General features: G+C 36.4%; 3 protein-coding genes across 10 annotated transcripts; 2 read left to right on the top strand and 1 right to left on the bottom strand.

Annotated features, from left to right (window-relative positions):
* Positions 1–8,752: 8,752 nt before the first annotated feature.
* LOC120733863 (lisH domain-containing protein ARMC9) lies at positions 8,753–34,520 on the bottom strand. 5 transcript variants are annotated; one of them, XM_040032362.1, is made up of 26 exons: positions 34,251–34,520; positions 33,830–33,993; positions 33,501–33,626; positions 33,118–33,288; positions 31,125–31,280; positions 30,907–30,999; positions 29,471–29,495; positions 28,783–28,940; positions 28,373–28,471; positions 27,635–27,670; positions 24,834–24,868; positions 24,621–24,732; positions 24,228–24,320; positions 23,102–23,192; positions 22,762–22,885; positions 22,489–22,628; positions 20,953–21,029; positions 20,382–20,456; positions 19,714–19,804; positions 19,432–19,484; positions 18,636–18,734; positions 17,925–18,040; positions 17,064–17,224; positions 16,201–16,306; positions 13,113–13,300; positions 8,753–9,958 (listed from the first exon to the last, which is right to left on the bottom strand). In XM_040032362.1, exons 2-26 carry the CDS (start codon positions 33,902–33,904, stop codon positions 9,936–9,938), a joined length of 2,523 nt encoding a protein of 840 aa, XP_039888296.1. In that variant the 5' UTR covers positions 33,905–33,993; positions 34,251–34,520; the 3' UTR covers positions 8,753–9,935. The 5 variants fall into 5 exon arrangements, with proteins under 5 accessions (XP_039888296.1, XP_039888288.1, XP_039888302.1 ...); XM_040032354.1 differs by having other exon boundaries at positions 33,830–34,027; positions 34,251–34,519; XM_040032368.1 differs by having other exon boundaries at positions 13,113–13,297; positions 33,830–34,027; positions 34,251–34,512.
* On the top strand, positions 33,808–37,315 carry polr2h (RNA polymerase II, I and III subunit H). Of its 2 annotated transcripts, none has more exons than XM_040032431.1 (6): positions 33,808–33,904; positions 35,378–35,470; positions 35,885–35,968; positions 36,426–36,519; positions 36,685–36,768; positions 36,991–37,315. In XM_040032431.1, exons 2-6 carry the CDS (start codon positions 35,398–35,400, stop codon positions 37,106–37,108), a joined length of 453 nt encoding a protein of 150 aa, XP_039888365.1. In that variant the 5' UTR covers positions 33,808–33,904; positions 35,378–35,397; the 3' UTR covers positions 37,109–37,315. The 2 variants fall into 2 exon arrangements, with proteins under 2 accessions (XP_039888365.1, XP_039888357.1); XM_040032423.1 differs by lacking the exon at positions 33,808–33,904 and adding an exon at positions 34,752–34,945.
* A 1,412-nt stretch (positions 37,316–38,727) lies between these two features.
* mfsd8l1 (major facilitator superfamily domain containing 8-like 1) lies at positions 38,728–52,936 on the top strand. 3 transcript variants are annotated; one of them, XM_040032410.1, is made up of 12 exons: positions 38,728–39,187; positions 43,326–43,476; positions 43,659–43,721; positions 46,254–46,373; positions 46,484–46,563; positions 46,677–47,007; positions 47,313–47,386; positions 47,544–47,757; positions 48,027–48,149; positions 48,320–48,450; positions 51,660–51,774; positions 51,915–52,936. In XM_040032410.1, exons 1-11 carry the CDS (start codon positions 39,185–39,187, stop codon positions 51,738–51,740), a joined length of 1,371 nt encoding a protein of 456 aa, XP_039888344.1. In that variant the 5' UTR covers positions 38,728–39,184; the 3' UTR covers positions 51,741–51,774; positions 51,915–52,936. The 3 variants fall into 3 exon arrangements, with proteins under 3 accessions (XP_039888344.1, XP_039888337.1, XP_039888329.1); XM_040032403.1 differs by having other exon boundaries at positions 38,729–39,187; positions 43,291–43,476; positions 51,920–52,936; XM_040032395.1 differs by having other exon boundaries at positions 38,729–39,187; positions 43,291–43,476.
* The last annotated feature ends 504 nt before the right edge of the window (positions 52,937–53,440 follow it).

Raw genomic sequence — 53,440 nt, 5'->3', positions numbered from 1 at the left:
GAACAAAGGAGGTGTCACCAAGCCATGTTATAAATGCCACTTTCAGCCATGGCTACAAGTAAACACTGGGCTCCCCTTTATAGCCAACCAGACTTCATTAGGCTCAGTAAACACTAAAATAAGGTCAGATTCATCTCACTCTACGGTTTTTTCCATGCTTTGCTGATTTTGCTGACAAAAGTTTCCACTAATACCATATTAGTGCTGATGCACTTCCTGTTTTGGTTAAAATACATGACTCATTTAGACCTACGGAAGCATACCAAAGAGAAAGCTGACTGAATGATATTAATTATATACTTGGTGTGATTTTTTTTAAACTGCTGTTTTCAAGGTGAAAGATTGAGCTGAGCCTATAGCTTTACCCCACCTCGACTCTGCCTCGCTGTAATCTTAGCGTGATGGGTTTATTACTCTAGCCAAACTGTGAAAAAACACTCAGTGGTACTTTTCAGCTGGTATGAGTCACTAATCCCGTGCCTACCTCCTTCTTGATAAAGACACTCTGTAAACTCAAGACCCTCTCGATGGTAGGCCAGCACCTCGAGCTGCCTCTTATCTGGCATTGGTGTTTGTAAATGGGTAAATGAGTAAACCATAGAAAAAGATTTGTCGAAAGGTTAAGAAGGTGAAATTTTTTTGTGTTTCAAATACTGATTGCAATCTTAAAAAATAGACCCTCATGCACAAATCCAGAAATGCTAAAGTCGCCAACAGACAGGTCTTTCTGGGTGACTGCAGATATCAGAGAGTGAGATTTAAAGCGTCCTTGAAAACCTGCAGGAGGGATTTGATCCTGTGTATACACAATAATAAAAGTTTAACTGGTTTCACAGGAATTTCCCAAAGGTTAAACATGTCACAAAAAGGAGGAATTAATTTTTTAGTCTGTTTGATTTACACTTTGTCCTTTGGACATTACAATCTTTGGTATGAATGTTTCTGTTAATATCTCATCTCTTCTAATCCTGTGTCAAATAAATCGAATACAACAAGAACAGAGAGCTTCATGTCTTTAACAGAGCAGCTGTGGGGCTCGACTTCACGCATGTGTTCAAAGGAATGGGACAGGAGGAAGCAGGAGGTGGGGGAGACACTGGGATGCAGTCCCTTCTTGGCTGGCGTCACTCCTTTATCAGCAGTGCACATGGCTCCCTGCTGATAAACACAACTAAAGAGGGTGCCGGTGATCCTGATGACATATAGGGCTGTTTAGTAGCAGAAGTGGGACTTTTTTGAGCACAAATTAAAAAAAAAAAAACTGTGTATATATATCTATATCTATCTATCTATCTATCTATCTATATATATATACATATATATATATATATATATATATATATATATATATATATATATATATATATATATACATATCTATTATGGAATGCCCTTTAGGAAAATATTATATATATATATTCCAACCAAAGTCTGAATATATAGAATGATCTTTTGAATATATAGAATGAAACTTGAATATATAGAATGGAGCTTGAATATATAGAATGATCTTTTGAATATATAGAATGAAACTTGAATATATAGAATGAAGCTTGAATATATCTAATGAAACTTGAATATATAGAATGAAACTTGAATATATAGAATGAAACTTGAATATATAGAATGATCTTTTGAATATATAGAATGAAGCTTGAATATATATAGAATGAAGCTTGAATATATAGAAATGTATGAACCTCATTTTTAGAGATGATGTGTTTCTGAATTCTCTGCCTTTACAAAATGGCATCAGCTGAACTATTTCAGTACTTTTTAGAGCTTGACAACTGTTTTGCGACAGCTGTTCAAATTGCAAATGGTAGAAATAATTTGGAATTTATACTACGTCACCTTGAAGAACACGTTTTCATTATTGCAACATTTCTAGTGCTCATGAATAATGTTCAATAAAATGTTTCTGGGAGAAGATTATGCACACTTCTTGAGGGAATTTATCAATCACTGATGGAGATGTCAACTGAGCTAACACTTCGAGCAGAAGCTGAAGCACATGTTATGGGCTCATTATATCATTCTACATCACAAAGAGGAAGGCCAAGGTAAGTGATAAAAATGGAAACAAATTCATTCATAACGTGTATGGTACTTGAAAGAGTCAGGAGATGGCAAACAAGACAATGAATGCAAGAAATAAGAAAGAAGTTAACATATTTCTTCTTTTGTTTCTAACTCTTTTAGGTACAACATACCAGCTACTCAGCTGACTGACATGCGAGACTTGGAGTTTAGTTGGATGGCCATATCTCAAATGTTGTCAGTAAATGTTCGAACACTGTACAACCACAGGATACAACTAGGTTTAGTGGACTATGGAAATTTGCAATTTGAACAGCTGTCGCAAAACAGTTGTCAAGCTCTAAAAAGTACTGAAATAGTTCAGCTGATGCCATTTTGTAAAGGCAGAGAATTCAGAAACACATCACCTCTAAAAATGAGGTTCATACATTCTATATATTCAAGTTTCATTCTATATATTCAAGTTTCATTCTATATATTCAACAGATCATTGTATATATTCAAGTTTCATTCTATATATTCAAGTTTCATTCTATATATTCAAAAGATCATTGTATATATATTCAAGTTTCATTGTATATATTCAAGTTTCATTGTATATATTCAAAAGATCATTCTATATATTCAAGTTTCATTGTATATATTCAAAAGATCATTGTATATATATTCAAGTTTCATTGTATATATTCAAGTTTCATTGTATATATTCAAAAGATCATTGTATATATTCAAGTTTCATGTATATATTCAAGTTTCATTGTATATATTCAAGTTCATCTATATTCAAAAGATCATTCTATATATTCAAGTTTCATTGTATATATTCAAAAGATCATTGTATATATATTCAAGTTTCATTGTATATATTCAAGTTTCATTCTATATATTCAAGTTTCATTCTATATATTCAAGCTTCATTCTATATATTCAAGCTTCATTCTATATATTCAAAAGATCATTGTATATATATTCAAGTTTCATTGTATATATATTCAAGTTTCATTGTATATATTCAAAAGATCATTGTATATATATTCAAGTTTCATTGTATATATTCAAGTTTCATTCTATATATTCAAGTTTCATTCTATATATTCAAAAGATCATTCTATATATTCAAGTTTCATTGTATATATTCAAAAGATCATTGTATATATATTCAAGTTTCATTGTATATATTCAAGTTTCATTGTATATATTCAAAAGATCATTGTATATATATTCAAGTTTCATTGTATATATTCAAGTTTCATTCTATATATTCAAGTTTCATTCTATATATTCAAAAGATCATTCTATATATTCAAGTTTCATTGTATATATTCAAAAGATCATTGTATATATATTCAAGTTTCATTGTATATATTCAAGTTTCATTGTATATATTCAAAAGATCATTCTATATATTCAAGTTTCATTCTATATATTCAAAGATCATTGTATATATATTCAAGTTTCATTGTATATATTCAAGTTTCATTCTATATATTCAAGTTTCATTCTATATATTCAAAAGATCATTCTATATATTCAAGTTTCATTGTATATATTTCAAAAAGATCATTGTATATATATTCAAGTTTCATTGTATATATTCAAGTTTCATTGTATATATTCAAAAGATCATTGTATATATATTCAAGTTTCATTGTATATATTCAAGTTTCATTCTATATATTCAAGTTTCATTCTATATATTCAAAAGATCATTCTATATATTCAAGTTTTCATGTATATATTCAAAAGATCATTGTATATATATTCAAGTTTCATTGTATATATTCAAGTTTCATTGTATATATTCAAAAGATCATTGTATATATATTCAAGTTTCATTGTATATATTCAAAAGATCATTGTATATATATTCAAGTTTCATTGTATATATTCAAGTTTCATTGTATATATTCAAGTTTCATTTATATATTCAAAGATCATTCTATATATTCAAGTTTCATTGTATATATTCAAAAGATCATTGTATATATATTCAAGTTTCATTGTATATATTCAAGTTTCATTCTATATATTCAAGTTTCATTCTTATATATTCAAAAGATCATTTCTATATATTCAAGTTTCATTGTATATATTCAAAAGATCATTGTATATATATTCAAGTTTCATTGTATATATTCAAGTTTCATTGTATATATTCAAAAGATCATTGTATATATATTCAAGTTTCATTGTATATATTCAAGTTTCATTCTATATATTCAAGTTCATTCTATATATTCAAAAGATCATTCTATATATTCAAGTTTCATTGTATATATTCAAAAGATCATTGTATATATATTCAAGTTTCATTGTATATATTCAAGTTTCATTGTAAATATTCAAAAGATCATTTATATATATTTCAAGTTTCATTGTATATATTCAAGTTTCATTCTATATATTCAAGTTTCATTCTATATATTCAAAAGATCATTCTATATATTCAAGTTTCATTGTATATATTCAAAAGATCATTGTATATATATTCAAGTTTCATTGTATATATTCAAGTTTCAGTGTATATATTCAAAAGATCATTCTATATATTCAAGTTTCATTGTATATATTCAAAAGATCATTGTATATATATTCAAGTTTCATTGTATATATTCAAGTTTCATTGTATATATTCAAAAGATCATTGTATATATATTCAAGTTTCATTGTATATATTCAAGTTTCATTGTATATATTCACGTTTCATTCTATATATTCAAAAGATCATTCTATATATTCAAGTTTCATTGTATATATTCAAAAGATCATTGTATATATATTCAAGTTCATTGTATATATTCAAGTTTCATTCTATATATTCAAGTTTCATTCTATATATTCAAAAGATCATTCTATATATTCAAGTTTCATTGTATATATTCAAAAGATCATTGTATATATATTCAAGTTTCATTGTATATATTCAAGTTCATTGTATATTCAAAGATCATTGTATATATATTCAAGTTTCATTGTATATATTCAAGTTTCATTCTATATTCAAGTTTCATTCTATATATTCAAAAGATCATTCTATATATTCAAGTTTCATTGTATATTCAAAAGATCATTGTATATATATTCAAGTTTCATTGTATAATTCAAGTTTCATTCTATATATTCAAAAGATCATTCTATATATTCAGTTTCATTGTATATATTCAAAAGATCATTGTATATTATTCAAGTTTCATTGTATATATTCAAGTTTCATTCTATATATTCAAGTTTCATTCTATATATTCAAAAGATCATTCTATATATTCAAGTTTCATTGTATTATTCAAAAGATCATTGTATCTATATTCAAGTTTCTTGTATATATTCAAGTTCATTGTATATATTCAAAAGATCATTGTATTATATTCAAGTTTCATTGTATATTCAAGTTTCATTCTATATTTCAAGTTTCATTCTATATATTCAAAAGATCATTCTATATTCAAGTTTCATTGTATATATTCAAAAGATCATTGTATATATATTCAAGTTTCATTGTATATATTCAAGTTTCATTGTATATATTCAAAAGATCATTGTATATATCTTCAAGTTTCATTGTTATATTCAAGTTCATTCTATATATTCAAGTTTCATTCTATATATTCAACAGATCATTCTATATTCAAGTTTCATTGTATATATTCAAAAGATCATTGTATATATATTCAAGTTTCATTGTATATATTCAAGTTTCATTGTATATATTCAAAAGATCATTGTATATATATTCAAGTTTCATTGTATATTCAAGTTTCATTGTATATATTCAAGTTTCATTGTATATATTCAAAAGATCATTGTATATATTCAAAAGATCATTGTATATATATTCAAGTTTCATTGTATATATTCAAGTTTCATTGTATATATTCAAAAGATCATTGTATATATATTCAAGTTTCATTGTATATATTCAAGTTTCATTGTATATATTCAAGTTTCATTCTATATATTCAAAAGATCATTCTATATATTCAAGTTTCATTGTATATATTCAAAAGATCATTGTATATATATTCAAGTTCATTGTATATATTCAAGTTTCATTCTATATATTCAAGTTTCATTCTATATATTCAAAAGATCATCTATATATTCAAGTTTCATTGTATATATTCAAAAGATCATTGTATATATATTCAAGTTTCATTGTATATATTCAAGTTTCATTGTATATATTCAAAAGATCATTGTATATATATTCAAGTTTCATTCTATATATTCAAGATCATTGTATATATTCAAGTTTCATTCTATATATTCAAAAGATCATTCTATATATTCAAGTTTCATTGTATATATTCAAAAGATCATTGTATATATATTCAAGTTTCATTCTATATATTCAAAAGATCATTGCATATATATTCAAGTTTCATTGTATATATTCAAGTTTCATTGTATATATTCAAGTTTCATTGTATATATTCAAAAGATCATTGTATATATATTCAAAAGATCATTGTATATATATTCAAGTTTCATTGTATATATTCAAGTTTCATTGTATATATTCAAGTTTCATTGTATATATTCAAAAGATCATTGTATATATATTCAAGTTTCATTGTATATATTCAAGTTTCATTCTATATATTCAAGTTTCATTGTATATATTCAAAAGATCATTGTATATATATTCAAAAGATCATTGTATATATATTCAAGTTTCATTGTATATATTCAAGTTTCATTGTATATATTCAAAAGATCATTGTATATATATTCAAGTTTCATTGTATATATTCAAGTTTCATTGTATATATTCAAGTTTCATTCTATATATTCAAAAGATCATTCTATATATTCAAGTTTCATTGTATATATTCAAAAGATCATTGTATATATATTCAAGTTTCATTGTATATATTCAAGTTTCATTCTATATATTCAAGTTTCATTCTATATATTCAAAAGATCATTCTATATATTCAAGTTTCATTGTATATATTCAAAAGATCATTGTATATATATTCAAGTTTCATTGTATATATTCAAGTTTCATTGTATATATTCAAAAGATCATTGTATATATATTCAAGTTTCATTGTATATATTCAAGTTTCATTGTATATATTCAAGTTTCATTCTATATATTCAAAAGATCATTCTATATATTCAAGTTTCATTGTATATATTCAAAAGATCATTGTATATATATTCAAGTTTCATTCTATATATTCAAAAGATCATTGCATATATATTCAAGTTTCATTGTATATATTCAAGTTTCATTGTATATATTCAAGTTTCATTGTATATATTCAAAAGATCATTGTATATATATTCAAAAGATCATTGTATATATATTCAAGTTTCATTGTATATATTCAAGTTTCATTGTATATATTCAAAAGATCATTGTATATATATTCAAGTTTCATTGTATATATTCAAGATTCATTGTATATATTCAAGTTTCATTGTATATATTCAAAAGATCATTGTATATATTCAAACTTCATTGTATATATTCAAAAGATCATTGTATATATTCAAGTTTCATTCTATATATTCAGACTTTGGTTGGAATATATATATAATATTTTCCTAAAGGGCATTCCATACTCATATATATATATATATATATATATATATATATATATATATATATGTTGTTTTTTTTAAAGTACACTATTCATTATTATGACTGAACCTGTTGTGAACAACTATATTGAAAATGTCTAACGTTCTTGGACCTTGGACATGTCACCACAGTTTCCATCTGGTAGCTTTCCTTAGCTGTTAGCCCCCCCCCCCCCCCCCCTTTTATCCATGCTTTTGTTATGATAAGGAGCAGCAGCTTCCACTCTGTTGCAATTGCAGCTGGTCGGTTCCAGCAGGAGTGAAGCTTTCGGGGTTACACCTGGCAGCGACAGTGCGTCAGTCTGTCATGTGCGGTCCATTTCCTTGCATTGTGCTCCTCCTCGCTGGCAGCATTCGCAGCTGAATTGGTCAACTCTCAGGAGACAGCATGGAAGGGGTATAAGGAATTCCCATCCAAATCTATCTTTCAACAGCCTTTATATTCCAGAGGTGGACTGACCATCTGTGTTATTAAATAAAGTCCTGCCAATATCTTGACAAAAGTGGACTTCATTCTGTGTTATTTGTCATGTACTCTAGTAAGTTGTGTAGCTCAGGGGCAGGAATGACATGTTCCCTAGAGGGCAAGGACCCATCCTATTGTACCGTTTCCCCATACTTCTTCCCTGTGCTGTCGTCACAACAGTGTATGACAACAATAACACCATCAGTCAATACTTCACTTAAGTACGGGCACGGATACAAGGCTTAAAAATAGGATTTGGAGAGGACAGCAGCTCAGGAGGCAACAGAACACTGTCTGGCAGGAATGAGTCACAAGAGCTCTTACAGTCACATGTTTGATATAAATGACTGCCAATAACAGCAGCCCGATGGGAAGCAATTTCCCCATATGCCTCCCCTTAACCCTCAACCAGTCATGGTAGATCTCTGGAGGTTTCTTCCTGTTAAAAAGGGGTTTTTTCCTTCCCACTGTCACCAAGTGCTTGCTCATAGGGGGTCTGTCTCATTGTTGGGGTTTCTCTCTATTACTGTAGCATCTTTACCTTACACTATAAAGCACATTGAGGTGACTGCTGCTGTGAGCTGATGCTGTTTAAATAAACTGAACTGAATTTAAAGCAACGGAGAAAAAAATGGCAAGTAAAAGAAGCACTGGAGTGTTTTTGCAAACTGCTGACTCGTCACACATTTATTTAAAACTGCTTGAAAGAATATTAACAGTGAAAATGCACTGCAACAGAAATGTCTCACCATAAATACACATAACCACACAGGCAAACGGTGCAAATAGACAAGCAACTAAAGCTGAATTTACGACATTAACACAAATTCAAGTTGTTTTTTTCCCCCCTCAATTATAGTGTACATGCTACCTGTGTGTTGAAAGTAAAAAGTTCTGGATATCATTTAAAAACATGCACAGTCATACTAGGACTCTAGGTCTCTAGGTCTTTCTTGTACAATCATTTTTCGCATCTGCGAAACAGGAGCTGCCACAAAGAGCTATGCATTTGTGGTAATGTTTTACATTTGAAACACAGCTTGTATAATAATTTATTCATGTGGACAGACATCTTCCACCATAGTTAAAAATCAATACAGCACATTGTGAAATTCACGACGATTATTGATTTACAAATTCGAGATGAGAACTTTCAGTACCGGCTCTTGTACTGCTCTTTGCAATGGCGTTTAAGAGATAAAAATGTCTCTGCTGTAATTTTTAAGCTCCAATCCTCCTCCCTCTCACAGCCCTGGCTGTGTTTGATCTAAAATCTTGAGCTCATGTCCGAAATGATGAAAGTTATCCACAAAAAGAGGCACCTTGGGGAATCCCCACTCAAGTAATGAACATGCCAAGTAAGCAAGTAGGATTGAGTGAGAGCAAGAGAGAGGAGCGTTATCATATTCTGCCCCAACTCAGAGCGATACTAGACTTCGGAGTTAAAACACCTGAATCTTGTTACAAATAAATTCTGCCGTAGTTGGAGGGTGTCGCACACATTTTGTATCACCTTGAGGAGAAACTGCAGAAACTCAGGGCCAACAGAGACTGTCAGGTGCCCAGAGTCGCATGACTGTGGGTTGTGTTTATTGTCTAACGTCATATCAGGTTACAGAAGTAGTCTGTGCTGAAGCCGAAAGGCGAAAAGAGAAAAAAAAAAAAAACCCTAAATGCAGAACCACAATCCTAGACATTGTTCCACCCAGTCCTGCTCCTCCTCTTGCCACTAAGCCTCGACCGTCTCTGTTTGACCCTGATCGTAACCTGGTTGGATGATGTTACAGGAAGCCCGATGCTCCTGGGAAGATAGTGCTACCTCGTGGTGACAGCTCCCTCCTCACCTCCTCTTTGATTGCCTGCCTGGATACAGAGGGAGAGGGGAAGGAAGAAAGGTTGATAGGTTGATGAAAGGGGGTAAGAGGGAGAGAAAGCGGAGGACAATCAGACTTAATTCATCAATAAAATGAGAACAAAATTAAGCTGCTTTGTCACCAATGTATACAAAACGTAGTTGTTAAGCTCCTGTCACTGTGTAAGAAATAGCATATTTAAATGAAAGATTTAATCCAGACCTATTTAAAAAATAAAAAGGACAGTGCTGCTTCTTCAGCTTCTCTGGTTCTCAATTGGCTAGGACATTTTCCAAACACGTAACCGAGGTTATTATGGTTGACTAAAATTAAACACTTTATTTGAGTTAACCAAAATGAAAGGGAAACAGTGGACATTTTAGTTGTTAGTTTAATATCATTTTGTTACAACTTGCCTGATGAGGCTTTGATGGACACACTTACTGAGACTCCAAGACTGTGAGTCAACTGCTTTCAAAACGTTCAAGGTTTTTATTGTATTATCTACTGTGATTGCTCTAAATATTTCCTCTGACACCTGCCGGTCATACAACAGTAATTAAAAAGACTAAAACCAATAAAAACTGAACTGAAATGGGCAAACCGGCTCTGGAAACCAACTGAAACTAAAGTGAATTAAAAATAAAAATCCCAAACTAAGCAAAAATAAAAACTTATTAGAAATCATAAAATTGTAAGAACTCTGCTCTTAACATTATGGCTCAGCAGAAACTCCTATCCTTGTCTCTACTTGCTAAGTGGGTGGCCCGTTAAGCCACACAAACATCTTTTCTTTACCCAAGGGAGCCTTTCACTCAGTCACAGCAGATATGTATGCTAGAAAAAACAAAACAAACAAAAAAGCCATTAGCCTGAGGGGAATCTTGCTCAAATGTGTGCTTGTTATTACACAGATCACTGAACCACCCCCCCGACAATAGCTTGAAACATGCCAAAAAGCTTACTATACAATACAGGTTATTTTATATAGCATGTCTGTTTGCTTATTGCCCTTCAAGATGAGATGTGATTAATTGACAAACATCTGATATTCGCCAGACCTCAGAAGTACAACACACTCACAGAAGGATGCGGTGGCTTTGAGTAGCTAATAGGTGCCATTACAAACTTCGTGGTAAGGGCACCCATCGGAAGAGCCGGAGGTAATCGCTCATGAAATGCAATTAGGATGCATGAGAGCATGGAGAGATGTTATCGGCCAACTAAGAGCACCAGATCATCTCTGCGCTGACTCCAGTTCTGTGTGTAAGACATGAAGTTGACAGCAAATAAAAATGGACCCAATATCAGGCCTGACAGTGCAGTGCCTCCAATAAAAGCTAACTCAATTAGATTTTCCCAATTTTCATTTTCCCAATAAGTGCTTACTGTGTTTTTTGTTTATAGCCATTGTTACGTTCTGCATGATAAGCCGACTTATGATTCAGACTACTTTGTGTCGCTGGCCATAACGGGAAAAACATTAATGCAGATTTATAAGGAAAGTCTTAAAAAAGGGGCATATTTTATTATATAGAGACTTCTGGCAGAGACTGGTAAGAAATGAAAGAGTGGCAAGTGAATATCCTTAGTGGAACTGAAGCAAAAGTTGCTGGAAACCAGTGCAACATTTTTACAGTTAATTTCCTTTAGCCATTGTGTTGCTGTTGTCTTGCTAAGTAAGTACGGCATGAAAAACTGGATTTTCAGGCCTGGGAACACCCACACACCCAGGGGTTTCCTGACATGCATGGTTGTGTTGATATGTGAAATGTAAAACTGATGTTACACAAATATTTGGTGATTGTGTGGCACAGATTTAATCAAGCAGTGTGGGGTGCTACAACTCCATGACAGTCACCGGTTAATGCTTTCATCATTTATATAAGATATACCTATTTTCCTTTGGTATGGTTACCAATTTAACTGCCAGATATATGTATTAATATCAGTACTGCTAGAGGTGGAGCCGAAAGGCACAAATAACGTGTTTTTTACGAATAATTATTTCGAACAAATACTTTAAAAAATATTTGTATTCGGCTTCCATCTAAGAAGATGGATGGATGGATGGATTTTTTTTGTACCTTAACTGAGTTCCAGAGGCAGTATATAACTTTCGTGAAGATCGTTAAAAGGTTAAAACAATCCTTGTGTAGTTGTCACTTATTAACGTAGCTGAAACTCCCCACATGGATTTGCGGAACCGAATAAAAGAGTGTTGCTGCTGCTGAGCCATCTGGCAATAACATAAATAACATAAGAGCCTAGGGCTCTTATGTTATTTTCTTTTCAATGACGTTCCTTGTGACATGTTTATTGCTGGATTTATGGAAAAACATCAACTAATATTGCATATCCATAATTATTATAATGTATATAATTAAAGAATACTTACACTATAACGTTTGTTAGAAGTGTAACGCAAAAAAAATGGATTTTTACGCTTATTTTGAATTTTACTCGAATAAAAATACAAATACTTTTCCCTCCTCAACAAATACAAATACAGATACAAATTCCGGCTGCTTTGCACATCTCTAAGTACTGTTTTCCATCATAAACTGAAAATGCATGCTCAATAAGACTCAAATAAGTAGTGTTGTGCTGATATACTGGTCGATATCAGCCATCTGCCAGTATACTGGTATTGATATTTATAACAGCCGATAAGTAAACATTTTAATAATAAAGAGAAGACAGGAACACCATTCAACCATGCTGTAAGTATTGATGTTGGGAATTTGTTTCAGATTGCACTGCAGGGTTAGGACTGCAGATTGGCTAACAAAAACGAGTTGATCTGCGCGGTGGGACAGAGCGTAACTGACCGATTTTTTTTGTCAGCTTATCTTACTAAGGGTGGAAAATAAGTACAGATAATAAATGTTAGGGAAATATGTTTATGATTCCTGTGTTTGCAAGAAAAAAAAAATCTGGGCTGATATGTCAGATTTTTTAATCGCCACATATCTGTATCGGTTTTAAAAATGCAATATACTATTGCTTAAAGTGCATCTACAGCAACTCTTTTCTGAGAGTCACTGAACATTCAAATCAGTGCTGGCCACCATCTAGAGTGGTTGGCAGAGTAGATGAAGTAACCAGATGGGGCCAAAATCTGCCAGACTGGTGTTGATTTCCCGCTCTTAGCATACGCTTACTTCCATTCCCGCCTCCTCCTGTGGAGCTGGCAGAGACAGGCCGGCTGCTCTGCTGCGGCTCAGACTGTGAGAACTGGGGAGCCAGGGCCAGGCCTCTACCCCGGTGAGCACTGTTCTGGTTGGTTGCTGTGTCAGGTGTACAGGGAATCTTGGGCTTACTTGCAATTGCAGGGATATAATCATTTCTGCTGACATGGACAAAAACAAAAACAAAAAAGAATATAATCTGTTTTTGGTAAAAAAGAAAGAAAGAAAGAAAGAAAGAAAGAAAGAAAGAAAGAAAGAAAGAAAACATTAACAACAATCTGCCAGTTAAATGAGTCACTATAAATACCATGACAATCATACAAAGAAGGATAAAACAAAAAAAACCCCTGAAACTGGTAGGATGGGAATATTTAACAGTTAAGTTAGGAACGTGATCTGTAAGACTGTGCAAAAGTCTTGCAACCCCTCATTTCTGTATATTTTGCAAGGAAAATGGGAGATAGGTACAGCAATAAAGTCCACATGGCATGACAGAGTTTTTCTCTGTCATACTTTATATGCATGAATATTACAACAGGGCACAAGTTCTGACTGGACATGCATCAGTAAATCCTCATTAGTGTTAACTTTCCTGTTTTCCCTTTCTCTAAAGCCTAAACACACGTAGGGTCACAGTGGTTTCCATAAAAATAAGAAAAGTTTTTAATAATTGAGGAGCAATTATTCATTTTTAGGTCTATTTGGACAACAGACAAGACAATCGTTTAGTCATTTTTAGACAATCAGTGTTAAACACTAATATAACATTAGAACATATTTAAAATGCCTTCCTTCCATTCAAATTAGACATTTTCTTTTTTTTTTTTTTACACCTAATTTTCTTTGTGCACCTTCTTTATGGTGTAATAAAAACCAAGAAAAGATGCCGCGGTGTCTGAGAAACAGGGTCACGAGTGAATAAATGTCTTCAGCGTCCAGTCACAGCCTCCTCTAATGTTCTTATCAGGAAAGAGCTAAGCGACCTACATCCTGTCGAGCAAGCTCACACTTATCAAATGGATCGATTTCATTCTGGTTTCTGTTCAGGGTAGTCACATTGGCTCCAATATCTCTGATAAAATCTGGTATAACTAAGTGTTACTGTCACGGTCCTGGGTCGGTGACCCAGTGTTTTGAGTTTCTTGTGCCTAATCATGACAGTTACAGTGTATTGTATTCCCGTAAAAATGGGTGGAGGTGCTATCCTTGCATGTTGAGCTCTGTTCAGAAGCAAAATGAAATGGGTACACATTTTACATAACTTTTCATCAGTCCCTAAAATTCTTTTTAACAAGTCTCGAGTCTGAGTCCCGATTTCTGACAAAGTGTGAGTGGAAGACAGCCTGACTCTCCAGCAGGTGTTACTCTGTATTAGGGAATCAGTTCATTAGTCTAAAAACAATTGCAAACACACACATTTGCTCTTTTGGCATTTGCCAAACTACCGTGTTGCTAAGATTCTCTTCAGCTCAATATGAATGGCCATTTCATCTCACTATAAAAGTCTTGCTTTCCAAACTGGGGTGAAACGAGGCTACCGAAGTCAGACTCAACCAGGCTGTATTGTAGAGGTGTTTTACGTTCCTGGGGGGTGAGGTGTGGGGGAGGCGAGGGACTACTGAAGCAGTTTCCTGGGACTCATTATTGTGGGTGGGTTTCAGGAGTCAAGTTCCTCTGGGATTTAAAGGAGAAGAGAAGCAGGGGAGGTTCGATTGAATGGGTCTCTTTGTGGGCACTGCTCGTTTAAACGCATGTCACAGTCTCACAGACCAGCTTGGCAGTGCTGAGTCACCTATTGGTGTTCAGCAACATTCTTGCCAAATCTTCCCACAGACACACACACACACACACTCTTACAGGAATCTCTGCAGTTATGTGGTGGTTTGTTTTTTGTGCTCATTCCTTAACAGCATCAGATCAGGTCTGGTTCTAGTTCTCAGGAAAAATTAAGCCAAGAATATTTTTAACATGTTATTGTTGGCTCAATAACTTTTTTTTAAAATTTAGTTTGTATATATTTAGTATATATATATGTAGTATATATTTCTCTATAAATACAGAGCGTGTGAAGTGCCCAAATGTTTGCTTTTTGAGTGATTTTTTTTTTTGTCATGTTGAAACTGCAAAAGTTTAAATGTTTTTTTTTTTTTTTTTAAATCATCTTGTTATCTGTTATTTTATTGGCTGCTCTTTCTGTCATTTTCAATCGATCAATCAAAGAGAAAAAAAAAGTAAAATATTAAAAATAGGATTTTAGCAGCACAAACATCATCTGCAGAGAGCTAACAGCTTTTTGGGAAAAATCAGTGTAAAGAAATCTGATAGAGTGAAAATCCAAAGTGAAACTGTTCATATTTCCATCGATATGTGCAGAGGAGGTCAGAAGAAAGGAACAACAGTGAACATCTTCTGCTTGGCTGCGCCATGGTTTGGGGTTCATCCAGCTGTGTCGGATGATCTTATTAAAACAGATGGAATTATGAACTCAGAAAAGCACAGTTAAATTTTGCCATCTGGAAAGCATCCGATTAGCAACAGCTTCATTTTTTAGCATGACAATAATAATAAAAACACTGCCAAAGTGTTAAAAGCACATCTGGATAGAAAAAACACATAACAGAAATGAATATTAAGTCATGGATTGGCCTCCTCAGAGATCGAAACGCAACATTAATGAAGCAGTCTGGGATTATCCCGAGAAGAGCTTTGAAATGTCCTTTCGGATGCTTGGACAACTATTCCTGAAGTCTGCTTAGAGCAATTGCAAAAAGGAGAGTTCACTCTCAGTTGAAGAAGAAAGATGGTCTGTTTTTGCCTTTCATACTGTATTTCCATGTATGATTGCACTAGAAAAAAAAAGGAGTCTAAACAGTTTTTATAGTCTCTCTGTGACTGTTTACATTCAAACTCTGATCAAAAACCTCAACCTGATTAACTTTGACTGTCGTTAAACTGTTGCCTTTTTATTCAAAGAACTGCAGTAAAATTCAACACAAACAGCCATGTTATACATAAAATATGAACGTGAGCGCGCTCAGTTTACATTTGTGTGTCAGTATACCTGGCAGAGTGTCCGTTGTGGTCCTCCTGGGAACATCCTTTTCTGGCTCTACCTTCATACTGCCTGTCCAATTCTGACTCCTGGGACAACCGTCCACACTCTGAGTCTGAGTGGGAATAAATTAAGAGTGTCAAAAGACCAATTTTAGAATCAACCAAAATGTCAGGCCTTCAAATGGAAACAAAGGTCATAACTTTAAAAAACTAAAAAAAAAAGTAGATGGACAGCTGAACACTATCAAACACACAACTTGATACCATCAAACTAAGGTCATTAGCCTTTCTGGTGCCCACCCACCGATCTGAGCCATGGTCTGAGTAACTCTCATCACTCCGGCCACTCACACACATACTCAGACTGAGCACTTTGCAATCTGTCCTCTAATGTGTGCCTCCCTCCTGTTTTGTATATACTCCTCTTGTCTACTATTCATTCCTGCTGTCCTACTATTTATATTTGTATTTCAAGCACCCACAGTTTTACTGTACATGTACAGTGACAATAAAAGGCTATTCTATTCTATTCTATCCTATTCTATTCTGCTAAGTCTTTATCCCTTATGGTTTGTGAAGAAGTTGCAGGAACTTCCTTCTCTGGAACTACCTTTTGTTGCTTGTGGACACTGGGCACCACATCAAATACATCTAACACACAACCAAATAAAAAGCAGCAGGTGGAAGGGAAATTAAAGATTTTTCCACAAAAATGCACAGAGCTTCTACTAAGTGTGAGTAATCTGAGCGCAAACATCTGATTTACAGCCACGGCTGTTAGACACGGTCAAAGAGTTATTATTTTACTCTTTTGAAATTCTACCGCTACTCCTAAATTACATCTGAAACTCTGAAAGTTGAGTCACCCACCGATGCTTTGGCGTAGGGAGTCTGTGGTGCTCGGCCGACTGCCGGAGCGTGTAGGAGGCCGTGAGTTGTATCGAGAGTGTGGCAGGCTTCCTTCCCCGCTCTTCTGTCTGTATTCTGTGTCTCTGCTGGTCTCGCCTCCCCGACTGGCGGGTCGATAATCACTACACATAACACGAACACAATCTCACATTAAGAACTTCCATGAGGATGTTGGTGTAAGCAAGATGGCTTTTAACTTGAAAAAACAATTTATTTTGATGATTCCACTGACTTTCATCAGTGCTAGTTCTCCATATTTGTACAGCTCTCTAACAGTTAATATTTAAACTGTTAAATACAAGGTTAGGCCTGTTTCTCTAGGTTGGTGCTCAGAACAAGGAAATTACCTTGTCAAGACCAAACAAGATGCTTTACAGCAATGGTATGCAGGCACTCCAGTTCTAGTCTACTGCGGCTGACTCATCTCTTCAAAGTTTACGCTTTGCAAAGAAAAACATCAAAACACATTTGAAACATTTTTGTATTTGCAGAGTTTTAGCGGCAAGAGGAACGTCGTTATCTATGTATCCTAAACAAATGGTGGCACAATTATCTACACAAGCTACAGATTAGTCAGCTCATAAAATCTATGGACTACTGTGAAGTGATCAGCCTTTAAAGAAATGAGGCCTGAAGACCGGTATCTGAGATCTAAGGACCAATGTTTATGGTGGTTTGTAAATCACTTAAAGAGAGGCTGCCGCTGCACAGTTTCTCATGTCTTACACATTTTATGGTCCCACAGACACCACAAAGAAGTGTTTTAGCTTAAGAGTGAACTTCAGTCTGGATCTTATGACACCGTTTGGTAATTTAACTTACCCTACGCCGATATTACGATGAGAACTAGGGGTGACTGGCCGCTGTAGCGGCTCATCAGCAGCTGGCTGTGGTAGAGGGGTTGGCTTCCTTTTCACTTTTGTCATGTTGGTCATGATCTACACAGCCACACACACAATAAAACAGTAACATACCAAACACATTTCCATCATGGAAAAAAGTGTTAACAGGGAAAAGAGAGATTAATGTGATAGAGTGCTGTAACTGTCCAACACGTAACTTTTTCTCACTGTAAACCTGACTGTGTTCTGTCCGGCGTATTGGCCGGTCATGAACTCATAGCCACATAAAACAGATCCCTAAAAAACTAACAGGCCAGCACCTGAGATATCAAAAGCCATCACCACAAAGAGGCAGCGATGTGTGCGGTACCTTATCTAATCATGAGGTAAAATATATTTCATGCTAGCATTTATGAACCAAATAGCCAAATGATTACAATTCTGTGAATGCACAGACCTATGCACCGTCTAAAGTTCAGTGCACGCTGTGATAATGTCATATCCTGTTATTGGTGCAATAAACAAAATTTACAAGCTACTTTGCAACTTGCCCGTAATACATGTATATATATGTACACTAATACCCATACTGTTAGTAATTCGTATTCTTGATTAGTGTCAAAATTTGAACTCTGCGTCTTCTTAGCTACAAACAATATGTTTATGGTGAAAATGTGTGTTTTGCTCTTACTCCCAGGTACTCAGTGGTGAGCAGGCTTTCCCCAGACAGTTCCCTGTGCTGTGGCTGAAGAACTTCCTCTTTATCAATGTCGATCTCCATTAAATCTTCCTGTCACAATGCAAAGACAATAAATCACTTGAGAAAGAATTTGTGTGCAGTGTCAAAAATGCATATTGTCCGCACATGCATTTAATTTATGTTTAAGCATTAAGCAGCATTATATAAAACACCCACAGGGTTGCTGCAGGTCGATTTTTACCGGGTTACATTGGCAAAGCATAACTTCCTCAGACTGACTAAAAATTAACTCTCACCCATTAAGTTTTTATTTTAAAAATTTATACAATGCTTGGTACCATTCCACAAGGCTCTGACAAGGGACCAGTGTATTCTGTAGCTTTGAGACTGCCACTCAGAAACAGGTATGTACAGTACGTATCAGTTCACCATTGTGGGCAGGGAAACGGATAGCAGCTATAAAAAAAACAAAAAACATAAACAAAAAAACACCTAACTCGAGATTACAGGGCAAGGGCACTCACACTCAAGGAACTCTCATGGGAACAGGAAGAGAATGGAATATGTGCTTATACACACACATACACCCCAGGAAACTCCTGTAATTCATTTACATTTTAACTTTTTAAGTCCATCATTCCCCCTCATACTTTATTTTCTTTGTTTAGTTCTTTTGATATGAGCCAGTTATTTATGGTTCAGTGGTTTTGTTGAATTAATTTGTAAACAGGCATTTAATATGATGATGGAAAACACCAGCACATTGATGTTTATCAGGCGGCCTTACGTCATTGTCATCCTCTTCCTCCTCATCATCAGACTCTGGTCCTTCCTCTTCAGCTGGGGGGGGGGGGGGATTAAAAAGCCAGCAGATTTTCCAAAATTATACTCCATAAAAAAACTATAGTTTCAAATGATAACTAATGTTATGAAAACTGGGGATCTGAAACAGGAAATGTAAGATATCAAGTTTCATATTTACATATTTTATTTTTCCTGCATTGCTTGAGTTGCTTACTTTTGGACTACCAGTTTATCATCTACGTGTTTAACAGTAAATTTCACTAACCTGAGTTTAGCTGTTTAATGATAAATTCAATCTGTCTGTTAAGGTTTGGGTTCTCCTCTTTGATGTAGCAGCGGAGAATCTCTTCAACGCTCTTCACACATGAGGGAAAGACACACAAAACATTCAAAAAATATGTATGCAAGTATAAAATTACAGTATATACATATATACATATATATATATATATATAACAAGATTTGGCCAAAGCATGTGAAAGATGAACATACCTAGGTGACACTGTGATGTCACTCGTTGCTTTCTGAAAACTAATTTAAAAACACTGAGATTGCATCCGTGTCTATTTTGGCCTTTTATAATTGATTCTGATGAAAAAATGGCTAACTAATTAGCTAAAATTTGTTAGTCAATACACTAGATAATCCTCATTTTTGAAATGATAAAATGATTAAGGTTGATTAAGGTGTGCTGACCCAGGGTTCCCCACTTTAAAAGAAAGTATGTTTTAAAGGTCTCGCTGATCGCATTGACTTCAGTTTGCAGACCTGGAAGCTGCGTCCATCTTTTATACTTTTTGTGATTGCAACTCCACATTTTAACTGCACTTCCATTTACAACTTTCTCTGCCTATTAAATGAACACCTGTTCTTTACCGAGGAAAGTGAAGAGGAAGAGACATGCAAACTGCAACATGCAAACTGCTATCTCACCATCTCTCTTGCTTCCTGTCGCACAGAGGGAATGCACAGGATGCTGTAAAGAGCTCCATTCACATATGGCCAAATCTGAAAGTGACACAGATAAACACAACCTCTATCTCTATGGTCTCAAATACAGCAATTAGAGATGTGTGCCCACAAAGAGGAACTAATGTTTGTGCTGTGGATAAGCTTCTTTTTTTTTTAACAACCTGACCGTTAACATAAGTAAAATCAATGAACTCTGTGCTTTCTATGTTTTATTGATGTTCCTGCGGTCATGGCTCACTTATGCCAAGACTGCAAGACATTTCAAGGGACATAATTACACAGTGTAACACAACAGCAGAGAGACTGTTAATTTATGAATGTTGGCGGTTTTAGTTTATGATATGCTAGCAACTCGTGTCATTTTCTATCATTTAATGGCATTAATTCTGCACTTTCCACCTATTGCATGCAGTACACACTGTTTGTTGTGTAGCCTGTATCAGTTTCAACCACGAGAAATCTGTTTTGCTTGCACACTGCAACCACTGTGCATGCAACTTCTGTGCTGTGTGTTGGTAGATGTGTATATCACCTCGTGGTTCTCATGTCCAAGGAGATCAGTCAAAACTTTTAGCACATGCTTGGCGTTTTCTGCACACTTCCTTTTTCCTGTAAAAAGATAACCATCCAACACACAAATTTAGCAACGCTTTTTCTGTGTGCAATATGATGGGACTCTTATTTGATTTAATACATATAAATCAGGTTAATGACTTCCCAGTACTTATCCGTGTAAGACAATACAATTACTGATAAATCAAATGTGGGACAGTATTTCATTGTGGCATTCTACATTGAACAGAAGTACAGCATATAATAAAAACATGTTTTGGGAAAAAAGAAAAGGAAAGAGGGAGCGTCTGAAAGCGATACATCCTAGATATGACGTAAATGGAAGACAAATAATTGTAAAAACAAGAGTGCAGTGAAAACATGTATTCAGAAGGACCGAAAAGCTAAACGTTTGCTTTCAATGCAAACTTAGGCAATAATTAACCTTAGTGTATCAGCAAAAAAAAAAGAAAAGAAAGAAAGAACAGGAACAAACCTAGACCTTGACTCGTTGTGGCGTGAAACAAGGTCGTTCTGATTTTCATGATAGCATGGGCTATTAATAAGCTCTATGAATGAACGTTAAAGTATAACCCATGGTGTGTTTGAGAAGACTTATTTGACTTGGAAATTATTCACGGACAGTGAAAAAAAAAAGACACAAAAAAGCACACAGAAAATCAACACCAGTCTTAAAGTAAATATAGCATAGTAGCATAGCATAATAAATAAAATAAAGCCAATTATTGTTTAACATGGATGAAAGACAATAAGGAAATTGTAAGCCTGGGTCAAAAGTCAACTGATCAGAAAAAAGTTTCCTACAGTAAGGCTTAAAAAGAAACGTGTTTATTCTTTAATGCCCTGTAAAAGCCTTGAGCCAGCTCTCCCTCTCACCTTCCTTTATTTGTTTATCACATTTTGCTCCCACAGAGTGAGTTATTTCATTTACTTTATAGTAAGGTATAAAGACCAGTCTTTATACCTTGCGATTTTCAGAGGAATGATTTTTTGATTTGTTGGTGAAGCCACTTAAACACTGACCTATGAACCATTCACGCATAAAGACAACTTAGCAACTGTAAATTCTACTTTGAGGGATTTAGTTATTAGCATAATTTGTTCCTATTTCTTCAGTTCAGTCTTTAGTTGGTTACTGATGTGATTCACAAACAGTACCCATTTCCCATTTTCTTGGCAAAATAAAAATATATTTGCCAATGGCCAGAGCTGCCTCTCAGCCTCCTAGCAGACACACCTATCAATTTCAAAATCCTACATCTCCATGTTCTCAAGTTATCACATTCACAAGATTTTTACAGAACGTGATGCGGTCACTGAAAGTGGAACTTGTTGATACATCGGATTTTTAGTAAGTGCATCTGTGGTATCAGTTTGAAGCTCCTACGTCACCTCATTCTCGTGTTATCGCATTCACAAACGCCGGTGTCCATGCCGCCCGTCTGGTGTTCGCATTATTGAGCTACATTTGTGTTCTGCATGTTTTTATGTTTACCCTTTGTTCGCAAACACAGGTTCATAAGCAAAGCTGCAGAATACTCCAGGTTATAGTCACTGAGGCAGTCTGAGTCCTGGAGCTCATCCACTAGCCAGCCAATCAGATCATCTGCAATCATGGCTGTCTGCTGACTCCTCCTAACAGGCGAGACATGATGTAAGGTCAAATATTCATGCTTGTCAAAAGGACAAAAATTGTGACATATTCATTTAAAAAACATTAATCGAGATAAGAAAGGATTTAGAAAACCCTAGTAATTTTAAAAACTACCTGAGGCTGAGTTTCTGCAGAGCCACAAGGACATTTTCCCGAGTAAGAGATTCTTTTTCTTCCTTTCTGAGTGTTTCTGTCAGATGTTTCAGAAGAATGGGGATTTGGGAGAGGTAAACACGACCTGTAATAAATATCAAAGGAACATCTTGAAAGCATTCACAGCCATTCTAAAGTCTCCTTTTTACAAAATGCTGTCTACAGTTACTGTTTAGCTTTTGTGGAGCATCATTAATAGTTTTTCTTCAAAACGGAAAGCCAGTAAGGTCAAGCCATCAGGAATCAACTTACAAAGTAAATGATGATGCCTAATGAGCTCTAATGGCAGCTTTAAACTTACCCTCTGCAAGGGAAGCAAATGCATTGATGAGACGAGCAATGTATTGACGGACAATCTCGTTTGTTGATCTCATTAAATGAAGCACAGTTTTCTAAGGAAACAAACAAATGTAGGGCAAGTTGTGCACTGTGAGTTTTTCCACTCACCATTTTTTGAAGAGTGAAATTTCTTAGAGACAAGGACTATGAATTTAAACATAAAACACAATGTAACTTATTTGACAAGTAGCATCTTTTTAAATGTGTCCTTCCTTAATGTTCATTTTTGCAACACTTTAAAATTAAAGGCATCATATTTATGTACGCTGACCAACACCTCAGTTAAATGCAGAGTCTTCCAGCGTTGCTATAGAATTTAATTTTATTTATATAGCACCAAATCTCAACAACAGTCACCTTAAATGATTGCAGAGTCACTTAGATATACCTAGAAAACCTTGAAACATACACAGGAGTACAAAGATTGAAAGCATTTATGAAAGGGTTATTCACTCTAAAGAGATTGTATTCAGCATAGCACCTGAAGCTAAAGGCTAGGTGAAAAGAAAATGACGAGAGAAAAGAAAAAAAAGAAAAAAGAACAAAGTGTGTCAAAAGTCTTTCATGAGGGTAAAGTTTGGGACACAATCTGAGCTTCTCAGAGGAAAGTGCTTATTCTGAGACTGGGAACCATTTCTAAATGACTCACCATTGGGTTCAAATGATCTCTTAATATAAAATAATTACTAAATATTTGATAATGTTAAGATCATAAACAACGATTTTCTTCCTCTAAATTTAAATATATGACCTACAGAGCTAAACAATTTGACAGATTAGACAGTCTGTCATAAAAACAAGAAGACTGTAATATTTTAGAAATCTGTCAAAAAATGTGTTTACAAGTTTGATTGCCTTTTCCATAACCTCCAGCTTTGTCATGAAAGTCACCTTGTAAGGATAACATAACCTTTTTGGGAGCGAGTTATGTTCTAAGTGTTGGTTTAAAATTGTCTGGAAGCACCACATTTCTACGATTCTTTTATTTACGGCGTGTTTTTCAATTTGCACGTTCACAAGTTAATTAACAGGCCCTCTGAATGAATTTTGTAGTGTTAACATGCATGATAGTGAAGCTATAACCCCACCTCTTTAGTACTGTAGCACTCCAGAAGATCATTGCTGATGTAAGCCTGAAGCACAGTATCTCTCTGTTCACCAGGGAGTGAGCGGGTGAGTCTCTAAAAAGACATTAGAAACAGATCCAACAATCAGCACTCAAAAGTCTAGTCCAAGTAAATATAAGTGCCACTCTTCTTTTGTCCAGGTTCACAAACTGCCCAAGTTTCTGGACGCCCCAAATTAAAACTGTACTTAACGCATTCTACTCTCTGAGGATGAAGACAGATAAATACACTGATCTTAAGTTATAAGCTAGTGTTGGAGCCAAACAAAGTCACAAGGAAGGCTGATGATCAGATAAATACGAGACATCTTATCACTAAGGAGAATGCTTGAGATAATAAACAGAATACTCTCACCCAGCGCAGTGCCTGAAGTAGCAGAGACTGAAGTCTCTCTGAGCCTTCGATGAGGTCTTTCTTAAGCTTCTCATAGTCTAACGAGGGCAACATTGGCACATCCTTTGGTCTCCTGGTGATTTAAAGAGAAACGAGATAGCAGCCTTGTTTTATTTGGGTTTAATGAAACTGTATGATTGGTACAAAAATGATTTCTTCCAAACGAAGACTTACTGTGGTGCAATGGACGCTCGTAGCATAGAGGAAGCCTACAAGAGAAGGCAGAGGAAAAAAAACAGAGATAATGAGAAGAAAAAAAGGAGGATCTTTAATGCAGGGTATTTTTTTACAATCTGACTTTATTTATCACTTTAAAGTGTGCAAAACATACCACATGCAACATTAACCATATGTTACTCTTACCATCTGGTCCATCCAATCTAAGATAATCAAGTTAGCTAATGTGTAAATATGTCATTAGTAGTTTTTAAGACATGCATACATCATCATGCATGTGGTACATGCTGAGTACTGGGACATACAGTATTACAGTGTTTGGCAATATTATCTATGCAGTAAGAGGCCAAGAAACAGTACCAGAAAGGGTAGGCTAATACTTCTGCATTTGTCACACATTAGTCCATCTGTGGTTTTTTTTAGATGGCTCCGGAGTGTAGCGACTGACATCTAACAAGTGAAAGACCCCCCCTTTGACCCAGGAGAAGAAACAAAAACTTGATCACCGAGGTGTTGTTGTTGTGTGTAAAGTAAGGTGAAACTGACTATTAAAGTTTTTACTCTGAGGGTATTTTGAAAACCCCTGAAATCAAATCTAAGGAGGAGGAGGAGGAGGAGGCGGCTGGACCTATGGTGGGAGAACCATAAGGTCAGAACACTGATCCGTGTAAACGGAGGTATCGCCTTGTCTGGCACACTAAAACAAACAAAGAAAAAGAACAGAACAGTGATACCTGGCTTCTTTCCCAAGTTCCTTTCCCCCTAAACATTTGGTGCCCATGTACGCATGATAATATGTTGTTCTGGGACATTTGACACTGGCGCACCAAGCAACCAGAAGGTCATATTTAAAGCGACAATCAAATATGCTGCTTAGTAAGAAGAGAACCATAAAGCTAAACAAAGGTACTTCTGACAACAGCAGACGGCTGACAGAACAGAAATCCAGGTTTCTGCAAAGACAAAGATGGAGGTGTTCAGTCAATCCCACCAAAGAGCCAATTACATGTTGAACCTGAAATCTAGTGTTTGCATTGAAGCGCATACAAGCTAAATTTTAAAACGACTAATTTCGACTGTGTGGTGGCAGGAAAGTCAACTACAGGGTGGGCCATTTATATGGATACACCGTAATAAAATGGGAATGGTTGGTGATGTTAAAGTCATGTTTGTGGCACATTAGTATATGTGAGGGGCAATTGTCTATGGTGTGAAGATACGAGATGTGCAGCACCTGAAACTACGGATACTGGATGCCTGTGCTGGCATTTCTTCTGCGGTGTTGCTATCAGTGTGTGAAGAGTGGGAGAGGGTTGCATTGACAATCCAACACAATGGGCAGAACATTGAACACATTTTATAAGTGGTCAGAAACTTGTAAATAACTCATGAAAGAATAAAGTTACGTTGAATCCAAGCACACCATTGTTTTTCTTGTGACATTACCAATAAGTTTTATGTGTCACATGGCCCTCTTCCTATTGGAAAAATAAAAGATCTAAGATGGCCGACTTCTAAATGGCCACCATGGTCACCACCCATCTTGAGGAGTTTACCCCCTCAAATATACTGATGTGCCACAAACAGGACTTTAATATCACCAACCATTCCCATGTTATTATGGTGTATCCATATAAATGGCCCACCCTGTATATTTAAACCAATAATGTAAGCTGCAACCCTAAACTGAATTAGCACAGTTTTTAGATGTTCTTTTTTGATCCTTGAAAATAAAAATGACTCTCTTCCCCTTCATTTAGTCATTCAACCTGCCCAAATAACTGGCTGGAGTCTTTACCAAGATAGCTGCAGAATGGGGAGACTTGCTTGCAGCAAGACTTTATGTCCAAGTTTTATCTAAATTTTGAGTCCTGATTTGTTTTTATATTCTTTGAATAAAAGTGAAATGCTTTTTATGTTTTTTCATCTTTTCAATCTGTCTTTACACTGTGGTTACAACCAAAATCATGGACTGTTGATGCTATTGTCTAACTACAAGGCTTTATGTCTTGGTCCAAACAGCAATAAAAGAAAGATTGATAATGTACAAAGACAAAGACTCTGATACTGAGGATAAATTATGGCCTTGCACTCACTTACATTAAACTAGCAAGCCTAAATGAGAAAAAATACTATCCTCAAAAATAATTTATGAAGCTAAGCAGGTATGTTGACCTGCTTAGCTTTAAACTGCTACGTAACAGTGGTTTAAAGTAAAGTTTACTAGCTATGGCTGCTCATTTTTTAATGTTTAACTATACCTAAAAACAGCAAATTTGATATGTTGACCCTGGGTGCCTGTTTTTAAGGTTGTTAAGAATCCTACATGAAGTGTTCTTGTTGCTGCCTTTCAAATAGCTGTAATATAACCTGTCCTGTTTGAGAACCCGAGCATGCGAGTAATCCTTTTAAATCAAAGCACCCTGTGATGGCCATTCTTGTTCTGTCATTTTATATGGCTATAATCTAAAAAACAAAACAAAAAATAACAATAAGCATAAGAGAAGAAAAATGAAACTGAGAGATAAGTTGAGAGCTAAAAGCTAAAATGAGAGTTGAGGAACAATGACTGTCATCGTCCTTACTGCAAATAAAGCCAAACATACGTTTAAACTGGGACAATCTAGCAGGGAATGCACATATAGTCAGGAGGGTGTGATGAAGAAATATGTTAGGAGGTCATGAAGGACATAAAGACAACAACAGGAGGGAAAAGGGAGACACCGAGGCAGAAGCTAGATGAGAACTGGGGACCTGAGCAATAAGAAAATGTAAAGATGAAAATATATGAAACTTACATAGCCATCATCATAGGGACTCATAGAGTAATATCCCTTTGGGGACAAAAGCGTCACACAAGCAAAAAAAAAACAAAACACACACACAAAACACAGAAAAAAATGTTGTTCAGTTCAAATAGAAAGAAACAAGATTTCACAAGCCAGAGGTCAAAACCACAATGAAGGCCGCTGACAGCAAGCATGATTGTCAAGCTGTGGACAGTTTTTTAGGTCGGTTGGGAGCTTTTCTACAGCCTTTTGATTATCGGTGGCACAAAAGAGGCAGAAAAAGAGGCTTAATAACAGCAGCAAGGATTTAAGATTTAATGTAACTCTGACCCATCTTGACACCTTTAAATGTCGTCTTTATGGGAGAAACACAGTTACATTTCCAAGGCAGATGATTACGTAAATGTCTGTGACTGCTTATTGGAAATTTGTGTTGTGTACACTTGACTTTCCAACAATGACTGTATTTATTCAACTCCAGGATCCAGGAAGCACTCATTCTAGGATGCACACAACAGAATGACTAGACAGCTTACATAAAAGGAACAAAGATGTCTTTTTGTACATAATGTAAACACTCCTTAAGTGCACTTTTCCCCGATTGTGGCTCTTATCTCCTCACCGTCTGCTATGCATACTCTATGCTTCAATAAAATCACATTAAGTTGGGGCCAGGTGTTGTTGTTACTATTCTGAGGCGTGAAGAAGAGGGAAGGAATAGAGCTAAGACTGTGTGCTGCAACTCACAGTGCCTGGCCTGGTGAAGTCTGTGCTCTGCATCACACTCTGTCTCATCTGGCTGCTGAACAGGCGAACACACACATTCTGCAGGTACTCGGGGGAGATCTGCAAAAACAAGGCACGCTCCCCTGAGCTTTAAAATACTGTTTGTGCGAGAAAAGCAGGGTACTAATAGTGTATTCCTGTTTTCCAAATATTAAAATCTTTTCATATATATTTTCAATCCATTTTGCGCATCAAAAGATTTTCTTGTTGGCGCTCGCATGCACACCACTGGACTTTGAATATGCAAATTTGGGGTTTTTTGTCCTGTGTGCACACATTCTTTTCTAACTTGTGCCACGCTTATGGACTCCGTATCTGTTGCATGTCTGACAGAATGTGTGCTTGTTTGTCCCACAATTAGCCTGCCCTACCATCTTTCCGCTGACTGTGGCCTCCAATGAGTCGACCAACTCAGCAGTGATTCCAATCAGGTTATGGTAGTCAGCTTGCATCTTGTTGAACTTCCGTACGTAGCTGGTGATGCGGCGATCTGATTCAGCCAGCTGGAGCTGTAACTGCTGCGTGGCCTCTGTGCATTCACCCAAACAAACAGAAAAAGACGGAGACTGCAGAAACCAACACTGGCTTACATGCATTAGGTGAAAATGCCTGTTATCCTTTCAGATGTCAAGAAATTCATTTAAAAATTAAACAATATTCTGAAATGCCATTTTTAATCAACCTCTCCAACACCAATCTCATCATTGACTTTTCTACTAACCTTTATCAATATTTAACATAATGTTTTTTATCCATTAGTGAGAGTTCTGTAAGTGTTATTACGTAAATAATACTTTCCACATTATACAAATGAATCAAGCAAAAAACCCTTGGCAAACAGATGTATAATGGGTGACGCTGATATGACTTCTTTATCTGTAGTATTAGTTGACCACTACTGATTAATGAGCAGGTGTGGCCGTGAGCCTTTGTTCCCTTTGAGATTATGAAAAGTTGAAAGAAAGAAAACTGAATAACTGGCAATAAGAAACAGCTGTTGGGGTGAAGAACTGCAAACTGCAATGCACGAAAAGGTAGACTCTGTGATGGGGTAATTACCTTTAGTACTCCTTCCACCCTCCTTCTGCATGAAGCTGGTTAAAGATCACATACTTAGAGACAAATCAAACATTTCTCCTGTATTTATTCCCTTGTTAATGGTTTCATCAGGAATTACATACAAATGAAATAATTAGTAAAAGGACTGCAGATGGAACTAATTAATATCTGAAGCCTCAGTTATGCTTTCTCTGTCGGTTTGAGTGCAAGTCACGCAAATTTCATCATGAGATGCTGAGCGTGGTCCACGCGGACATCTGTTTTCCTGAAAGCAGCACAGACTTTACATTACAACATACCAGATGTGCATGCATCCCAAATAGCAGACAACAAACAACGACAACTGGTTGTGTTCCTACTTTCACTTAAGTACCCTATAAATGTCATGTAAGCACATGTAAATGTTATTAATTGGCTGAGCCAAAAAACACCGATGCTCAAATGTTCCCACTTTCGGTAACCGTGTTAATTTTGTATACACTAGAAACATTTTTTTTCAGCCATAGCTTTTTATTTTACAAAGCTTTGAAAGTTGGCTAGTTTAGTTTCACAAATATGTACTGAGCAAAGTCTATGTGGTGGGTTTCCAGTATCCCAATAATTCCATTACCTTTGCCTGCCCTTCTACTCTGAGGAGGTTAGGATAACTTTGTTTCTTTCTGTGCATTAGCTAACTTGATAAAATCTAAAACCCCAGTTGGGGACAATGGTTGTCATGACGGTTGTTATCAACTTTCTCTTTTAGGCTGGGTTTTGTGTTTCCGACTGTGCTCTCAAAAAGTTCACAGGTTGAATTACTGGAACTGTACAGTAAGTAGTAAGTAAGTAAAATTTTGGCAATTCCAGAATATTTTTTAATCGAAACTGACTTTTAATTCAACATAACTCACTATCCCGTCAATCTCTCTTCGTGGTACGTCTCTCAGGTTGTCACATGATCAAACATGTTACAAGAGACTGGTTGTTAAAGAATTCCTTATTCACCTACAGAACATATATGTATTCTACATTTAAATGTGCAGTCCAGCTAAAGAAGGCAAGTTTTTTTGCTCCTCAGTGGGTTTATTTTCTACACATCATACCTTGCCTTCAACGAAATTGCTAGATTTTTACTGTTTGCTAAGTTTTATAAGTTACACTGAAGGCTGTTAAACTACCTAACCTAGTAATCTGTTAATGTAAAAAGCTGGAATTGAGAATTTAATTGACAAAAGTTACGTTTTACTTGACAACCGTTTACCTGTCACGTGGGTTTGTGCAATGAATGAAAATATGAATTTTGTTAATTTTCTATTAGTTTCAGATGCCCTCTTGTTAGATTTGTCGCTAATGCCATCTCACTGAAATCAAAACAAGACAGACAAATCCATTTGTACATCTGTACTCTGATGGTTTTCCCAGCAACGGCTCATTAGTGAGGCACAGTAGAAGGATACATATAAAGTCATCAGCCTTGGGCTGTTAGATGGCTTAAGTATCACTGACAGGAACTGCTCCAGCTTATCTCTCAATTTTGGCATCCAGGAATCCTAAAAACATGAAACAGAAGTTAAATATGAAGTATGGTGATGTTCATTCTCACAGTGTGACTTAGTAACTGTACTAGATGGTTGAATTTGGTTAAAAGCAAGGTAATATTCTATAAGTGTAATACCTGGAACAGTTCTTTGAAAGAAGGGTGGACAGTGGGGTTGGGAACAAAAGGCAAAGCGTAGTAAGGCAGAAACTCTGTGGTCTGGCTCAGAGCTCCTCCTCGAGTTTCCAGGTACTGCCTGAAGAAGGAAACCCTCTCTTCAAACTCAGCACGGTCCTTGAGGTAGATTTGAGATGTCCATCAAAAACAATTCATGAACAAAATTTAAAAAAATAAATAACTAAATCAGGTAAGCTTAAGGCTGGGGTGTCCAAACTCGGTCCATTTTTAATTGGCCCGCAAGTAATTTTATAAATAGAATAGAATATGGCCCGCACTTCTTGAGTGTATTGCACTTCTTAGTTTTAACACCAGGGGGAGCTACTGTTGATCAAGGCAGTTGCTCCACCAAAAAGGCAAATCACAGAAAAACTTATCCCCAAGTTACTAAACATGGCGGAACCAAAGAAGCAAAAGGTAGAAAGTGAGTGCAGAAAATTTCAGACACGGTGGGAGAGTGAATATTTCTTCAAAGAATTCAAGGGGAAGTGTGTCTGTTTGATCTGCACTGAAACTGTGGCAATTATGAAAGAGTATAATGTACGACGTCATTATGAAACCAAACATCAGGCCTATGCATCTTACACTGGTGCTGAGCGAGAGCAGAAATGAAAGCAAATGGTAGCTATGCTGCAGGGTCAGCAACAGTATTTTTTTCGTGCTCAAATTGTCCAGGAAAAGGCTCCAATAGCCAGCTATGAGGTCGCCCAACTCATCGCAAGACACGGCAAGCCTTTTTCAGATGGAGACCTCATAAAACACGGCCTCGTTAAAGTCACCGAAATAATGTGCCCGGAAAAAGTGCAGAACTTCAACAACGTCAGCATGTCCAGAAATACAGTTGTGCGACGAATTGAAGACTCGTCAGCCAACATTAAACTGCAACTGTCTGATAAAGCTGTGCTTTTGATTTTTACACCGATGCCACAGTCACCGCACAGCTGCTAATTTTTTTGCGGGGAGTGGACGAGAGCACGAGCGCTTTAGGTGAGTAAAAATATATTCCACAGTACCCGTGTGTTAATAAGCATGCATGTGCAGGTACACATGCTTCAAATATCAATAATGCGCATCAATTATGTCACTACCCTGCTTTTGCGCACCACTTTCTTTATATGCACAGCTCATCTGATGCAGATCTGCTCCTTGATCAAGTGACATTTGTCTGGATTTTTGCCAGGAGTGGCGTACGATCAGCACTGCAGCTGGATGGCCCGATTTACATACCCAGCGCAGCTGATACTCACCAGAATAATTTACTAAAATTATATGGACTCCTGTTATTAAGTCCAGTTCAGTCTGTTAATGTTGACAATCGTTTCAAACGGACGTTAATAGATGTTTTGCTAAGCCTAATAACTTAAATAACAAACTTGAAATGTACCCGTCCCATTTTCCCCTTTATTGTTTTTTCTCTGGACTGTAAATCTTCTAAGAAGAAATCTGAGGCTGCTGTTCTGAGAATGAGCTACCAAAGCTTTTTCTGAATAAATCAATAAAGATCCATTTATGGAAAGCTGTGATGAAGGCAGTTTTGTCTTTAATTATATTCAACAATATAACACATTTGACCACTTTTAAGTGATTTTTCTAACTTTAATACAGTAAAGTTAAGGTTATATACCTAATTTCTAGTAAGTGGCCCAGCCCCTCCTATATTTTTATGTATGTGGCCCTCAGTGAAAAAAGTTTGGACACCCCTGGCTTAAGGGGTCACTTAAGAAGACGCAATACATCTTCAATTATGATTGCATGTTTTGCTAAAAGAAGCATAAGGTTTTTTACAAATCTGTATAAATAAATGAACTCAAACTCCAATTGACTCACAAAATTGTTGCCACAGAAGGGCGAAAATAAGACTCTGGCGCAGCTTAGTGGACATATGAAAAATAGCACATAATGACATAAGTATTAACAGACACATACACTTGTAAATACACATGTAAATACATACATGTCCTACAGGGCGCCTCCTCAGTGGGTAGATTGTAAAGTGGATGTAAAGGTAGAACTCCAGTCCCTGGGCCTCAGCATCAGTGTCTTTAACTCTGTGGGGAATATTCTCTGTCCACAGTTCAAAGAACACCCTGTGGTCTCCATCATCAAATGAGCTGAGAAGGTCTTTCTACAAAAGTCACATTTTTTGTGGTTTATCACACAGTAATAATTGAGTCTCAATGTACATGACTATTACAGATCTTTACAATTAATACAGACAAATACATCAATTTGAACTTTGCTTTGAGGTTGCAATATTTACATGTTAATTAGCATTTTCTAATCAAATAGTCTTTTCCACTTTTTACCATCACTCCTCCATGAAAAATCAAAATGTACCTGAATGACACGTGTCTTTGAGTCTTTGAGAGTATTCCCTCGAGGCTTTGAGAGGAGTCTGCCTTTGCTTTTGCACTCCTTCTCAAAACTGTGAAGAGTTTCTTCAAATTCTTCAAATTTGAGGTACTACAAAGAAACGAACAAAAAAATACAAATAAACACACGTGACATACCACCTCAATCAGAGCAGAATGTAAGTATGCTTTCAATCATCTATGCATAATTTATTGTAGAAACGCTATATATGAAAGTTGTGCATTGCGATTACTTCATTTCTATTAATGCTCACTGCGATTTGCATATGGCAGTTTACAGAAGAAACGTGCTACCTCCTTAATCATCCCAAGAAGATCGGTTTCATTTGCCGAGATGTCCCCCATATTGGCTGCCTCCTTGGAACTCATGTGAGTACCGAAAAGCTTTAAAATATCCGGCAGCAAAGAGTCCCACTTTCATTCAATAACGTTTTCGCTCCGAGTTAGTATTTTGCGGTCTGTTTGAATTGGACAGCACAATGGTTTGAGCAACTAACACACACACACACAGAGAGAAAGAGAAAAACATCAACAAAGATACAACTGATGGCGATTTTACTTTATAATCTAAAATTCAAGCACATTTGCCTTAAAAGTGAATTATTTTCATCACAGTAAGACATCAGAGACAGCGTCAAGATGTCACAAGCTAGCTAATAAGCTAGCTCATCAATTAACGTTATGCGACATAAAGAGAGCGCATTAACATCATTACCTCGTTCGTATATCAGGTACTTGGTGAATACATTTCATTGACTCTTCCGAGGCGCTCACGCGTAGAACCGTCCATTTTTGTGAGGATTTGTGGTCTTCAGTTGCAACTTATATTAGTTAGATAGCCATTAGCTAGCAACAGTACACAGACAGGACGCTAAAAAACACCTAGCAACCAAATAGACTGGAAAGTAGAGGCAAATGTCGTAAACATTGACGAAAGGATGCTATTTGGTTCTTGCGTATTCTTTGGAGATTATTGTGATTTTCTTTTGCTCTTTTTAACTTTATAACAACAATAAGGTATCTCATGAGACCATTTATTTTTTAAACTAGCGGGAAAACCTATATATTTATTTCGAATATTAACGTAGAGAAAGAGCAGATAGGCAGGTATTTTTTTTTTATTATACGTTTTTTTTGTCTGTGGCTGAAAAAAATCGTCTATCTGTCTTTATCTAATTTTGTTATATATTTACGTTTATATTCTTTCTTTCCGTATTTCAAACCGGAAGCACTTTCTATGTCAAAGGTTGAGCACATTGTTCCTGCGCGGTACAGTCTGTTTGGGATAATAATGAATGAAATTTTGACTAACTAAGACATCTAGCGCAAAATTAAATACTCCCCGTCGCAGAGTGAAAACCCAAGTGAGCGCGACGCCATTGAACTTGCAGTATAATATCAAAACTTGAGGTAAGTTTTTGGAATCGTTTGGCCAATATGCTAAGGCTAGCAATTAGCATGAATGAGAGATGCTAAAGTTGAAAAAGCTTTGCCAGGACCTTAATACTTTCGCTAACTGATTCGGCAACAACGGGTGTTAGATTACTGTTAAATGGTCAAAAACAAATGCACGATTAATTAAGGTTTGAAGTTTTTTTTTTTTTAAGTTGTGATACAGAGTTGTTTCATTAATGTATGATTAGTGGTTAAGATTTTTCAGCTGTAGTTGTGCACAGAATAGACGGGGGAAACAATAAGACAAGCAAACACAAGTTTCTGTGAATTTCAGTGAAGTGTGTTTCTTGTACTGGCAGGGTGTGTTTTAAGTTTCAGTAATGGTTTCAGTCTAATAAAAGTGGCTTCATTTTGTGTTTTTGTCTTTATTTTCCCTTATTTTTACAGACTGACAGACTCGGAGAGAGATGGCTGGAATTCTTTTTGAGGATATTTTTGATGTAAAAGATATCGATCCAGATGGCAAGAAGTTTGACAGAGGTGTGTGAAATATTATCATTAAAAAAAAAAAGTGAAATTATAACACCAACCAACAGATAATTGCTTGTTTTAAAAATCTCTAGTCTGCACTGCCCTACTAGTAGTTCCAGACACAACAGACAGATTATTAGCCGTTGATCCACACTCTTTTAACGTGATTTGATCTCGATATAGATAAAGTTTAATTTATAACCCAAGTGCAGTTCTTAGTGAAAGGGATCTGATATTAAGTATTAAACCTTTCAAGTATCCAAACACACAACTTCTGGCCAATCATGAACCAGTCTAACTTTGATTATCAACAAGAGGCATTATTTTAGTTATTGTTGATCTTCGTTATCGCCATTTAATTAAAAAAAACAAACAATAAACAATAAATTATCTAATAGAAACTCTTCAACTGTTAATCTGCAGTATCCCGTCTGCATTGTGAAAGTGAATCGTTCAAGATGGACCTCATCTTGGATGTGAACATTCAGATCTATCCTGTTGATCTTGGTAAGAAAAAAACCTTCTTTTTTTGTCCCTGTGTGTCTTTGTGTTTTTGTTTTGATTTGTTTTAAATTGGAAGTCATTTGTTAGTTAATATGTATCAAATACAATGGTGTAAACCGGTCCTATATACAGTATAATTATAGCAAATGACTATGTCAGCTATTTAGAATATTTTATCAGAATAAACTGGCACTCTTCAAAAGTAAAGATTATACTGTAATACATAAAAAAAAAAAGATTGCTCGTTAATGTATCCCCTGACTCCCTCAATATTTGACTTGTTCACGTGCAGGTGAGTCGTGTAATAGCTGTATAATAACATTTACTCAACCCAAAGGAACCCAGCTCTATGAGTAAAAAGCCTTGAAGAACCATGTGTCAGAATTGTATCTGTAACCCAAAGTGTCCAAATGCACATTATGATAAAGCCAGTTTGTTGTAATATACCTCTTTCATTAAGGTGACAAGTTTAGACTGGTAATTGCCAGCACGTTATATGAAGATGGAACACCAGACGATGGAGAGTACAATCCTCAGGATGACAGACCGTCTAGGTAAGACAGCTGCTTCCAATTTAAAGTTGTAATTTGTGGAACTTTAGCAAAAAAAAAAATGCTGTTTTATTGGCATATTTAACAATAATAACATTGTTAATACTTCTTACGCTTTTAATTTACAAAATGACTTTCACACTCATTCCACTTTGTTTAAATTTCCAGAGCAGACCAGTTTGATTATGTGATGTATGGGAAAGTTTACAAGATTGAGGGCGATGAAACTTCAACAGAAGCTGCCACACGTCTGTAAGTGAAGTGCTTAGTTTTCTCAAAATGACTATATGTCGTATATTTACTGAAATTAATAATCCGCTGGAACAAAACTGTGTTTCTAACAGAGAAGATGACCTTTCTGTGAAACTATTTATGGAAACGAGATCACATTCGAATTTGCCTGTGTGATAACTTTTCCAGACTCTGCCGTTGGTTTGTGCTATTCCAATTTCTTGTGTGTTTTTCTTGTTTCAGCTCTGCTTATGTGTCTTATGGAGGCCTCCTCATGAGGCTACAGGGAGATGCCAACAATCTTCACGGCTTTGAAGTGGACTCCAGGGTCTACCTGCTCATGAAGAAGCTGGCCTTCTAAAACAAACCTGTGGTCACCCACCCATGGTTCACCAGTCAACCTTAAATTTATATGGAGCATCTACAAGGAGGCTGTCGGAAACTTTTTTATTTTGTTGATTCTCATTCCTCCATCAGGATGGACTAAAGACTAAACACTGTGGCACATAAGAACTGCTACCGACTCCACCTGCAGACAAACTGTAAATAAAGACTTCTTTTATATACATTGGCATGTTTATTCTTCCTTATATCTTAGCAACTGCTCTCAAACAAACATTTAATTATCCTTGTACTCTGCAAGAAGGGTGAGTCTAACATTATTACACAGGCATCATGTGTGCTGCTATAATTAGGATGGAAGATGGTTCTATAAAGAAACAGTGCTAATTGAATAAAGTAGTTCAGAACGGTGAACTTTCAGGTTTGTAATTACAGTTCCAATAAATCTGATTGCAGTTTTTGGCTCCATTTATTCCTCCTGCAGACCCCAAATGGGCCATTTATCCTCAGCCTACTCACAACAGCAACAATGCATGTTGGCTGATGTCATTCTGACTCTGCACAGGAGGCAACAAGGGATCCACAACCACAGAGCAAAACCTTAAGCATGTGTAAAAGCAGCAACACACATGATTAATGCCCAAAGATTAAATCTCTCCCTAAAAGGAAGATTTTAGCAACACACATGAGGTAATCCTACCTCATGTGTGGGACTTCACAGTGTGATGGGCAAATGTTCTACATGCCAACAAACTAAAATGTGAACACACGAGAGACAGAAAATTTAATCAAGTGTACACAGGCAGCTTTTTGTATGGAAAGCGGGTTTTTCTTCTAATGGAAGTCACAAGATGGGGAACATTTTTGTCTGACTCAGACTAGAGTTTAGTGATGCAATAAAGGAACGATGTAACTTCTCTGAGGTCTTCCGCTTTTCCTCCTGCTTGGTATCTCCATTTTCAACATCCTTTGTCCAACAAATCCACTATTCCTCATCATCATCCCTTGTCTCTCCAACTTTATCTCCAAAACACTTGACGTGAGCTCTCCCTCTGATACACTCATTTTCTAGCTTGTCCACTTTCTATGAAAATTTTAGCGTTTCCAGCTCCAGGTTTAGGGTTTTTAGTTTAGTCTTACTGTCCAAATTATACATCATAGCAGGTCTCACTCTCGTCTTATAAACCTTTTTCACCCTTGCTGCTAGTCTCCTGTCACAAATCACCCCTGACACTCATCTCCACCCACTTCACCCTGCCTATGCTCTCTCCTACTCCTAAACTGCATTAATCAGCATGATTGAATCCACACTCATTAGCGAATATCCAGATTCAGTCCAAGGGGTTCAAAAGGTTTTATTTTTTGCAATAGTGACGCTTGTCTAATAAAGCACGTATAAGCAAGAAGTGCAGTTCTTTGTATCAGATCGATACCAAAATTTGCAGTATCGCACAGCACTACCATCATGTATCTTGTTAAATGGTCTTGCAACAGAAAGAAGAAGAAAAAAAAACCTTATACTCTAATGTGTGCGTATATTATTCAATCTATGAAAGCAGTTGAAGTTTCAGCGGGTGCGACTGTCAATGTGCGGGCAACCGGAAGTTGTGTAGGATGGCTTTAAACTGCGCGCTGCTGTGATTGGTTGTTTCCCCTCTGCCTCGCTTTTGGCAGTTTGAGGGCGAGTGTTTAGTAAGCTACGGCTAGCATCAATCATTGCGGAGCATTTACCCGGCTGGTTTAATTACAGACATTTTATATATGCATGGACTGGACTCGTGTTTTCACGACGAAAACACGAGTTTTCCATACGATATGAGATAACGCGTAGTGATAAGTGATATTAGCCTTGCAAACGCTGTTCAGGTAGTGGGAACAGTGTGCTCTTGAAGCATTCTGCAGCTGTTTTCTGTAATTGGAAGCACTGCTCTCGGGATTATGTCGGCTGTGTTTGGTAGGGAGACGAGAAGGGACATGTATGTTTAAAGTCTTACAGAGAGAAGAATTCAGCAGTGAGGTGTAATGGATAGCAGACGGGAAAAGAAGCTGACATATATCACCATCGGACTTATTTTTCTTCTCAGCGGCGTGGAATATGGTAAGACTTGTTATTGGGGTAAACATGGGTAGATGACAATGACAAAGAAATTGTAACAAGTACAACAAAACTGTTCTATAAAGATATTTTAAGTGGACAAAATGGACTGTTTTAATTATAACGCTGTGGCACAACACCGGTGCAATGACGCATGAGTATAAAGAGTAAAAAAGATTTTTAAAAATAGGTCATTTCTTTATTTTATATATATCCATATCCCCTTCATATCATGTTTACTATAGTCTATTTAACAATATGCAAATATAATAAACATTAAAAAGAAAAAACATCGGAAATAATTCATTTCACATAATCATTTTCAATGAAGGTCATCTCTACAGTGCATTTAAAGCGCATTTGTGATAACATAAATGTTTATAAGTATCCCAATATATAAGATGTATATGTATTGCATAGAATATATAAAAATCAAATTATTATAAGAGGTGAAGATGATAATAATATGTTACATTGTGTTTATTTACCGCATTTGCATTGGCATTTAACAAACAAAAAAATCTGTTCTGTGTTACACACTGCATTATAAGCACCATAAGCTTAACCGGTTATAAAGACACACACAGACAACTGTAAAAGAATAGATTATAAATCCAGGCTTCAATCAATACAATTGTGAGCTTTAAATGAAGTGAAATTAAGTACAAATTTAAGGTTTGTTTCAATTTTATGATTTTGTAACAGCAAATTGTTTTCACTATTTGCTGGTGACGAGTGTAAAGCAGAAAATAGGAAATTCAGCATCCACAGATGCAAGATTGAGGTAGAATTGGGCAAACTCAAAGGTAAGGCGATAATACCAGTGTAAATCTTTATGTGGTGTAAAAATATTGCTATATCATTGCATCACCGTACATTTATGTTCCCTTGTGTGCGCAGTAATGAGAGAACCCCAGGCTGATCTGTGAGTAAGATCCACGTGTGTCAGCCTCCATTGATGAGTTAGTTCCTAAAAATTGAACTACTTGAACAATCTCCAACAAAGCACAGGACTTAGCAAAATGTGTAAGAAAACTGTTCCTGTGGAAATAATAACTGTGTTTCACCTGATAAGACCATAGCACAGAACCATTGAGTACAACCAGGCTAAGCGTGGGAGGACCTGTGACCCAAATGTATACAAGTGACTCAGTCCAGCATGATTGGAGCGCTTGATAGCACCCCACGTGACAGTGAAAACAAACAAGGAAATTAGTGATTAAATGAAAATCTCAGGTAGAAAAGATTTTTGTTTTACTTTGCAACAATATTGGGCAACTCCCAAAGAGTTACAAGATTAAGTTAACCTAAAATCTTAAGCAGTTATTTTACACTTGGACTTCAAATTTTCAAGGGAAACACTAGCTAGGTTTGCTTGATCACAGGAAACTGAACAGTACTTAAAACACAGTTGGTTAATCTTTTAACATGAGTGGTTTTACTTGTAGTTGAATTAATGTTTTAGATCTAAGAGTGCAGATTTCCAGTACAACCCACCTGTGTTTATTTAAGAGTGAGTAATGTAAAATAGGGTCATCTACACTACAGTTTGACACTGTATATTCAACTGCACGTCTTCTTCCCCTCACCCCTAACCGGTCTCGGCACCTTGCCACCCCTCCCTAAGGCTGATGCTTCTGGAGAAATCTTCTTGTTAAAAGGAAGTTTTTATGCTTGCTCATACAGGGTCACCTGATTTTAAGGGTTTTCCATTATGTATTATTACTGCAATATAAAGTGTATTGAGTTGACTGTTTTGTTTTTTAAATTTCGTGCTATATAAAGAAAAATCAAACTGAATTTAACTGGTTGGACATCACTGTCTTTATGCAAACATTGCTTAAGCCATTATCACAACTCGGTCACATTCACTTTAAAAATACAGTCAAAAGAACAACTGACAACAGACACGAATGCAGGTGTGCCTTGTGAAACCATTGCATAATCCAAATGTGTTTAAAAATGTCCGCCTTTAAGACGTGTATACATAAGAACAGGTTAGGAGCAATGTGGCAACCACAAATCAAAGTCAATGAACTTAACTAAACTCTTGCAAAAAGGGTGAATTAACGCATAGCTGATGTGAAATAACTGCCATGTAGAGTAAATAATTCTCAAATTTGGGACAGATAATTAAAGCAACTACACCAATGTGAGCAAAGAATGCAGCTAACTAACCGGATGAGTAGTTGTGAAGAGCCTGGAAAACCGACCAGCCAACCAGGTATCAGCTATAAAGCATTGTGCATCAAGCAAATCGCTTTACACAGTTAGGTCAATACGTTTTTTGATTCTGCTCCACTGTAGTGGATTTTAAATCAAACATTCATGATGTGACTGAAGTGCATACTTTAATTCAAGGGTTTTACCAAAATAATTCATTAACCTTTTAAGAATTGCAGCCATGTTTAGTCACCTGTTTTCAAAGGCTAATGATTAATTGAGAAGAGAAACATTATTTTTAACATCACGTAATCATACATATATTTGAATGAAAATGCTTCCTGGAGTGTAGAAACCATAGACATCACAAAACGCTGTGTTTCCTTCCTCAAGATGCTCTGACGGGCCTTGTTGTGGATCTTTCTACCTCCAGTTTTGTAAAACCATGCTCTGTTGGGGTGAGATCAGATGACTGACTTGGCCACTGAGGAATATGGCATTTCTTTCCCTTCAGAAGCTCTTGGTTTGGTATTGCAGTATGCTTTGTTTCACTATCCATTTGCACTGTCAGCCGCTGTCCAATCAGTTTTGCGACATTTTGCTGAATGTGCTACTGCTACTTCTATCAGCAGTCACATCATCAGTAAGCACGACTGACCTAGTTCCACATGCTATAATATTGCCTCCACCATGATTTACAGATAATGTCATATGCTTTGGACCTTGAGCTCTTTCTCTCCTTCTCCATCTTTTTTCTTCCCATGATTCTATTACAAGTTAGAAGACATTTTTTTCCAGAAATGTGTAGGCCCCTTTAAATGTTTTCTGGTAAAGTCTAATCTGACCTTCTTGTTTTTGAACATAACCACTGGTTTGTTGTACCTTTGTATTTGTATTAACAATCAGAAAGTGTCTCTTGTTTGTAGACTTTAACAAACACAGACCTACCTCCCCTTCTGTGGTCTTTCAGGCCTTTTGGTGTTTTTTGAGCTAATCAATTCATTCATTCTTTTAAAGAATGAACCAGATTTTTATTTTATCAGCTTAGTTTGTCCTGATGTAACGAGGGTACAGGCCTCACCTGGCCGTGAAACTGCTTATCAGTCAATCAGTTTCTATTTACCTTTTTCAAGTCAAGTCAAGTCAAGTCAACTTTATTTGTCAATTCTGCCACATGTACAGGACATACAGAGAATAGAAATTTCGTTACTCTCAAACCATAGATAAAATAGCAAATGAACATTTAAATATAAGAGAGTGATTAAAAAATGCAAATAAAATAATTAAAAACTAAAAGTAACAAACAACAAACTTTTTAACAAACTTTTTGCATCTAAAAATGGTACATTAGGTACATAAATTGGCTGTAATTATTAAAAGGTTAATTCAGTGGGGTTTTTTTAACACCTTGAACTAAATTAAGTCTGTACTTCAATCAAATCTTGTTTATTTGACTCCACTGTGGTGCTCTATAGAGGCTGTTTATAGACAAGGTCAATGAAAAAGAGAGATTATTGAATTATCTACAGATACAGAGGTTTTGCTCTTTCCTAACGAGCAATATATAAATATACAAATAAATGATAAATTCCTAAAGTTTATGAAAAAGAAACATTCAGTTTTGGAGCTTTTAGTTTTGTCACTTCCACACACAGTTGTGTCTGTCAGGGCCATATCCCTGAACGACAAAAATTTGAGTAGTAATTTTCTCTGGAATTCTCAGAGAGCGTGCTTTATTGTGTGCCATCTGACCCAGTAATTGAATTTTGGATTACATTTGGTCAGCATTATCCTTTGCCTGTGTGATGAATAAAGCTCTAAGCAATAACAGCGTGATGTATCCATCTTTTGTCTTTTAGTTTTCAGACTGTGATGAATCGAATATGTATGATTTCTTAATGGTAAAATAAAAAACACATTTCCCCTCTCTTCTCTATCCACAGCTGTAATTTTGCCCACAATATGGCGTTTCTTGCAGACTCTGGATGCAGCACCTTACTTTCTGGGATTGGTCCTGTCAGCATTCAGTCTGAGTGGCCTACTGTCTGGACCACTGTTTGGCCACTGGTCCGACAGAACCCGATCAACAAAGAAGATCATATTGTTTGCCAACATCTTTGAGATAGTTGGTGAGTCCACAGGTCTTGCATATTTTCTAACACTCAGCAATCCTTCAAATAGGATTCACGTTTGAACCCCAGTTATACTGGGTACTTCTTTTGTACAAGAAACCAAACATATTTTTTTTATTCAAATCTTATGACAATTGTTTAAGTCGATTCCATATTTACTTTTTATCTTTTTTTTACAGGTAATTTTATGTACTTGATGGGATACTCAAAGTGGCTTCTGCTGTCAAGCAGACTGGTAGCAGGTGAGTCTATAATAAGTAAACGTAGAACTGAGAATCATTTTGTGGATTTAATGACTACAAATATGTTAGTCATACTGAAAAGCATGTTAGTTTAGAACAGTTTAAAAAACTTGATTATAAAAGTTTCAGACTGAAAGTACTTCAGTGATTAGAAAATACTGGGATACATTATTTACTGCAAAATATAGTTCCTGCCTTTGTGATAGTTTCCATTGACACTCATAAATCCTTAACTTGTAGGTCACTAATAGTGTTTCAAAGTTCAACCTGCGATCGGTTTACAAGCTACTTTAAATTGAGTCTTAAGGTATGTTTGGTGAAATATACTGAGTTTGCAGCAACTGAGTGTGAACTGGATATGAGACATGGGGATTGGTGAAAGTGCAGAATTATTAGGTAAGTTGTATTTTTGAGGAATAATTTTATTATTGAACAACAACCATGTTCTCAATGAACCCAAAAAACTCATTAATATCAAAGCTGAATGTTTTTGGAAGTAGTTTTTAGTTTGTTTTTAGTTTTAGCTATTTTAGGGGGATATCTGTGTGTGCAGGTGACTATTACTGTGCATAATTATTAGGCAACTTAACAAAAAACAAATATATACGCATTTCAATTATTTATTTTTACCAGTGACACCAATATAACATCTCCACATTCACAAATATACATTTCTGACATTCAAAAACAAAACAAAAACAAATCAGCGACCAATATAGCCACCTTTCTTTGCAAGGACACTCAAAAGCCTGCCATCCATGGATTCTGTCAGTGTTTTGATCTGTTCACCATCAACATTGCGTGCAGCAGCAATCACAGCCTCCCAGACACTGTTCAGAGAGGTGTACTGTTTTCCCTCCTTGTAAATCTCACATTTGATGATGGACCACAGGTTCTCAATGGGGTTCAGATCAGGTGAACAAGGTGGCCATGTCATTAGTTTTTCTTCTTTTATACCCTTTCTTGCCAGCCACGCTGTGGAGTACTTGGACGCGTGTGATGGAGCATTGTCCTGCATGAAAATCATGTTTTTCTTGAAGGATGCAGACTTCTTCCTGTACCACTGCTTGAAGAAGGTGTCTTCCAGAAACTGGCAGTAGGACTGGGAGTTGAGCTTGACTCCATCCTCAACCCGAAAAGGCCCCACAAGCTCATCTTTGATGATACCAGCCCAAACCAGTACTCCACCTCCACCTTGCTGGCGTCTGAGTCGGACTGGAGCTCTCTGCCCTTTACCAATCCAGCCACGGGCCCATCCATCTGGCCCATCAAGACTCACTCTCATTTCATCAGTCCATAAAACCTTAGAAAAACCAGTCTGGAGATATTTCTTGGCCCAGTCTTGACGTTTCAGCTTGTGTGTCTTGTTCAGTGGTGGTCGTCTTTCAGCCTTTCTTACCTTGGCCATGTCTCTGAGTATTGCACACCTTGTGCTTTTGGGCACTCCAGTGATGTTGCAGCTCTGAAATATGGCCAAACTGGTGGCAAGTGGCATCTTGGCAGCTGCACGCTTGACTTTTCTCAGTTCATGGGCAGTTATTTTGCGCCTTGGTTTTTCCACACGCTTCTTGCGACCCTGTTGACTATTTTGAATGAAACGCTTGATTGTTCGATGATCCCGCTTCAGAAGCTGATGATGTGGACAAAATACTCATTTGCCTAATAATTCTGCACTCCCTGTATACTGAGTTTGCAGCAACTGAGTGTGTTATGAACTGGATGTGAGACATTGTTAAGACTTTGTCGAGGTTGGACATAATAGTTGCATAACTGCTGTCACTTTGTTGGGGTGATCTGGAGAAATTTCAAGAATGCCAACTGTTTCCTTCTTGTCTAAATAGTTCATGTTCACAGTTCTTATTTGGAGCTGTGTTTTGGGTCATTGTTCCATTGTTGGAGGAAACTGGCTCCATGTGGCTCCAATAAATGAACATTCAATGGTACGGCTTGTACTGCAAAAAGTGATAGCATTCCTTTATCCCAGTACAAATCCCTCACTTAACATCACCAAGACATTCATGGGAGTCACTTAATAGAGCTGTTAAGATAAGATGAAGACGTGTAAGGTGTCTGTTTGTCAGAGTAGAAACTTGTTGTCTGGTTTATCGTTTTTTGCTGTTTTATCTTCATTTCTTGCAGTTCCTCAAAGCCTTCAAAAAATTCTTTTCTTGGCCAGTTTGAGGCTGAAACACCCAAATTTCTGATTACTCAATAAGCCAAATACATTTCACCTGTCCCAACAGAAGTGAAAAAAACAAAACATTTTTTTTTTCCAATTAATTATGCTTTTAACATTTAAAACTTGCAACTGTTAACACAATATGCCATCTGTGACCATTTAGGATAACTGAATGCCATCTTAAATAAAAAACACGTGTTTTTCTTTGTTGTTTCTAAATCACTCCTGTCACTTGACTGTTAGTGAAACGTGATTTCTTATCTTTTTTCCCACTTTACAAAAAACAGTTTTACCTGGAAAAGAGAAGCCAAAGTTGATGTTTTTGGTTTTTAGTTGGTTTGTTTGTTTCCCAGGCATCGGTGCAGGCGTTAGCTCATCCATCTTTGGCTTCTTAACCAGAAGCACGGCCCCAGAGGACCGTGCCACTGTATTTGCTGCTTTCATGGCATGTCGGCAGGCTGGACTTGTGATTGGTCAGTGCTTGTTTGCTTTCTTGCGACAAACATTAAAGATTGTTTAGTTATTATAAATCTTAATGGTTTTAGGTGGATAATGTTCATGTAGTATCCTTTGTTTAACACAGGTCCAGCATTTAACATCTTTCTGAGGTTGTGTGATTTCCACCTGGGTCCTTTTGTAATCAATAAATACACTGCACCCGGGGTAAGATTTATAACATGTCAGTATGCATTATAATAAGGTGTTTTACATTTTTCATGCATTTTTTTTGCGTCCATCTGTGGAGAGCAGTGATCTTGTTCATCCATCCCTTGCAGCTGTTTATGTGTCTGCTGTGGATTCTCCTTCAATTCGTGGTTGTTTTCCTGACTGTGGACCTACCACCCGTTGAGAAAAGGAAAGCCAGGGATAGTATGACGCGAAAGAACCAAGAGGAAGAGAATGAGAAAAGCCTTGTGGAAGACGTAGAAGAGAGCGATGAAGAGGGAAAGCCCCTAATAGTGTCTCAGGAGCTGATGGGGTCCTACGGCTCTGTCGTGGCTTCCAGTCCACCCAGGAGCACTACGCTGAATCCGAATCCTTCACCTCATTCTCCTGTTTCACCAGCAGAGTCTTCAGGTGTCTTTAAGAATTTCAGCATATCTCGAGGTCAGTGATTCACATGATTATTGCTGGGTGCCTTGCCTGTTTGTTCATCTCTTCTTCTATCCTCTTCTTAAACAGATTGCATTGCCTTCTTGCTACAAAGCGTCTTAGTTTTATCAGCCTTGGAATGTGCAAAATATATCTCTTACAAGTGAAGTAGCACAGTTTGTTTGTTTTTTGTTGTTGTTTCTGAACTTCCTGGTTATGAAATAGATTTTTGTCCCCTTTCTTTCTGACTTTGCTGTTGACCAATGTCTCTTTCCAGTGTTTTCATGTTTTGTCTACATGTTTCGGTTTCTTTGTATCAGAGTTCCTGAGAGAAGAGGTGATTGTGCTGCTGGCTGCCCAGTTTGTCACCTTTTTCAATCAGACAGCGCTGGAGGTGCAGATTGAAACTCACATACAAATTAAATGATCTGTTTTCAGTATATCATTTCTTGATTTTTAATCATTTTAAACCCTGTGAGAGCATACAATCTAAGTTTTATCTTGCCAACAAACATAATGAGACTAAAGGATTTAATGGGCTGTGTCCTCAGACCATGGTGACCCCTCTGACGCAGAAATATTTCAGCTTTGGGGAGCTGGAGAACAGCGTGATGTACTTTCTTGGTGGTGTAGTGGTGATTGCCGGCTTCCTGTTTGTGCGCTGGCTGAGCCGCCATGTGACGGAACGGGTGATCCTCGCCATTGGTCTGTGCATGTGCAACATCTCCTGTATCTGGTGCCTCATCTTCTTGGCTAAGCCGCTAGGTTAGACTCAACTTGAAATTATAATTTTTTTGATTGTTTTTTTTTGCTTTAGCATCTAACTCTCATCAATGCTGTTCATCTGGACGGAGCATTTTCACATATAGAACTAGGTCCTTGATCTCTCACTGAGACACAGTCAAAGTAATGCTTTCTTTTTACACATATGTAATATTTAATCCTTAAAAAAGCTTTCCTGAAATCCATCTTCGAAATGTGTCATATATATTATTCACCTTTTTCCTTCCTTTGGCGTTTTGTGTTTTCTCTAGGTGGCTTTGCATGGCAGCTGACAGAGTTCATCATTGGGGTATTTCTGCAGATTTTGGGTTTGCCGTTTGTGTCTGTTGCGCAGGTTTCTCTGTTTTCCAAAATTACAGCTGAGAAAACACAAGGTGAGAAACTGCACCATCTACTGGACAAGCAAAGGCATGACAGGGTTCTGGGGTCGTTTCGAGGGAAAAAATTAGTATATCAGTGAAACTGACTGCACATTTTAAGGCCTTATAATAACCATAGAAGTAAGCCCTTTGATGTGTTTTGTGCTGTGTGGGGCATTTTACAGGTTTCAGTCAGGGAATACGTCGTTCAGTGGGGGGTCTAGCCACCATTCTGGGCCCACTGTGGGCTGGAGGCCTTACCGAGAACATGTATGTCATGATGGGGATGATGACTGTACTGCTGGTCCTGCTAACGGTAAGCAACAATTACAATGACAAAACCATAAGGCATCCTGTCAGAGGTTAAGTGTAAACGGACCTTTGTTGGCTGAGAGGAATCATATTTATATCGAGGGCATAACCTGAAAAAATAAAATGAAAACAATAAAACTCATTTGCAGTATTTTTGCTTTTGAAATTTTCTTTTTACAGTGTAAATAGTACATTTGAGTAGATTTAGGTTATGTACTTCTCTTCTTTTCCTACATAAAATATTACCATACCATACCATACCACCTTTATTTATAAAGCACTTTAACATAAAACCAGAGTTCACAAAGTGCTGTACATGCTAAAAGCATAAGTAAAGAAAATTAAAATGAGATAAGATAAAATAAATAACTAAAAAACTAAAATAAATTGAAACATGTCAAAACAAATTGAGTCAACCCCTCTAATCAATGCCAAAGGCTTCAGCGAATAAATATGTTTTAAGAAGACTTTTAAATTCAGAGAGAGAAGAGGCCTGCCTAACATGCAAGGGTAGATCATTCCACAACTTTGGAGCAACTACAGCAAAAGCACGATCACCTTTAGATTTATACTTAGTTTTTGGTACCTTAAGGAGCTGCTGATTGGCGGACCTAAGGGAACGGGGAGGTGTATATGGTTGTAGTAGCTCCGAGAGGTAGGGGGGGGGGCAGGCCATTAAGAGATTTAAAAGCAAATAAGAGAATTTTAAAAACAATCCTAAAATGTATAGGTAGCCAGTGGAGTGAAATTAAAATTGGGGTAATGTGCTCAAACTTTTTTGTTCCAGTTAAAAGACGTGCTGCAGCATTTTGCACAACCTGCAGGCGCCTAATGGACGCATCACTAACCCCAAAATAAAGTGCGTTACAATAATCCAGCCTAGAAGTAACAAAGGCATGGATTACTGTCTCAAAATGCTGTTTCGATAAGATAGGCTTTATTTTGGCTAATTCCCTCAAATGAAAAAAGCTAGATCTTACAACACCTCTGACCTGGCTTTCAAGTTTAAGATTTGCCTCTATTTTAACTCCCAGATTAGTGATGACTGGTTTAACATACTGTGCCAGTGAACCAAGATCTATAATAGTGGCCTCAGAAGCGCCACCAAAAACCATCACTTCTGTTTTCTGTTCATTAAAATGTAAAAAGTTCAAAGCCATCCAGGCCCTTATATCATCAAGGCATCTGAGCAGCGGGTCTACTGAGAAGCCATTTATCTTTTTAAGTGGGAAATAAATCTGGGAGTCATCGGCGTAGCAGTGGAAAGAAATCCCATGTTTCCTGAAAATAGACCCAAGGGGTAGGAGATATAGAGAGAAAAGAAGCGGGCCTAAAACTGAACCCTGTGGGACCCCACATTGAAGAGAAGCAACAGAGGATACAAACTCCCCGAGTTTCACAGAGAAAGTTCGCTCTGCCAAATAGGATCTGAGCCACTGCAGTGCGGTACTCCGCATACCCACCAACTGCTCTAAACGGGAAATTAAAATATTATGATCCACTGTATCAAAAGCAGCAGTTAAATCTAACAGCACAATAATAACACAGTCACCTGAGTCATTTGCCAAAAACGCATCATTACAAATAAAAATAATACATAATACACATTTGTGCTTTTGTATTGCTTTATTTTGCCTAAATACTTCTCTCTACTTTTCATTTGTTAGGAATGAATAATGCTACCTACTTGAGAACAAAATGATTAATCACCACGTTCTCTTTTTACGCAAACCTTTGTTCTTGCACTAATGTGTATAAAATAAACCAGTTTCTAAAATTGGGACTCACAAAGTGTGCAAATGTGCATTTCTGCTTTATGTCAAAAAGTGATGTTTCTCATCAGTGAGTATCTGTTTAGAACAAATAAAAACCTAAAAATAGGTTTTAAGTTAAGAAAAGGAGATGCATGTTGACATGTCTAGCCAGCAGCAACTGGATTAGGTAACAAGCAAGCACAACAATATCCTTTTAATGAAGTACAGCTCACTTGTTATGAAACCCAAATGTTTTGAAGCAAACAAGACAAAACAAGGCAAAAACAACCAAATTTACTCCATCAGTTCTTCACAGACCTTTCTTTCATTATTTTCTCTGTAAAAAACAAAACAACAAAAAAAACAACAACAAAAAACGTGGAGCTCTACCTCCCTGACACATCCGATGTAGTCTCTCAGTTATCACAGCATCAAATGTTCAGTTCTTAAAAATATTTAAACTTTTACAGATACTACCAAATGAACCCAAATGACACATTCCCGCTTCAAATCACATCTGTAAAACTCCAGACGTGTCTGTGTCCAATTCAGGACACAGACACTATCTCTACTTTTAAGATTAGGCTTCAAACTTTCCTTTTTGATAAAGAATATATTTAGGGCTGGATCAGGTGACCCTGAACCCTCCCTTAGTTATGCTGCAATATGCTGCTGGGGGATTCCCATGATGCATTGAGTATTTCTTCTTCTGTCACCTTTCTCACTCACTATGTGTTAATCAACCTCTGTGCATTAAATCATACTTGTGATTAATCTCTGGCTCTCCTCCACAGCATGTCTTCTATCCTGTCTTCCTTCTCTTACCCCAACCGGTCTCAGCATATGGCCCCGCCCCTCCCTGTGCTTGGTTCTGCTGGAGGTTTCTTCCTGTTAAAAGGGAGTTTTTCCTTCCCACTGTCGCCAAAGTGCTTGCTCATAGGGGGTCATATGATTGTTGGGTTTTTCTCTGTATGTATTATTGTAGGGTCTTTAACTTACAATATTGAGGCGACTGTTGTGATTTGGCGCTGTATAAATAAAATTGAATTGAACTGAATATTGAACTCAGCTTAGCAACTGCTAAATGATAATGACACGTGTAGCGTTGGACCCGTTAAGCATAGACAGGACACGGACGTAATGACAGCACTACTTTATTTTCGAATGTGATCACACTGTGGTTTTTGTTTTCACTGGGACACAGACACTCCCCCTCTGCCTGTCACTGACAACATATAAAGAGACATAATCACACTCACATCCCAACACACCTGTTCACCCCACCCCTGCGCCGCCCCGGGAGTTCACTGTGTCACCCCTCCTCTGCACCCGGCCAGAGACCACACCCACGCCACGCCACAACACCAACTAACAGACAATCTTTCTCTTTCTCTCAGTCACCTTCCACTTCAACATGAGAATAAACGTTTCTTTAACAAACGTTTTTTGTCCATTGCAGATGATGCTGGTCTACTCATACAGCCGACTGGTGGAACCTGCTGCACAGGAGCAAATGGACAATTCAGAAAACTTTAATTAGCAAGTGGCTGTTAGAGGAAAAGTGGTTGAAGGAGGTACAGTTTTATTTACAACCATAATGTATGTCTTGATGCGATTAATTTCAATTCACTTTGGTAGTATAGTAATCAGATGTTAGAAAGTAAATAAAAGTCTTACATACTGTCTTCTTCTGTCTCTCTCTCTTTTTTTTAAGAACAGTGTGAGCTTCGCGATCTGTACTTTCTGTCCCTCATCAGTCTCACTTTCTGCAGACCATCATGTAGAGTAGTGTCACGCACCAGAAGCACAAAGCTCATTCAGTAAGGGTTGGATTTGTCTGTGCAGAGGCTGATCTGATGCTGTTTAGTTCACTATATTTCCTATGGAAATAAACAGAGTTCTGCTGTTCATGCAAGAGTTGGATAAAGAGGTTTGTACCAACATCACACATCATGCTAACTGTTAATTTGATGAATATTCCAAATGTTTTACATTTGCATCAGAGGACCATATATGAATATATATTAAGCACTGACATGATTTGTATTATTCAAGGTGTTCAAAGTTTTGTGACCATTGTGGGATTAATTTGCTGACTCCCTGAATTTTTTTTGAGGGTGTTTTTAGGGTTTAGGAATTACAGCTTCTTAAGCTTTTGCCCCCTTTTTTGTTTTTTCCAGGGGACTAAAGGTAATTTGCTCAATTGACCTTTTTCATGGACAGGTGTAAACTATTCTTTCATTATTTTTTGCATTAGTTAAACAGTTAAAAGCTCCTAAGTTGATTTCAAATGCAGCATTTGGATTTTGAACTATGCGTGTGAACTTGGAATCAACAGAGATAAATGTTGGATAGGCTGCAAAAACAACTCTATTGTAGAGATAACAGCAACATTAGGATTTGCGAAATCAACAGTATGATGGATATATGAAAATAAAGATACTGGTGAGCCACAGAAGACATTGGCGGTAGATCAGCGCACGTGTGTCACTGTCATTGACTGGCTAGTCTGTAACTGGAAGACTTCACAAGGGTAGACTTTATCGGCTTCAAGAATAGAAAGGCCAAAATCTAAAATGATGATTTTTATTTTAATTATGATTACAACAATTTTTACAGTTACGTGGTGCCTCTGAAGACAGGGGACTGTAAATGAAAATCGCTGTAATTACTCAAAGACATAAAAGCTTTAAAGATTTCAATTTCATCTCAAATCTGTTGTAAAAAATTATAACTAAAAAAAAATATCACTGTCTAAATATTTCCTACTGAAACATAATGATACCTTGACCTATTGACCTTCTGTTGTGATAAAGAATATTAATGTTATTAATACCAAAACAGTACAGTACAGAGATTTTAAAGGCAGGCCCTTTTGTCTGAAATAGCAGAAAGATTTAGAACTTTATTTTTTCTTTTTCTTTTTCTTTTTTTAAATTTACAGTAATTTAATTACAGTTGATCAAATGAAATATTCAGCTTTTGATGACACTGTTTTACATTCTTCTCATATTGTATTTATTAATTTAACAAGCGCTTAAACACATTGCCGATATGTTTTTTTTTTTTTAAATGTCACAGTAAGTGAGACAATAATTAAACACTAAATAATCAGAAATAATTACAACAACTAATACAAAGAATCTTTTTTTCAGTGGAAAGCACTACAAAGTACACATTGCTAATATCATGATGCTGATTTCATATATATTTTCAACACTGGTGGGCGCTCTTAGTCTT

The sequence above is a fragment of the Simochromis diagramma genome, unplaced genomic scaffold, assembly GCF_900408965.1.
Source record: "Simochromis diagramma unplaced genomic scaffold, fSimDia1.1 OVJJ01000334.1, whole genome shotgun sequence".
Taxonomy (NCBI): Eukaryota; Metazoa; Chordata; class Actinopteri; order Cichliformes; family Cichlidae; genus Simochromis; species Simochromis diagramma.
Note: the sequence above shows the minus strand (reverse complement) of the source record. Positions and strands in the feature narration are given on the sequence as shown.

What these genes read in the sequence shown, in the direction of transcription:
- LOC120733863 (XM_040032362.1), bottom strand. Translation starts at nt 33,904, where the DNA reads ATGAGTTCCAAGGAGGCAGCCAATATGGGGGACATCTCGGCAAATGAA. An exon ending in TTCTTGGGATGATTAAGGAG is followed by an intron (nt 33,627 to 33,829) that starts GTAGCACGTTTC and finishes GTTTCTTTGTAG; the next exon opens with TACCTCAAATTTGAAGAATT. An exon ending in GGGTGGAAGGAGTACTAAAG is followed by an intron (nt 28,941 to 29,470) that starts GTAATTACCCCA and finishes GTGAATGCACAG; the next exon opens with AGGCCACGCAGCAGTTACAG.
- polr2h (XM_040032431.1), top strand. Translation starts at nt 35,398, where the DNA reads ATGGCTGGAATTCTTTTTGAGGATATTTTTGATGTAAAAGATATCGAT. An exon ending in TGGCAAGAAGTTTGACAGAG is followed by an intron (nt 35,471 to 35,884) that starts GTGTGTGAAATA and finishes GTTAATCTGCAG; the next exon opens with TATCCCGTCTGCATTGTGAA. An exon ending in CAGGATGACAGACCGTCTAG is followed by an intron (nt 36,520 to 36,684) that starts GTAAGACAGCTG and finishes TTAAATTTCCAG; the next exon opens with AGCAGACCAGTTTGATTATG.
- mfsd8l1 (XM_040032403.1), top strand. Translation starts at nt 39,112, where the DNA reads ATGGATAGCAGACGGGAAAAGAAGCTGACATATATCACCATCGGACTT. An exon ending in ATAAATACACTGCACCCGGG is followed by an intron (nt 46,564 to 46,676) that starts GTAAGATTTATA and finishes CATCCCTTGCAG; the next exon opens with CTGTTTATGTGTCTGCTGTG. An exon ending in GAATTTCAGCATATCTCGAG is followed by an intron (nt 47,008 to 47,312) that starts GTCAGTGATTCA and finishes TCTTTGTATCAG; the next exon opens with AGTTCCTGAGAGAAGAGGTG.